Below are 72089 nucleotides of genomic sequence, written 5' to 3' on the forward strand. Positions count from 1 at the left end.
AGGCCGGACCTCACAGCTACTATGCCTATCTCTAGTGATGTCTAAACACAAATTGAATTCTCCTCCCTAAATGATGGCCCCAGGTGGAAATAGGGACATTCTGCGCCATACTTCAGAGAAAAAAGAGGGGTCATCAACATTAGGCCTGTAAATATTCACCAACAATACACTCTCACCACCCAGTCTGCCATGAATTATCACAATCCGGCCACAATCATCTGCTTCAGTTCTAATTACTGTGAAGGGCACCCATTTTTTCACTAAGATTAACAACCCCATAGCATAGGATGAATAGGAGGACGAGGCTCTCATACTCGCCCAGCGCATGCCTATTTTATTAGCAGAATCTTTAGTCAAATGAGTTTCTTGTAGAAGGCCGACATGCACACCCATATGGTCCAGGTAAGCAAACATCATCCTAATCTTTTTCGGCGTGTTAAGGCCACATACATTCCAAGTAAGAAATGTATTCATGTTACTCATCGTGTAAGGTCATAATAAGTATATACCTGTAGAAAGATTTTAAACTAATAAGAGCATGCAGTGGATAATTTCATATTTATCGACTGTATGTCCAGAAGAATTCCAAGAACATTCTGTCACCCCTACCCCAAACTCCCCCAACCCGACACCCACTTGAGCACCCCAACCATACCAAAGCCATCCCAAAGCCCTGCCCAACCCCTCCCACCACGCTGAAGCAACAAAACAGATTTGGGGTACACCCATTTGGGAGGAGCACCGAAACGCAACCCTCCCACAGAGTAGGAGTTGACAGAGCAAAAACAATGTTCAAGCAATACATACAATAACCATTAGCCATACACTACACCAGGACAGAACTTGCAGTGACTCAAAGTGGCATATACGATGACAGGTATTGCAATGCAAAGGGCCAAAAGTGTCATACAGAATGAACAGACCCTGTATAAAGAGCTCACAAAGCCGACAGATAGTACCATGGCGTCAGATCCAGCATAAGGGCAACAAAGGCTGCAGACTTAAGAAGAAGGCATCATCCATGCTAAGTTTTGGAGTTACTTGGGAGAATCACAAAAAGGTTAGGTAGGTAATGAACATGAAGTCCATGAGACAATATGGGCTTTACATTCAAACAAGAAGCTAAAAAATCCAAAGAGGTCATAATACACAAGCAGGTAACATAGTGCCTCACTACTCTTCTTTCTCAGGAGCAGCTGTAGAGTCCCGTTTCCTGCGTTTCAATTGTTTGGCGTGTTCCATTGCATCCTTCAGGGAGGAAAAAATCTTTTCGTCAGCCGCACCTATGCGGAGCCCGGACGGGTATAACATAGCATAGTGTACCCCCTCCTTTTGCAAAAGCTGTTTCACAGTTCCAAATTCTCACCTGGCAGCCTGAGCGGCAACTGTACAATCAGGGAAAAAGGCCAATGTGTTGCCCTGATGGACAATGGTACCCTTCTCCCTGGCCAGGCGCAGGATGGTGTCCCGGTCCCTATAATTCAAGACTCTGGCTATTACAGGGCGAGGGGGGGGCCTCGGTACCGGCCGAGCAGCTAAAGAACGGTGAGCACGCTCCACTATGAACATACTGGACAGTTGGTCGGTGCTGAATATATCCGAGATAAGACGCTCAAGAAAAGTCTCCATCTTGCCCACATTTTTCGATTCTGGAAGCCCAGTAAAACGGAGGTTATTGAGCCGGGACCGCGCTTCTAAGTCCTTGTTCTTTGCTTGGATAAGAGCCAAGACTTTCTCCATATTTAGAGTTTTTTCAGAAACCGTGCTTAAACCATCTTCAGTCGCTGAAACCCTTTGCTCCACCTCCCACATGCGTGCATTTTGTTTCTCAAGTTGAGATGACATGTGGTCAAGTCTATGGTTCACCGCAGCCATCGCACCCTTGATAGACTGCAAAGTACGTTGCATAGCCACCAGAGTGTATTCCAGCATGGGGGGGCCATCTGCGTGAGCATCAGCCTCGGAGTCAGAAGCGGCCTTCTGCGGCGTCTTAGGGGCCCTTCGCGACATGAAGGTAAGTTGCGATTGGGATTTATCAGTCCTCCCCATAGTTGTGTAGAAATCCACAGAGACAATATGCAAAAGAGAATGTGGGAAGGACAAGGGTGAATGCGGTGTACGAACTACGCCAACCACCCCCACAGAAATGCCAAGTTGTTAGTGGCAGTCGACCTAGCGGGCCTCAGAGAGTATAGATGTGAGGTTGTGATCAGTTCAATAGGCTTCCTGCAATTAGAATCCCCAGTTGCACAGTCACTCTACTTCAAAACCAATCAGGCAGGCAATGATGGCCTAGGATAACGCAGGCACGTGGCAGTATACCGCAGATCAGCCAGGTCGAACCCAATGTACATCGCTCAGGGGCCCAAATAGCAGAGAGTTTCCTCGCAGTCGCTCCTGCCATGTGTGGCAATGCCTGCACAATCAAGACCGGGGATTTGCGGGCCAGTACCAGTGTCGGATTAAGGAAGCACAGGGGCCGCAATGAATACGTGGCGACACTGAGTTGTTCTCATCCACCAGGAGTAGATGCAGGGGGATTCCAGTCAACTCTTGTGTAGCGGGTGTAGCGTGGATAGCCACCATGGGGCAGAGCGCTGAATCAAGGACCGCACAAGCCGTGGCACGCAGGGCGCGGCCAGACACAAGGCCAGACCCCGCCTCCGCAGCGCAGGCCTCCGACGAGCCCCGACCCCACTTACCATCACCTGTGCCAACAGGTGCACAGGAACTCCAGGAGTCACTCCGCTACCTCCCAGGAGGGTCTCCCCAGCCTCCAAGGTCCGCCACCAGGCCTTCTCCCGGGCACCACCGCCCGCCGCTTCTCAGCACCGGGCGCGCCTTCTTCAAGCGCACAAGCGGGAACAGTTCTCTGACAGCGCTAGCAGCGGGGACAATCTGTGCGCAAAGAACACAGCAGGCACCGCAGGTCTCAGCACCCAGATGGGTGAGGGGAGTGAAGCAGAGAGCGGTGCGCTAGGGCCTCACTCGTCATCGCGCAATAAACAGACCACGCAGTGTCAGCGTAAAAGGCCATTTTATTAGACCAGAACTGCGAATCTGTACATAACAGTAACATCAACAATAATAATAACAGCAAACCCACACTCATACTTCCCCCCTCATTCGTTTCATTCGCCCCGCTTCATCACCAAGCCCTAGAGGCTCCAACCACCTTTCTTCTTGCCCCTCAATCACTCGTCATCCAGCCCCCACTCCTTGCGTCATGCCATTCACGCTTCTATCCGTCCTACGAACTCCCCCCCCAAGGGATTGGTGTGCCCGCTCTTGACCCCCTTGTCCCTTCAAATCCTGCCTACAGCAGCTCTGGCCTAAACTGGCAACGCTATGGACCGACCCAAAAGCCACCTCCAGCTGCCGGGTGGGTGGGTGGCCTTTTAATCTCCCTCCCGATGGTGCCAGGCACAGAAAGAGGAAGTTCCCTTCCTCCCCCGAGCTTAAATACCCACCCCTTAACTCCTCCCCTTCCCCTACCTGGCCTATCCCCTGCGCGAAAGACCCCGGGGGAAGACTAGTCTGCGACTCTGCCTCCCCCGGGGCCCGGCATCGCGCAATAAACAGACCACGCAGTGTCAGCGTAAAAGGCCATTTTATTAGACCAGAACTGCGAATCTGTACATAACAGTAACATCAACAATAATAATAACAGCAAACCCACACTCACACTTCCCCCCTCATTCGTTTCATTCGCTCCGCTTCATCACCAAGCCCTAGAGGCTCCAACCACCTTTCTTCTTGCCCCTCAATCACTCGTCATCCAGCCCCCACTCCTTGCGTCATGCCATTCATGCTTCTATCCGTCCTACGAACTCCCCCCCCAAGGGATGGGTGTGCCCGCTCTTGACCCCCTTGTCCCTTCAAATCCTGCCAACCAGTGAACCCCCTGTAGGGAGGTTCACTGCCCCACCCCCCACGGGCCGCCCATCCAACACCAACGCACCATTCACTCCCTGCGACACCAGATAGCCTCGTTCCACAACTTGCTCACCACTAAGCATGGGCGGAATATCCGTTTCGCTCGCGGATTTTCGGTAAATTCGCAATCCGCGAGATTCGCGAATCTCCCGCAAAATCCGCAAATCCGCGAGCAGCGGATTTTATGGCTTGCTCGCACTGTTCGCGTGAGTTCGCGGCTTCCCAGTACAACTTTGCGCCCCGCGAATAAGCGCAAAATTGCAGAAATACGATCTTAGCAAAACTGAAACTACTTACCAGGTTCAAAAGTTCAGGATCATCATTAGTAGCCATTTCCTGTATTGCTTCCTGAGGGGCCCCTCCAGAGTTCAGTTGCCAGTTGCAACTATTATGTGACCCTGCTCTGAACCTCAGAATAGTTACACATATGCCACAGAGGTGGCGATTATTTTTAATAAAAAATACCAATGCCATTCTGATCCAATTACTCTGAGCGGATGTGATGCTCTTCTCTTCAAGCTCACTCTAAACCCTAACTATACTCTTACTGGACTCTTAATGTACTGTCCCCCTGGCACTACTAATTCTTGGTATACCCAATTTGTGGATTACAGTTTCTTCCAGTAACTTTTTCGTCATTGGCGATTTGAACTTACATTTGGACAACCCCAATGATAAGGCTGCTGGTAACTGTATCACCGATCTTGCTGCTATGAATTTAATCTTACATAACAAGGGCCCCACCCTCAGGGGTGGGCATCTTTTAGATCCTATTTTTTCAAACTCTTCGCTAATAACATGTCCTCCTGCTTTACCTGTCTCTTGGTCAGATCATTATCCAGTTAAATTTACTGTAGCTACCAACAAAACACAGACTACACCTAACTCTTTTCTTAATTTTAAAAAGAGAATCTGGAAGAATTTGGACATTACAGCTCTCAACACTAAACTGCTTGATCTTTTGCCTAAATACCTACCTAATTTAGACAACATGAATGCAGCTGCTAACTCGGTGAACTCTTGGCTCTCCGATGCTATAAATATCTGTCTTCCTCTTACAAATAAAAAAATGTTGTCCATAATTCTCCCGCTCCATGGTACAATGAAACCCTCCGTCTACACAAAGCTCAATGTAAGAGACTAGAACGTGCCTGGAGGAAGGATTACTCAACTGCTGCCGGGCTTACGTATAAAGCCGAATTGAAACTATACCACAAGGCCTGTGTTCACACCAGAGCCATCTATGTCACAAACTTGATTACAGAAGCCATGAATAAGTCAAATGTTCTATTTAAAGTGGTAAAAGATCTTGCTGGCTCACAGACAGTTGCTATTCCCCCTCCTCTTTCGAGCAAGAAATGTGACGAACTTGCCCAGTATTTCACATCCAAAATCGACACAATCTATAGAGATATAAAATCTCTGGAGGAATCAACTGCCTGCTCTTCGTTATCCCCTATCTCCTCTTGCCCTCCTTTGGCTTCTTTGAAGACTTGGCCTGACCTTGTACCTGCTACTCTTTTGGAAATCTTAAAAAATATTAAATCTGGCTCACACATGGATCCCTTACCTATTTCGGTTCTACGTCAGCTTGAATCCTCCCATCTTGAAGTAATCTGTTCCTTACTTAACGCTTCTCTTGCTTCAGCCACGGTCCCCCACTGCTGGAAGCATGCAATGGTTACCCCACTCCTTAAGAAACCTACTGCAGATCCTAATATTGCTGCCAATTTCCGGCCCATCTCATTGTTGCCGGCCTTCTCAAAAATTCTAGAAAGACACATTCATCTACATCTTTCACGCTTTGTCACTTCTAATAATCTTCTTCACTCTTCCCAATCTGGCTTTCGTCAAGGATTTTCCACAGAAACCACCCTATTAGGTGTAACTGAAAACATTCGCCAATTACTAGATCAAGGTGAAACGGCTGCACTGATATTGCTTGATCTCAGTGCAGCCTTCGATACTGTCTCCCACAGTATCCTTCTTAGCAGACTTGCCTCCTTTGGCATTTGTGACAAAGCCTTGCTCTGGTTTTCGTCCTTTCTTTCTGATAGGACCTTTCAAATCGTTTCCAATACTTCCACTTCTAACATTTATTATTCCCCTTATGGTGTTCCCCAGGGCTCCATCCTTAGCCCTCTCCTCTTCAATCTTTATGTTGTTCCGTTAGCTCATGTCGCACATCTTTCTGGCCTTAATCTCTTCACTTATGCTGATGACTCTCAGATTGTGTTTTCTTTATCTCAAGCCAACCCTTCTTCACCTTCCTCTCTGCAATCTGGTCTCAGTGATATTTCTCGCTGGATGAGCCGTAATTTTCTCAAGCTTAACAGCGACAAGACGGAGGTGCTCGTCTTTGGCAACAAGCCTGACCTTTGGAGTCCAAGATACTGGCCGTCAACCATGGGCGTTCTACCCATTCCATCGGAACGTGCTAGAAATCTTGGGGTTCTCATTGACAGGGATCTGTCGATGAAAGACCAGGTCAATAAAGTTTCAGCCACCTGCTTTACTATTCTTAGATGGCTGAGAAAAATCTTCTGGTTTCTGCCATCCGACACCCAAAGATCTGTTGTGACGGCCCTGGTGACCTCAAGACTGGACTACAGTAATGTGCTCTATCTGGGGGTTACCAAGGCGATCCTGCGTCGTCTCCAATTGGTTCAGAATGCTGCTGCCCGGCTCCTGTGTGGATGCCAGAAATATGACCCAATTACGGAACGCATCAAGCAACTTCACTGGCTTAATATTGACAACCGGGTAAAATTTAAGGCACTATGCTTTATGCATAAGATTAAAATTGAAGCCGCTCCCGTTTATCTTCAAGCACTTGTCAAGCCTTACTTACCCACACGCTCACTTCGTTCTTCTTCCCAACATCTGTTCTGCGTACCAAGGTTCAGGCTCTCCAGAGTGGGAGGCCGTTCCTTTGCTGTACTGGGACCCAAACTGTGGAACTCTCTTCCCTTGGACCTACGAATGGAGCAGGGCCATCTCCGTTTTCGAAAAGCCTTAAAGACCTGGCTGTTTGCCCAATAACCCTTTTCTTCAGGATCAATCATGCTGTTCACTGTCAATTAGCGCCGGGAAACCCTCACGGGTAGCTGTCGCGCTCTATAAGATTAATAAATAAATAAAATAAATAAGGTCCTGAATTACAGCTAAGGGAGACAAGCAGGAGCCAGGCTGGAAGTTCAAATCCATTAATCAGCCCCTAATTCATTATTGTCAGTTGGGGCAGGGCAGGTGTTGTAACTAATTTTGCAACAATGAAAGCACTTAGCAAGTGCAAAAGATCACTAATCAGGAAGCACTAAGGAAGCAGGTGCCAGCTAAAAAAATATTCTGTGACACATTAATCAGCCCCAAATTAATTCAGGTCACTTGAGGCAGGGAAGGTGTGCTTGCTTTGCCACAATAATGTACACTGACTGGACAACCAGAGGGTGCTGTGATGAAACAGAGGGTGGCATGGGTGGGCCAGAGGGTGGCATGAGTAGTCAGAGAGTGGCAGTGGTGACAGAGAGTGGCAGTGATGAAGAAGAGTGTCCCAAACAGGCTGGACACGTAGAAACAACAAGTTCGCGAAACTTGCGACCCGACAGGTAAGTTCGCGTTTGCGAAATTGTACAAAACCCTCGCGAACTGGCAGAAACCCGCGCGAACACACAAAAAAAATCCGCAAATTCGCGAGAATTCGCGGATTTTGCGAATTGCGAGTTCGCAAATCCGCAAAATTCGCGAACGCGAGATTCGCAAAATTCGCCCATGCTTACTCACCACATCCCTCATCTCCATCATGTAGTACGCATTGCCCAGCTGAGACAAGTGCACCCCGTCATCCCTAAAAAGGAACGGCTCTTCCAGTCGAATCCCGGCATGTGCAATAACCTTAATGTCTTTGTCCGTACAGTAGAGTCTCATAGCCCTATTGAGTTTCCTCCGAGCCTTCTCAATGGCTCCATGTTTCACAGCCCCTCTCCACAGTTTCCTGGGGACCAGCTCCGTCCAGGCAATGCAGGTCCCCGCAAGCCTCGATTTCAAAACCTCCAGGTCCCTTTGCATGAGTTGTAACAATGCCAATCCAGACAGTTGCACCAGGTCGTTCTCCCCCAGATGAATGATCAACAAATCCGGGCATCCCCTCTGTGGGACCATCTTCGCGAGCCAGGGCAGCAGTGCCCCCCATCGCATACCACTCCTGCCCCACCATTGTACCTTGTGCAATTGTCCTTTCAGTCCCAGGTTACGGCCGTAAACCTGCTGCTCCGCATATTTGGATGCCCAATGCACGAAGGAGTGCCCAACAATCCAAGTCACCGTCCTACCGCCCGGTCCACCCACGCAACCTACAAAGAAAAAGATGTTAGAACAAGCAAAAAACAGTGCGAACAACCAACACCCTGCCTGGGACCAACCTACTTCCTCACATACATCTCACAACATCGCGACTTCCAACGCCCAATCCTCTTAATCCTATCCCAGGACCAACCCAACCTGGCCGCCGCAGTCGCAGCCCCAATGCGGAAAGAGTGGGTCCCGAAACCAGCCTCATCCAAGCCCAAACGCCTCAAGGCCATACGCAACACAGCCAACAACTGGCCAGCCGTTACTCTCGCACCAGACGCATGGCAAAAGATCTCTCCACAGCGCACCCCGCCCGTCCCCAGGAAAGTCCGCCATTCCAACACCGGGCAAACCGCCCCGCCAGACTCATTCAACCATACCCACTTGCCTCTGCCCAATTGATCCGTTTTGGAGCAACGTAGCCAAATACCCAAGCGCCCCGCATCCACACGAACCTCCTCAAACAACCTACCCGCCCCACGTCTCGTACCCAACAGCTCGAACACCCGGAAAGCCCCAAAAAAACATCCACACCATGCATAAACGAAAAAGACCCACCTCAACCGGGTCATAACAGCATTCCGGCAACACCCCAACCAGCCAAACCAACAATTCAAACGTCACCGACTCGCAGCCGACCCCCCCCAACCCCCCGTTCCCGGCCCCAACCTCGCAGCATGCGCGTCAAAAGCACATCCTTGGTCGGGTCAAAACCCAGGAACAAAACACAGTAGAACGATATCCCTGCCAACTTCCCAGAGATCGTAGCCGCCGTCAGCCCCCGGTCCATGCACGCCAACACGTAACCCCTTAGCCCCTGCACCACAGTCGACTCCCCGCTCACAACACCATCCATCGTCCAGCCTATGAAAGCACTAAATTCAGACCATGCCAAACGATAAGTCCTCCTCGTGGTCAGACCCAGCGAACCTTCCACCAGACCAATCATCCTCACTCCTCCAAGGCCCAGATGCCGGCCGGCAGCTCGGTCTTGCACGTATCCGCTCCCGGTGCCAGGTGTCGAAACCGCTGCCACTGCGAACGAGACAAAGCATCCGCAATGTCATTATTCGCCCCAGGGACATGCTTAGCCCGAAACACCACATTCAGCTGCAGGCACGCCAACATGAACCTTCGCAACAGCCGCAGCACACGCAGGTCCCTTGCCCTCTGATGATTCACCAGCTCCACCACCGTCATATTGTCGACGTGGAAGAGCACAGACCTATTCCGAAATTCCTCCCCCCACACCACCAGTGCCACCAGCAAAGGGAAGAATTCCAAAAAGGCAATGCTCCTGCCCTGTTTGATCCAGGAGGCCGGCCAGCTCTCCGCACACCACCTGCCGTCCCAAAAAACACCAAACCCCGCTGACCCAGCCGCGTCAGAGTAAATTTGGCATTGCCAGACCGCCCTTTCCTCGTCAAAGTCCAAGGACACACCGTTGAAATCCTGCAAGAAGGTAATCCATGTCCTCAAGTCCGTCCTCACCCCCATGGAAATCCTGACTCTGTGATGTGGAAGCACTGCCTCCGACATGGCCATGCCGAGCCGCCTGCAGAACGTCCGCCCTGCCCGCACTACCCTACACGCAAAGTTAAGGAAACCCAGAAGCTTCTGCACCGCCCTCAAAGGGATCCGTCGTTCCCCCACAGCCCACTCCAGACATGCCAGAATCTCCTTCACTTTGGCCGCAGGAAGGCGCGCCAACCACTGCACCGAGTCCAGTTCGATCCCCAGGAATGTGAGGCAACAGCTGGGACCAGCCGTCTTCTCGGGCGCCAGAGGCACCCCAAACTGCAAGGCCATCCCCTGGAACCGCGACAGGGCCCTGCCGCAATCCCCGGTCTCCGACCTCCCTAGGAAGAGGAAATCGTCCAAGTAGTGAGTGACTTCACGACACCCACTGACCCGCACCATGACCCACTGCAGAAAAGTGCTGAAAAGCTCGAACAGAGCACATGAGATGGCACACCCCATGGGCAAAACTTTGTCCACGTAGATGGCCCCCCCAAACGGCATACCCAAAAGCGAAAAATCCGCAGGGTGAATAGGCAGGAGACGGAAAGCAGATTTGATGTCACACTTTGCCAATTCCGCACCCGGCCCACAAACCTTCACCAGGCGGATCGCATCGTCCACCGAAGCATACAGCACTCTCGACTCCTGCTCTGCAATAAAGTCGTTCACCGATTGACCCTCCGGCCACGACAAATGGTGAATCATCCTGAACTCCCCTTCCTCCTTCTTCGGTACCACCCCCAACGGGGAAATTATCAGGTCTTGCAATGGCCAGTCAGTAAACGGGCCAGCCACCCTTCCTTCCTCCACCTCTTTCTCCAACTTAGCAGACACCACCCCTGGAAACTCTTTTGCAGATCTCAAATTCTCAGCCCAACGGCGCTCCCTGGGACCCTGGTAGCCCACTCTAAAGCCCTCCGTGAACCCCCAGAAGAGCCGCGCCGCAGCCTCCTGATCAGGGTAGCACGAGAGCCACGGGGCCATCGCCTCCACCCTAACCAGTGTAGGCGCCCTTCGGTCCAGGCTGGCCCCGCCCCCTTGCGTTCCTCCACTGCTCCGAGGGGGTGGTGAGCGCGAGGCACTGCGTAAGGGCATGCTTCCCGACACACTTCGAGCACTTGTGTTTGAACTTACAGGGGTACCTGGAACAGTACCCCCGGTTGTAGCTCCAGCACGCTCCCGTGGAATAACCCCCCTGCTTGGACTGTTGCCCTGAGACAATGGTGCTGGGCACTGTTCCACCCCCCGCCCCGCCTTGGGCGGGACGCGGCGGAAAAGACCGATACCCCACCGGCAAGCCACTGGCCGTATGGGTGGACGCCGTCGAGTGAGAAGACGCCATCCACTGCATCCAAAGTTCTTGATCCACCTATCCCCAACTCTTCTCCGGATTCGCGCTAACCCTAGCCCGAAACTCCTCATCGTAGCTTAACCAAGCAAAACCCCCAAACTGCATCTGGGCCTTGCGAATGATGTCCATGTACTTAAACAGCGCAATCGCCCGGTCCAGATACTTCTGGCAATAAACACTGGCATAGATCAAGAACGCTGACGTCCAATTCTCCATAGTCACCGGCACCCTAGGGCGCCTCGTCAGCTCCCACTCCTCCTCCTTAGACCCCTCCTTGGCCTGTACCTCCCTATGAAGCAACTTAAAAACGTCCACAAACTCATGTTTCCAGATTCGTTCCTTGAGTTTCTCCGATAGATGTGATCCAAGAGGCATCGCCAGCCCCATATACGGCAGCTTTTTAGGCACCTTCGCTCCCTTCTCCTCCTTACCATCACCTTTGTCCGTCTGTACCCCCAAAGTGACCGACTAACCATCCACCTTCTTACCCTCCTCAGGTGGACCGCCCGATGGCTTCTCCGCCTCCCGCACAGAACTGTCCCCCACACCCAACGACCAGCAGGTCCGTTTCCGGCCTTCCCCCCCCCCCGTGGAGCATCATTCCAAGCTGCCCACCAAGCGCCCTCACCTGTGAGAGCCGGCGTCCGCTCCCTGGGCCGTGCTCCGTACTCCGTCCCCCGGACCGCCTCCGATCCGGCCTTCGTCTTTGCCACTGTCTTGACCTGTAACACACCAAGGTCGTTGTCTCCCGCTGCGCCGCCTACGCCTACCAAGTCATCCCGCACCTCCCCTTCTTCCAGCTCCTCACTCTCAGTACTATAATCCAACTCAAGCACCGGTTCCAGATCCACACCCACACTTTCAACCTCTTTCACCGCATGCTTCACACCCTTCTGCACACCCCCCCGCCCACGCACTCCAGAACCGCCACGTGCCGCAGGTGCCCGAGCCCTCGGTGGAGGGACAGCCGCCGCGGACTGCCCTACTGCTTCCGGCCTGCGTCTTGGAGCCGTCTTGCGCCCCGCCAGGCACCCCCGGGCTCTGCCGACAGCCGCCGGTTTGGATCCCCTCCCACCCCTCAGGTCGCTCGAACCTGAGAGGGCCCCAGCACCATCGGGCCTCAAAGCCGTCCTGGCAGTCCCTACACCTGCCATACCCCCCCGATGGAGGGATGGCCTACACTGCCTTCCTGGCCCTGACCCTCCTGGCTTCCTCCTCCCTCTCCGCTTCCCGTTCCTCCTCAGAGGTCGGGGTGGGAGGGCCCTCAACCTCATGGCCCCACACAGCTCCCACCCTAGCTCGAGTCTCCTCGGCCCACCTGACCTCCTGAATCTGCTCCAAGATCCGCTCCCCCTGGGCCCTGTCATCCCAAGAAGCGGCACCCCAGATCTGAGGGGGGGGCGGGCAGTAGCCAAAAAATTCAGCCCCCGGGGGGAAGAAACCCACCTGTTGAAAACCCGGAATCCAGCCAGGCCCACTAATGGGAACCAGAGCGGGGGTCCCGCTCCGGCCCTCCAACTCCCCCGCCACCACCGGCCGCACCACGGCCGGGGTGCCCGCTAGGCATGGGCGGAAAATCCGTTCCGCTCGCGGATTTTGCGGATTTTCGGGAAATCCGCAATCCGCGAGATTTGCGAATTTCCTGAAAAATCCGCAAATCCGCGAGCAGCGGATTTTGCTCGCACTGCTCGCACTGTTCGCGTGAGTTCGCGCCCCGCGAATAAGTGCGAAATTGCAGAAATACGATCTAAGCAAAACTGAAAGTAACTACTTACCAGGTTCAAAAGTTCAGGCACATCATTAGTAGCCATTTCCTGTAGTGCTTCCTGAGGGGCCCCTCCAGAGTTCAGTTGCCAGTTGCAACTATTATGTGACCCTGCTCTGAACCTCAGAATAGTTACACATATGCCACAAAGGTCCTGAATTACAGCTAAGGGAGACAAGCAGGAGCCAGGCTGGAAGTTAAAATCCATTAATCAGCCCCTAATTCATTATTGTCAGTTGGGGCAGGGCAGGTGTTGTAACTAATTTTGCAACAATGAAAGCACTTAGCAAGTGCAAAAGATCACTAATCAGGGCGCACTAAGGAAGCAGGTGCCAGCTAAAAAAATATTCTGTGACACATTAATCAGCCCCAAATTAATTCAGGTCACTTGAGGCAGGGAAGGTGTGCTTTGCTTTGCCGAAAATAATGTACACTGGACAACCAGAGGGTGTGGTGATGAAACAGAGGGTGGCATGGGTGGGCCAGAGGGTGGCATGAGTAGTCAGAGAGTGGCAGTGGTGACAGAGAGTGGCAGTGATGAAGAAGAGTGTCCCAAACAGGTTGGACACGTAGAAACAACAAGTTCGCAAAACTTGCGACCCGACAGGTAAGTTCGCAAATTGCGAAATTGTAAAAACCCTCGCGAACTGGCAGAAACACGGGCGAACACAAAAAAAAAAAAAAAATCCGCAAATTCGCGGGAATTCGCGGATTTTGCGGATTGCGAGTTTGCAAATCCGCAAATTCGCGGATTGCCAATCCGCAAAATCCGCTCATGCCTAGTGCCCGCCCTGGAACCCGTGGACAGGTCAATGGGGGCCTCCTCCTCCAGCCCCCCCAACTCCCGCAAGGTGTCCCCAGGCCCGACCCCCCAGGAGCGTCAATAGCCGGGTGCCCGGCAAACCCAGGGGCCCCACCCCTACCCAGAGGCCCCTCCCGCTCCAAGGCAGGCCCAGCAGACACGACCGCCTGCCCCTCCCCCTGCAAGGCGCCGGCCGGCACCAGCAGAGGCCCTTGGGGCGGAAGCGCGGGGGCGCGGCCCTCACGGCCGCCCTTGAGGCCCCAGGCAAAAACTCGAGCGAAGGGAAGGCCCGCGCGGGGAGGTCCCCGCGCTTCCCGCCCCTCGCCGGGTCCTTGGGCACTCCGCCCCCCCTCCGACCGTCAAACCCACCCGCAGAGTCCTGCTCGTCATCCTGGCAGGCCACCACCGCGGCCTTAACCCCGGCCGAGGCAGCACGCGTGCCCCTGGTGGCCCCCACCCAGGCCTGGTCCAAAACCCCCGGCTGGATAAGGTCTTCCCGGCCGGCCCTCGCAAGCAACAACAAGGCCTCACGGACCTGTTCCGCAGACACCCCAGACATCTTGCCACAAACTACCCACAAAGCAGAAACAACGCGAACCCAGCTGCCGTGAAACAGCTCCGACGAAGACCAACCAAAACCTAGCACTAAGCAACTCAGAAAACTAGACCTAACTACCTCCTTTTAATCTCCCTCCCGATGGTGCCAGGCACAGAAAGATGAAGTTCCCTTCCTCCCCCGCGCTTAAATACCCACCCCTTAACTCCTCCCCTTCCCCTACCTGGCCTATCCCCTGCGCGAAAGACCCCGGGGGAAGACTAGTCTGCGACTCTGCCTCCCCCGGGGCCCGGCAAAGAGGCCTACAGCAGTCTGGCGGACACCATCTTCCGCGGCCTAGCGCGCAAGTGAACTCGGCACATTCAGCCCACAGGAGGGATCCTTTAGGTCCGCAAGGACAACAGCAGATACAGCAATCAAGGAGTAGGTCACCTTGTCCGCCAGCAAGTGACAGGTACACTGGATGCAGCAGATATTAGGCGGCTAATGGCTTGGTCAGGCAGATCCTCACAGCAGTGCGGCCCTCTTGCCGTGCGCCCTCTAGCGCCCAGAACACCGCGTCTTTGACTGCTTTTCAATAGAGCAATTTGTTTTTACATGTAACCCATGTTCCTTAAAGGAAAACGGGATGCGTTTTATAACAAAAAGTGTACGATTTATTTTTTAAGAGAAGGCAGTGGTTCCTGTGACCACTGCCTTTTCTTAAAAATATATTTTCGGGAACATTCACGTTGGGAAAAGGGTCCCTTGGGACCCTTCCCGTTTGCAAATATTTTACCACCTCCTTTGAGGTGGTGGTAAAATATGAATGTTTTGCGACAGGTTTTGAATCGGGAAACATTAATGCATACCAGTTTGATTCGGTATTTGGAAGGGACACACTAAACACTTCCTTTCCAAATACCGAATCTGCAATGGGTCAAAAACCGAAATTTTGATTCGGTAACTTACTTTCCGAATGGCAGATTGTGATTTGTAAATAAAAATAAAAAAATTGACAGACGCAATGCTTCTTCTACCTGGCCCTAAGGGACTGGTAGTGAGTTAGAACAAGTGAGATTGAGTGCCATTACTTGAGTTTGAGAGGGTCAGAGTGATTGAGAATGAGTGAGTGACAGAATGAGGGAAAATAATAAAAATGAGTATGAAGACTGTAAAAGAGTTTGAGGGAGTGTTAATGGGAATGAACATGAGTGAGTATGAGTGACAGTGAGTGAGCATAAATGAGAATGAATGCTTCAGAGTGAGTGAAAATATGTGAGAAAAATGAGAGTAAGACTGAGTGCCAATGAGTGGTAGTAAGAGTGAATGTGAGTGAGAGTGTATGTAAAAGAATGAGAGTCACGCTGAGACTGAGTGAGATAGAATGAGTGAGTGCAAGTGAGTGGTGATAATTTATGAGTGAGTCCGAGTTAGTGAATGGGAATATGAGAGAATGCGGTGTTATGCTTGCGAGTTTGCAGCGGGCTCTGGTATACTTAAGGTAATTCTTGGTTTATGGATTCACCCATGGCAAAATGCTTGTGCTATCATACTAGAGTCAAATCTTATCATGTCAAAATACTAACACTAGGGGGCGTGGCTAGCAGCCAAGCATGGCGGCCGCATAGTGTGAGAGCTCCCGAGGGCACTGCAGCCTTTCAACAAATCCGTCACATCTATCCGCCACCAAGCGCGCCTGAAGCGGCGGCGTTCGAGTCCGGGACCCAAGCGGTGTCACCGGTCCAAGTTTCGAGGAAATCGATACACCGGAGCCTGAGCTACATCGTGTGGCGAGTTGGGGCCTACAGCCAGGGGTGAAGCACCGACCTTGTGTGGAATCCGGACCCCAGCGGAAGTGCAGCGGAGCCGGCCGGAGACAGTGATCGCACCCCGGTGCCTGACTGAAGATTCAGACCAAGCCTACAACTCCTGGCGGCGTCCTCCGGTGGCACACGGGCTGCCGCGAACACCAAGCAGGACCTGAACGGTGCAGAGGTCAGTGCAACCCCAGCCTGGGCCGCGCGGAACGGGGACAACACCCTGCAACAACCCCCCCCCCCGCGAGAACCTAACTGGCGCCGCAACATTGCGGGGGGCAATATCAGTCACCGCATGGGAGCGGGGAAGCAGTGGGCCCGCACAACAAGCCAGAACAGAAGCCAGTTCGACGGTGCCCCAGGGGGACGACGCACCGCCGGACATAAACGCGGGAGCACAGGGGGACCCCCCAGGCCCGCCACCAGCAGAGTCGACATAACAGCAGTGACCCAACACGCGGCGCCGGTCCAGTGCACGAGAGACGGTGCAGGGCAGAAGAGCGAGGGGGGAGATCGCAGTGACAGCTCCATCCCGGAGAGAGGCTACCGGGGGCAACGACACGAAACGCATCAGCGGCTCCTAGACTCCCACGCTAACGACCAGTGAGACCTAATACTATCTGGCTGATACCGCCTATCAGAGACTTCAATCGGCTCACAGGCCACGGTCACCTGGGACATATCTCTGGCACTCACAGGCCCCAGCACCATGGCGGGAAAAGGCCTCAGGAGCGGATCCACGCAAGCCAAACTGGATAAATTCGCCTATGGACACCAGGGACAACAGCACACTACAGGGCGACCCTCCACAGGCCATGCCCAGGAAGCAGAAAAGACGACGAAAATAACGCTGGAGGACATCATGAAAACACTCTCAGAAGTGAAAACCACAGTGGGCGCCATCTCCTCAGAAGTATCTCTGCTGCGAGCGGACTTTCACAAAATGGCGGAGAGGGTGTCGCAGGTGGAAGTGGTCACGAAATCACTCGTGGAAGACACCTCAGAGCTCCAATTGGCCATGGAAAGGATGCAAAAAGTGACCAAACTCCTGCACGACAAGCTGGACGACCAGGAAGGGCGTTCACGCCGTAACAACGTACGTATCCTTGGACTTCCAGAGACGGAGGGGAAGGGGGCCATGGACCTCTATGTAGAAGACCTCATCAAGAACAAGCTCCAGCCCAAGGGCCTGTCGCACTTCTTTTCGGTGGAGAGAGCGCACAGAGTCCCGGGGGGCCCACCCAAAACGGGGGCGGCTCCAAGACCGGTGCTAGCCCGGCTCTTCAACTTCAGGGACAGGGACGCAATATTGCAGGCGGCGAGGACTTCGCCACCAGTACGGATTCAAAATGCAACCTTAGCGTTCTTCCCAGACTACACGGCAGAGGTGGCCAGGCGACGTAAGTCCTTCACGGAGGTTAAGAAAGCACTGCGCGACAGAGAACTGCCGTACTCCATGATGTTCCCTGCTAAACTACGGATAGTGGCCGAGGGGAAGACCTGGTTTTTTGACACGCCGGAGGTGGCTCAAGAATGGCTGGAGGGCTGGCGACCAGCGGGGAGACGCGACACCGTACTGACCAGACACCGCCCAGTCAGTGCTCCCACCGACCACACCAGGGAGGCGAGACGGAAATAGAATCCGACCTTGAGAGAGATCCGCTAGACTCTGGACAATTGGCTCCGGTGTAACATTTAACTGTATTATTTTTCGAGACTGTGTGGGCCGCGGGACCGTGGCTCGGACGTAGCTGAGTAGGGTGGGCACAGGCAGTGCCCAGAGGGGACTCAGCAACCCTACGAGCAAGTAAGATGTATAGGGGAGGGCTGAAGCACTCTGCACAGTTGGGGATGCGGGCGGGAGTTTGTCCGTGGAGCAGGGTAGCAGGGAGGGGGGATGGGATTGAAGTTTATTTGTTGGAATGTTTACTCTTGTTTGTAGTCATCGTTCACCACCTACATAGTAGTATCACCCTGACATCAGCACGTCTCCTACACAGCACGACACTAGTCGACGCATGGGTTAAGCCACAGCACACGCTGTGTGCAAGACTCCTTCATCAGCCTAATGGCCAGGCCACTTAATCACACGCCCGCCGAGGACCCCTCCACGGCCGGGAAGATTCCCCCACTGCGCATACTGACATGGAATGTTCGGGGCCTGGGTGACAAAATCAAGAGAGGCTTGGTCCTCCAGGCCATAAAGCGGCAAAACCCAGATGTGGTCCTCCTACAGGAAACCCACCTCACGGGATCCACCTGCAAAGCCCTAGACAGACGTGGGTACACAATGGCGGTCCACGCCGACTTCACTACTGGCTCCAGGGGAACAGGCATACTGGTGAGAAGATCTTCCCCCCTTATGGTATCCCGCCGTGTGGCAGACGACCAGGGTCGCTTTGCCGCAATCCATGGCCAGTGGGAGGGCAGGGCCCTAAATGTGATTTCAGTATATATTCCCCCAGCCCTACACTCGGTGGCCCTACCAGCACTGGGCAAATTCCTTCTTGATCTCCCTGATGGCGACATGATTGTTGGGGGAGACTTTAACGCAGTCATGGATCCACTTAAGGACACTTTTCCCTCCAGAACCCGACCACGAGGTACTGCACCACTGTCAGACTTTGCGGAAGCCCTAGGCCTTGTAGACCTCGGGCGGCAACTACACACAGAGACCACCCACTACACTTACTACTCAGCGGTACATAACAGCTTATCTCGCATAGACTACTTCATGACACTGGGTTTGGGACTTGACATGGTAGAAAAAGTGGACACACTACCCAGGGGGGTCTCGGATCACTCTCCAATTGTCCTATCGCTGACCACCGGAGGGAAACGAAATGCTCGACTATATCCAATCTACCCCAATTTCCTGAAAGTCCCCAAGATTCGAAAGAAACTCAAACTGGCGACGTCGCTGTATTTTGCAGAAAACACGGGCACAGTAGAGTCGCCCTCCATCCTATGGGAGGCGTACAAAACTGTCCTCAGAGGGGCGGCCATTGCGGCGATTACGGGACACAAACGGGACTCACGAAAGGAACTCACAGACCTGGAACTTGCACTAGATACGGCCAATAACGCTCATATGACAGACCCCTCCCCATCCACGACACACACACTCATGCTCCGGCAGCAACACTACCTAGCCCACCTCAAAACGACAGAGAAGGGATACATCGCAAACACTAGACATAGAATCTACGATGTGGGCGACAAAGCGGGACGTATGCTAGCGTGGCTGGACAAGAGAGGGAATGGAGTGAGAGGTATCCATAGACTCAACACGGAGGATGGGCGGACACTGGTACACCCGGAAGACATTGTAGGCGAATTAGCACGACACTACCAGGAAATCTATACACCGGAACGGAGGGTCACACGACAAATGGCGACGGCAACACTTGCAGACATTACCATCCCCAGTATTACACAAGAGGATAGTGACGCCCTAGAACTAGACCCGACGGGGGAAGAAATCCAGCTGGCGATCCAGGCGTTACAGTCAGGTAAAGCACTGGGCCCTAATGGGATACCGGTAGAGTGGTACAAGACCGTGGCTGCAGACCTCAGTGCCCCATTGCTGGCCATGTATTTAGAGAGTAGGGACAGACTAGAGCTGCCGCTGGATCAACGCATGGCAACGATTGTAGCAATACCCAAGCCCGGAAAACCACCGGCAGAATGCACCTCGTACCGCCCGATATCATTACTGAACATCGAGGCCAAAATACTAGCTAAACTTCTAGCTACCCGCTTGCTGCCCCATCTCAGTACCCTAATCCACCCTGACCAGTCAGGCTTTATGCCCCACCGGAGCACGGCGTTGAATCTCAGAAGAGTCCACGGAGTGTTGGCCCGTGCACACCTCCTCACGGAACAGGCGGTAATCCTCTCTCTCGACGCCAAAATGGCGTTCGACTTAGTAGAATGGGAATACCTCTTCGTGGTGCTGGAACGCATGGGTTTTGGGCCAAAATACATAAGGTGGATACGGCTGCTCTACACGAAACCCGTTGCACAAGTGGTGGCCAATGGCCACACGTCGCCGAGATTCCCACTGGGCAGGGGGACCAGGCAGGGCTGCCCCCTGTCCCCCCTGCTCTTCGCGCTGGTACTTGAACCCTTGGCCATCCAAATCAGATCAACACCACTGTTCGCGGGCATCAAATGGGAGGAGGGATGGGAGGACAAAGTCTCGCTATACGCAGACGATATGCTCATATACATGACCGCACCCGAGACCGGCATCCCAGCCCTACTAGACCTCTGTGACACGCATGGACGCACATCGGGTTACACTCTCAACTGGTCGAAATCCACCGTATACACATTAAAGGGCCCGGAGCCGAGACTGCAGGGGAACTGTCCTATGCTTAAGACATCGGCCTCTTTCAAGTACCTAGGTATTGTCATTGCGAGCGGGGAAGCAGACTTTTTTGTGAACAACCTAAAACCACCCATAGATCGCCTGCGAGCAGATGTTAAGCACTGGGCGGCCCTCCCCCTGACCCTACTGGGCAGGGCGGAACTGTACAAGATGATGGCCCTCCCAAGACTCCTTTACGTACTGGAAAATACTCCACACCTGGTACCACAGCGTTATTTCCAACAGATTGTGGCACTGGTCACTGTCCTGCTCTGGAACACAGGCCCGGCGCGCATAGCATATGACAAGCTGGTAAAGAGCTGGTATGAGGGTGGCATAGCGCTCCCCAACATTCAGCTATATTACTGGGCGGCCCAACTCAAGATTATAAACTACTGGATCCACGCCCCGAAGGACGACCCGGCCTATCGGGCAGACTGGTCGCAACTTGGGACGGACTGTATGCTATCCGTGCTTTACAACAAGTCACAACTGAAGGCCCTGATCGGCCCGACCAAACACACGGCGGCGCTATGGCACGTGGCACAGGCCCGTCTGGGGTGGGCAGGCCGACTCGCTAAAATGACGCCCTTGTGGGACACGAAAGCGTTGGGGAACCTGAGAGGCTGTAAGGGGTTTGAGCGGTGGGACTCAATAGGCATCTCTACGATAGGAGACCTCTGGGACAATGATTCAATATTACCATTTCCACAGTTGCAACAGCATTACAACCTCGGACCCACAGAAACGTTTCGGTATGTCCAGATTAGGCATGCATTACTACAGGCAATCCCTGCCGGCACCACACTACCAGACTCCTCTCCTTTGGAAGATAGATTACTAACAGATTTCATGCTCCAAAGCGCCACCTCCCTTACGTACAAAAAGTTGATCAACAATCTCAAAGACCCGACGCTAAAACTTAAGGGGAAATGGGAGGGGGAACTAGGTGAGACAGACGAATTTGAATGGAATGAGGCCCTGGCCTCCCCGAAAGAGGTGGGAATCTCTAGTAAGCTCAGACTGGTACAGCTTAAAATCTTACACCGCATCTATTACACCAGGACACTGCTGCACAAAATACAAAGAGCAACACACCCCTTCTGTCTGCGAGGCTGCGGGGAGGAAGGGACACTGTTCCACACAATATGGGAATGCCCGCAAATACGCGAATTCTGGAGACAGGTGCTCCGTTCCATCTCCCAGGCCCTCAAACTTTCCATTTTACCCGAACCGCGTAAATGCCTTCTAAACATCTGGGACCCAAACGACCTGGGTAGATATGAACTGATTTGGGCGTCACTGGCATTGACAGTAGCTAAACGGGATATAGCACAGAAATGGGGGGGCGCCGGAAGTGCCCACCGCCAGTAGATGGGCTAAAAACATGGACATCCTAATGGTGACAGAGAGAGCGGTTTATGTGCTTCGAGCAGCGCCCCGGAAATGGAACAAAGTCTGGGCGGCATGGAACATGTACAGAGGGGGACTTTGTGAGCCCTTACCAGAGGGAGAGGAATCAGACTCCGAGGGGGAGGAGGAGTAACTGAACGGTTGCGGGGAGATGGCCTCGGAAATATGACAAGGGTACATGGGCGGCAATGACCTGGCCTTTTATTGCAATACGAATAGCGGCGCAGGCTGTTGCGAGCTGTGGGAGACGTGAAAGGGCTACGATGACACATGGTTGGGGGGGCATGTTGGGAAGTTTGTTCTTAATGGTTATATGGAAAGAGACGTAGTCATCACTGAAGTTGGGGGGGGGGGGTTATCAAGGGAATGCACTTTACGGAAAATATCTTACATTGGATGCATAGACGAAACCCGTGACGCAGCAGAAACTATGTCTTAATCACGAGAATGTAGCCCGTAATTTATTGCGCAGATAAATTGTACGAAATGTAAGGATTACCGATTGGATGTATGCAATTGATTAACCACTATTCCTTCCTAACAATAAAGTTTAAAAAAAAAAAAAATACTAACACTAACATACTAGAGTAATACTTGGCATATGGGGGCACCCATGCAAAAATTCTCTTGCTGGCATACTGAAGGACATTTGTGGGCTTGGGGCCCCATGCCAAAATGCTGGCACTAGCCAATGGTAATTCCATCCTTAAGTCTGGGTAATTGTGGCATAGTGGTCACGGGGCAACTGTGCCAAAATTCTGTCCCTAACATACAAGAGGTCATTTTTGACGTAAGGGTCAACCATAGTTTATGGACATCACTAATGGCAAAATTGTGGCACTGGCATGTTGTATGTTGTTTTTGGCCGAAGGGGGCACCCATGGCATATGCGGAAGGGCCATCTATGCCAATATGCTGGCCCTGGCATAATTAGGGTAATTGTTGACCTATGGGGGCACCCACAGTACATTCTAAAAAAACTGAGTCAACTTATAGAGTATGATGTTTCATTGACCTTGCACACCATGAAAGGACTTGAATATTTAATGAGTGCCCTTTCACAGCATACATCGTTTTAGCAAATGTATGTCATAGTTCTGCTTTAAAATTCCTTATTTGACCCTATTATTTTTTAACTGTTCTCCTGGGGGTTACCTCCGTGTGAGGGGCTAGACGGAACCTCACCTCAATCCGTGAATGCCGGTCCGGGTATGAGCGAGGGATGGAAGAGGTTAAACATCGTACTTCCCTCATCCCTGCAGGAAGAAGGAGTTGGCCGGGGAGAGGATAGCAGATGGGCCGCCCGAGATGACACAGAAGAGGCGGGACAACCAGCCATAAAAGGACGACGTGGGAGGAAGAGACGTTGTGGAGGCGAAACCCCGAAGACGCCAAACCCAGCGAGGAAGCAATGGATCGGAGCGTGAAGGGACAGCCAGATGACTGGGAGATCACAGAGTCAACAGCGGAGGACAGCGGGGAAGATGTGGAGAGCTGGTCTGAAGACTGGTGGACGCCCCCGGAGGTTTCTGAGAAGTCGCCACAACTCAGGAGATTTGAGGCAGATGCAGTGAGTGAAGAGGAGGGGAAGGGAGGGGCGGGGTTTTGTTGAAAGGGGAACAGCACACCTAAGCCCGTAGTAAAAACCCTCACTATCAGTAACCCACCCATGAGAGAATGGGACCAGGTGTTTTTTTTTGTGTTTATTAAAGTTGTGTGGAAAAGAGACATTATTCATGTATTGCCGCCCCTTAATGGTGGTATAACCGAATTCATGGCTCCTGGGCGAAAAAGGCCTTTCAGTCCCCACACCTCTTGCATGAATGTTTTTCTCTTTTGTTCTCTTTTCACCAGCCTGTAATTTTATGGTCTGACCATTGGGTCGAATAGGGGAGGAAATATCCCCTGACCCACATTGATTCAGGTTAACACAGAAAACCCTTGGCATCCTGGCACAGACTCACAGTAATGGTTCAGGAGCAGAATTTATAGTCTTTTTCCTTTCCTTACTAATCCTTCACTTTGGGTGTGGTGACGGTTAACCACATAACATATAGGTCAGTCCACTTACCGCTCTTTTCTTCTTTTGGAGATACTCCGGGGAGACGCCATCTGAAGTCTTGGTATGTGAAGAACCCCAGGAGAGGAAGAGAAGCCTGAAGCAGCAGCAAGTAGCTCCAATAGGAACATTCTCATCATCCTGGACCTAACTACCACCACTACTTTTTTGACAACCAACACTACTTTTTTTTTTAATAAGCCAATACAGATTAAAAAATTCAAACACCAATCAGACCTCCGAATTTCTATTTCCGCCCATCCCTCCGACAAGTGGTGTCAGAAGTGGGATTAGTGGAAATGGAGACCTCTCTTCAGAAAATGGCAGACAACCAAGAGAAATTAGGACGCCTATTGTAGAAGTTCCTGGCCGTGGTTGAGGAAGAAAGAGAAGATTCCATCAAACCTTAACTGATCAAAACCACAATCAAGAGACCGTGATAGGAAAATTGGCGGACACCCTTAGTCAACAAAGGGGACATACCACCTTCCCGTCGGTGGTGTTAAAAAAATAAACGAGTGGAGAAAATCCCGATTTCTTCTTTTCTAACTTCGAACGAATGGCTTGAGCAGCAGGATGGCACTTGGATAAATGGGGTCATTACCTGGGTCCCCTCCTTTCGGGAGATCTGCAAGCAGCGTACCAAGCCGCTAATCCCCTTGGTGTCACTCCATATGACGAGATAAAGAAGAATATCTAAAAAAGGTTAGGAATAGGTGAGGAAATGTACTGTATCTGACTCCGACACATTAAGGAGGGTCCTCAAGAGACACTCAGAACTCTGTCCTACAGAGTAAAAGACAAGGCAGATCGATGGCTTAAACCGTTGGGATCCAACAAGGAAGAAATAATGGAGAAGATTTATTTGCAACAATATTTGGCTTCTTTACATCCACCGATACAAAAGTGGGTTTGACAACATACCCAGCTAAACATGGAAAGAGCGGTTGAAATAGCCAGTGCCTTTAGTAGGGCTCAGGAGTTGCAAAGAGGCAAAGAAGGAACACATTGCAAATCGTCTGGGGGTACCTCCACAAAACTAACCGACCTTCTACCCCGGGAAAGCTAGACACCGTTACTCTAATGCCTGGTCCATTACCTACTCCTTATAGCCCGCCCACCCCCTCAGGACCCCAGTATTTTAACTGTGGAGTGTTTGCCCTCAAAAGGAGGAACAGATGGAAGTAGGACTTACCCGGACTCTCTATTGTACTAAACAGGGGCAATCACTCCCCTACCATAAAACAGTAAGGGTAAGCGGAGAGGATAAAACTGCCCTGGTCGACAAAGGATGTTTACATAGTGTTATAAGGCCCGAAAGTGTGCCTGGGGGCAATTCTCAACCCATGGGTATAGTGAACATTCAATGTGTCCACAGAAACAGTAGGCAGGACCCCACCACTAAGGTACAGGTACAGCACAAACCCTCAATTGAACCCGTCCCTCTACGCGTAGGACTTATGCCTAAGCTGCCAGAGCCTTTTATCTTAGGGAGGGATTATCCATATATTGGACAGTTACTGAATGATGAAGCAGAAGAATGGAGAAAAAACGCCCGTTCTCCCAAGAGCAGGACCTTAGTTTTTCCCCTGGAAAGCCTAAGAAAAGTAAGAATCAGAAAAGAAAAGAAAAGAAAAAAGAAACTGGACACAAGTAACCTTGACTCAACCACAGGAAGAAGTCATGTGGCAATATGACCAAGGTTTCCACATAGCGCAAAGGGCAGACCCAACACTAAGGGAAGCTTGGAATAAAAGCCACAGAAGTAGAAGATCCCAAGCAAGGAGGTTCCCAATTCTTTATAAGGAGGGATTTGATATATCGAAAAGGGAGGAAGAACCAAAATTCTCAGTTGCTAGTACCCCAAAAATATCGGGGGAAAGTGTTATTTCTAGCACATAGTCATCTGTTGGGGGGTCACTTTGGTAGTGAAAAAACAGAGAAAGACATTCTAGAAAAATTTTACTTGTAGGGTTTCCCCGGGAAATCATAACTGATCAGGGTACACCTTTTATTTCCAAACTGATGAATGAGATATGTCAACAATTAAACATTAAACTACTGAGAACGTCAGCTTACCATCCCCAGACTGACGGGTTAGTGGAGAGATATAACGCCACACTTAAAACCACCTTAAAGAAACTTCTTGACCTCGAGACTAGAAAATGTGTGGATATGCTACCCTTAGCCCTCTTCGCCATCCGCTACAAACAACAGAGGAGTACAGGGTATTCACCCTTTGAATTGTTAGATGGGAGACAACCACGTACCCTGCTTGACCTGGTAAAAGAAGAATGGGAAAAAGAACAAAGAGGTAAACCTCTGCCCGAGTATGTCCTTAGTCTAAAAATCCACTTACAACAAATACGCAGCATTGTCAAATCTCACTTAGAACAGACCCAGATCTCACAGAAGACACAATACGATAAAAGTACTAAAACCCGTACCTTTGAAATAGATGATTTTGTCTTATTAATGCTATCTACCTCAGACCATAAAATGCTAGATCAGTGGCAAGGCCCTTTCAGAATAATAGAGAAAGTGACACCAGTAACCTACCGTTTGGAATTGAATCCAAAAAAACCCTTACACACCCAGATTTATCACGTAAATATAATTTAAAAAATGGGAAGGACCCATACCAACTTTGGTGGGTTTGACTGAACAGACCAAACCTTTGTACCTCCAAAGCATGGACCCCGAACTTCCGGATAGTCAGAGAGCTGTATGCCCATTTTATACCCCTACAGGAAGTGTTTTCCCTACTGCCGGGTAAAACAGACATAATGGAACATGGGATCCATACCATTCCAGGAAAGAAAGTGAAATTACGACCCTATTGTATGCCAGAAGCAAGGAGAGACGCAGTGAGAAAGGAAGTACAACAGATGCTCCAGATGGGGATAATAGAACCCTCCACCAGTGAGTGGAACTCCCCTATTGTTTTTATCAGGTTCTGCATAGACTTCAGAGAAGTGAATAAAATCTCCCAGTTTGATTCATACCCTTTAACAAGAGTCAACAAGATGATAGAGAGAATAGGAAAGGCTCGCTACATAAGCACTCTCGACCTCTGGAAAGGATATTGGCAAGTCCCCTTGAACAAAAGAGGTAGAGGGAAGACAGCTTTCTCCACTCCAGATGGGCTATTCCATTTTACGGTCCTTCCCTTTGGGCTACATGGGGCACCCGCCACTTTTCAAAAATAATGAACACCGTTCTAAGACCCTGTATTGCATTTTCCGCAACATACATAGACAAAGACAGTCCTGAGGCGGAAGCCGGGAGCTGGTGGTACGAAATTATTTGCTACTTGCTCTGATTTTAAGCATTATTTGTGTGGTGTCACTTACTCTGATAACTTGTAACTGTTCCTGCTTTTAACAGTCTATTACCATTTCGAGCACGCAGCCGATTTAAACGCTGCCGCACTCTCTCACCCCTCTTGAGCGGCCGCCATCAGCCTAGGCGTGCGCGCTGACCACGCCCACTTGGAGGCCACGCCCCTTTTCTCCTAGAAATGTGCATGCACAGGAAGCGCAGCGGACGAGCGCAGCGGGAGCGCCTAAGGCAAGCCCGTCTGCGCCCATCCGCGCCAAGACCGTGACAAGCGCAGGAATCCCTGTCCAAACTTCCTCATACGTCAGGTACCTTCCGACCGACCTTCTCCTACTTCGTGGTACTAACCATTGCTCTTGCAAACTTGACTTACCAACCCTCTCTGGTTCGTTCAGCGGTCGGCATTGCCGCTGGTCCTCCACCTACAGCCCAGCCCAGGTACTCTCCCCACCATCCCCCCCAAGGATTCCCGACCGCCCTTTAAAGGTGGTTTGATTAATGCCCGCTCTATGTGCAAACATAGTCAAGACATACACGACCTTATCCTTGACTACGATCTTGACTGTCTCATGATAACAGAAACCTGGCTAACGGAAGACAGCAATCCGGACATAGCCATTGCCCTCCCCCAGGGTTTCTCCTTCTTCAGAAATGACAGACTCAAAGGAAGAGGAGGTGGAGTAGCCATCATACTGAAAAACATATTTACATGTCATACGTTCAACCTAGACCCATTAAGAGACACAGAAGGTCTTGGTTTTTCAATCAAAATCAGTGAATCCTCCTCCTTCTCAGGGGGCCTGATTTACCGCCCACCTGGCATTGCTTCAGAATTTCTTGACTCACTGGACGACGCTCTTGGACACTTCTTACTTAGATATCCCCATTTCACCCTTCTTGGAGATTTCAACCTACACCTGGAGTCCAAATCTGACTCTCAAACTAACAACTTTCTCCAAACCCTCGAAATATTTAACCTCCAGCAAAATGTCCTACAGCCTACTCACTCACTAGGACATACTCTCGACGGGGTCTGCACTAACTTCCCTCCTCTCACCACCTTGCCCCCCGTTCCACAAATATGGACTGATCACAGCTTGATCCTGTTCCATATTAAAAACGCACGCCCACTCACTTTCAGTAAAACGAAACCTCACTCTGTCAATTCCGTCAACTGGAAAAAGGCTCAAGATAATCTTATCCTCAACCCTATCCTCCAATCCCAGTCCCCCACGCTATCGGGTAACGTCGAACTTGACGCTGACCTCTTTCAAAACTGGATTTCACAAGAAATCCAAACTCGGAACCCCCCCAAACGTCTATGCACTACCCATAAAAAAGCTAAAACCAACTCCCCTTGGTTCACCCAAGATCTAGCTACTTCCCATCTACTCTGTAGAAAAGCAGAGCGGAAATGGCGTAGAACATATGATAAAAACGACCGTCTCTCTTACATCCAACTTAGGAAAAATTACCTCACAAATATCAAATCTGCCAAAAAAAACTTCTACGTCAACGCCATCAACGAATCCGGCCAAAAACAAAAAACATTGTTCTTAATAGTAAAATCTTTCACACAGCCCAAAGCACTCCTACCCGAAATCCCTCCATCCCAAGATCTGTGCGACAAGATATCAGACTACTTTGAGGACAAAATTGTCTCTATCCAAAGAAATTTCCCTCCCCCACAAACCACTCCTGGCTCTACCACTCCATCCCATCCGGAGACACCAGCTTGTAGCCTTAAGATCTTCTCCCTTGTCTCCCTGGCTCTAACCAAAGAAGTCATCCTAGCGTGCAAGTCTGGCTCTCCGTCTGACCCCTGCCCTCCTAAAATCCTTCACCAACTCATCGACGTGGTTACCCCAACAATTAACGAGATAGTTAATTTGCCGCTCCGCACCGGATCTGTCCCCCACCTGTGGAAAAGGGGTATAGTCAAACCTCTTATGAAGAAGGCCAACAAATCCCCCTCGGACCTGACCAATCTTCGTCCGATTTCACTCCTCCCAGCTCTGGGAAAAATAACCGAACAGCTTGTCTACAGAGAACTTAAATGTTACCTGGAAACTCATAACATACTCCATCCACAACAATCTGGTTTCCGCCCCAAACACTCGACGGAAACCGCTCTGATCGAATTGTCAGATACTATCAAGATACTACAAGATCAGAGGAAGAATGCTATTCTCATTCTTCTCGATCTCACTGCGGCATTCGATACCATCTCCCACTCCATCCTGATCAGCAGATTGATGGACATAGGGATTTCAGAAACCGCCCTATCCTGGATAACATCATTGCTCACCGACAGGTCCCAAACAGTTGCGCTTGGCCCTTTCCAGTCCAAAGAAAAGAAGGTCTCCTCTGGGGTACCTCAGGGGTCCATCCTCAGTCCCCTCCTTTTCAATATCTACCTCATCCCCCTTTTATCCCTGATTGATTCATTCGGCATACCGGTAACATCGTATGCCGATGATACACAACTCATTGTGCCTCTAGAGGATAACTCAACCAAGGCAGAGCTTAACCTTAAAAACTGCTTGACAGCGGTCTTTAAATGGATGGACACTAACCACCTTAGGTGTAACTCCAGCAAAACCGAGATCCTTCCTATAGGAAAGAATACCTCCTTCTGCCCATCCCTCTGGTGGCCGGATGACTCAGTGGCTCCTCCCCAAACTGTAACAACAGCCAGGAATCTTGGCGTCCTATTTGATTCTGACCTATCATTCAACCAGCATGCCAGGGCTGTTGCTGGCCGATGCTTTGGACTAATAAAATCGATGAAAAAGTTTTTCGACTTCCTCCCACTTGATGCCAGGAAAACAGTTACAGTAGCTCTCATAATTTCACGCTTGGACTACTGTAACGGTCTCCTTGCGGGAGCTAAAAAGGCAACCTTGAACAAGCTTCAAAGTGTTCTTCACACAGCTGCCCGATTGGTTCTAAAACTTCCCCGAAAATCATCCATTTCTGCAGCCCTTAAATCCCTTCACTGGCTCCCCCTCCAGAAAAGAATACTCTTCAAGATACTGATTGTTGCCTTTCAAGCTTTTAACAAATCAGGTCCAAAATACCTCACCAGACGCTTTCCCCACTATAAACCCAGTCGACCCCTTCGCTCCTCCCAGGATAACCTCATCTTCACCACCAGGTACAACTTGAAGACCAAAGGTGGAAAAACCTTAAGTTGCCTTGCCACTAAAGCCTGGAACAACATGCCCAAATATCTGAGGCAACAAACTCACGAAAAGCCTTTCAGAAAACTCCTAAAAACCTGGATTTTTAATCTTTCGGACGACTACACTAAAGCAGCCATCTAATGTTCATACCGTCACCATGACTGTCCTATCAGGAATTTCAGCGCCAAGATGCTCCCTCCGGAGCGAACGCTGCGCTTTAGAAATACCCCCACAAATATACACAAATATACAAACATAGTTATTCATAGTCAGAGCTGGGAGCAACATCTTCAACACCTAACAGCTAAGATTCAAGCCCTGAAGTGGACAATGGTCAACCATGAATCCATCCAAAAGTAAATTGGCAGCAAAATCTGTTAAATATCTTGGGTATCTACTAGGAGAAGGACTGATAAAAACCCCAAGAGGAAAAAGTGGCAGCTATCACAAACATTCCATTTCCCCGAACAAAAAAAGATTTGAGGGCCTTCTTAGGCTTTTTGGGTTATTACCGACGCTTCAACCCTGAATTCTCCCAGATAGCTAATCCTTTAACGGACCTCCTGAAGAAGGATGCTAAGACTGAAAAAGAGTTGAGATGTCCTTCCTCTGAGGCATTACACGCCTTCCACCAGTTGAAATAGGCCATAACTTCAACACCTGTCCTTCTCAGTCCGGATTACACCAAGCCCTTCGTATTGCAAACTGACGCCTCCGAACATGGTCTAGGGGCTATACTGTCTCAGACCGATTCACAAGGGCAGGTAAGACCAGTTCTATATATCAGTAGAAAACTGTTTCCCCGAGAGAAAAGATATGCAGAAATAGAAAAAGAAGCCCTAGCCATAAAATGGGCCATAGAAACACTTCTGTATTATCTAGAAGGTCTGGAGTTTGTTTTATTCACAGACCATGCCCCACTGGAATGGGTGGCTAAAAATAAGGGACATAACAATAGAGTCCTAAGATGGTTCTTGGCCTTACAACCCTACTGTTTTACCACCTTGCACAGAAAAAGGAAGGAGCAAACCAATGCAGACTTTCTTTCTAGATATCCCCTTGGCTCATTTCTTGCAGGCAAGAAAGTTAGGGAAGGGGGATACGAGGGGGTGGACGGAACCTCACCTCAATCCGTGAACGCCGGTCCAGGTATGAACGTGGGACTGAAGAGGTTAAACATCGTACCTCCCTCATCCGTGCAGGAAGAAGGAGTTGGCTGGGGAGAGGACTGCAGGCGGATGGGCTGCCCGTGACGACACAAAAGAGGTGGAACAAGCAGCCATAAGGAGGACAATGTGGGAGGAAGAGGCGTCGCGGAGGCGGAACCTGGAAGACGCCGAACCCAGCGAGGAAGCAACTGATTGGAGCGAGAAGGGACTGCCAGAAGACCAGGAGATCGTGGAGTCAACAGCGGAGAACAGCGGGAGGACATGGAGAGCTGGTCTGAAGACTGGTGAACGCCCTTGGAGGTTGCGGAGAAGCGTTGCAGCAGACGCGGTGAGTGTAGAGGAGGGGAAGGGAGGGGCGGGGCCTTGCTGAAAGGGGAACATCACACCTAAGCCCATGGTAAAAACCTTCACTATCAGTAACCCACCGATAACGGTGGCATAACGGAATTCACAGCTCCTGGGCGAAAAATGCCTTTCAGTCCCCGCATCTCTTGCATGAATGTATTTCTTTTTTTTTGGTTCTCTTTTTGCGGGCCTGTAACTTTATGGTCTGACCATTGGGTCGAATAGGGGAGGAGATATCCCCTGACCAACATTGATTCAAGTTAAAATAGAAACCCCTTGGCATCCTGGCACAGACTCACAGTAATGGTTCAGGAGCAGAATTTATAGTCTTTTTCCTTTCCTTATTAATCGTTCACTTTGGGTGTGGTGACGGTTAACCACATAAGATATAGGCCGGCCCACTTACCGATCTTTTCTTCTTTTGGAGAGACTCCGGGGAAACGCCATCTGAAGGCTTGGTATGTGAAGAACCCCAGGATAGGAAGAGAAGCCTGAAGCAGCAGCAAGTAGCTCCAACAGGAACATCATCACCATCCCGGACCTAACTACCACCACTACTTCTTTGACCACCACCATTACTTTTATTTTTAATAAGCCAATAAAGATTTAGAAATTCAACCACTAATCAGGCCTCTGAAGTTCTATTCCCGCCCATCCCTCCAACACTCCACCACTGCTCTGACTCCCTGAAATCCCCTTAGAAGAGGTCGGAATGACTCCCTACACTCCCTTACTACAATTCAGGGCAAGTGTTACACCGCCACCACTTTCAAAGCCACCCTTGCAAGAACAGAATGTAACAGTGTCTTGATAAGTACTATCTACTTTGTGCAGTTCCCAGTGGGGCTAGGACATTACACTTAGGTTTTGTAAAATACATAATTTCAGCAGTGTAATGCACTCTCTTTTAAATAAAAAAAAACTAAAAAATCAAACAGCAAACACATTTTTGAACATGTTGTTGCTTAGTTTCATTATTATTAACTCATGAAAATATGTGTGAATCAAACCTTTACCTTTGCGCCTTACACAAGTGATGGTACTTTGCAAATGATCATTAATCAAGTTGTATTCATAATAAGGAATAATTTAAGCTAATAACATAGTTCATATTCAATTTTCCAGCTATATTAATCAATGCATATGAACTTAAATACAATTGTTTTTTTTAATATCTTTTTTCCATCTCCCTATGATTTATGAATGCATTTCTTGTTGTAGTAAACAGTAGGGGAACTACTAAACTATATATCTTTGTGGTAAAAATAATGTAGACTCCTGGTACTATTTGGTGTTCTGTGGCACTGTATTTTCTTCAGATAAACACATACTTTCCCATGTAATACAAAGAGAAGGATGTTCCCCTGGCATATCATATCAGCTAAATTACCACAGCAAGTATAGCAGCTGCAGGTGGAACACACAATCCAGTATTCCTATCTTGAGACAAACATCCAAAAGTCCCACTTGAACGGTCACAGAAAATTGATAATAAAGCATGACACAATTTTGTGTGTGAGGCTTCCTCTTTCATAAGGATGACCTTCTTCCCTTTAGCACTCATACAGGGATTCTATGACCATCCAAGTGAGACTTCTGGATGTTTGTCTCAAGGTAGGAAAACTGGATTGAGCATTCCACCTGTAGTTGACGTACTTGTTGTGGTATTTGGGTTTTCCGAGGAGGGTGTATGGCTGCTTTACCTCCTCCTCTCTCGTATGTGTTTTGGATATCATATCAGCCCCCCTAAAGTCCATGTGGAGCTCCTTCATGGGAAGATCCGGGTAAGTAGAGCGCTCTATAAATGTCTATGATTGATTCATTGGTCATACGTCAAGATGATGTCACTTCCAGTGATGTTATTACAGTCAAAGGGTGTGTGATGTTACATACGCTATCCCAGGCATTTTGGTGAATCGATGTCCATGAAGGTCTTTAAAAAAACTATTGCGCCTGTCAGCAAAGCAAGTGCAACTGGGTGTCTGTGACTAAGAATACATAGAGTAAGGACTTGTTATGAGTGCCAAATGCAGGGCATTCCATCATGCACCAATAATTATACCAGGAATTGAAAAGAAAGAAGAACAATGTGAACCAGATTTAGTTGAACAGAGTGAATTTGCAGCCATATATGTTTTCTCCATTATCTCCTTGACTCTCCCATCCATTGAAGTAGAGACCCTTGTCATGAATAAACTCTGTCAGCAGCGGTAGTACATGAGCTCAGTAATTGCCTGGAGAGTGCACAGCAAACTTTTTTGGAAAGCTATAAAAGTTAGACACAAATCATATCTGTCATACTAGCAATAAAGGATCTTTTCAAGAAGCAGCAGGAGCTCATGCGGCAATCAGTAGTGGTCTGCTTGGTGGAATAAGAAATGCCAGCGGCACATGTACCATTAGCACACATAAGTGCTCACAATGGTGTTTCAGCTGCAATATTCACCCTCTTGCAGAAGGACATCCAGTCTGTTGACAATTCAATAAGACACACTTGGGCAGTTGGTGGAAAGGCTGGAGATTACCAAGTTGCAAATAAGACATGAGCGATATCCACCATTACCTACATGGGAGGGATACATGGGTGTGAGTAGTGTAATTGGGTGTGTGCTCTTAGATGTGCTTCACCTCCAACAGATATGTTGTAATGGAGGTAGACGTAGCTGTTAAAAAACGTTACTTCGATGAGAATCATCATTAATTCTCTAAAAGTACTGTTGTCATATATGGAGTTTAGACCACAACATCCATAGAGCACTGTAATCTTGATGATGAAGGATTATGTTGCCTGCTTTTCACCAGGCTGCCATGTACATTGAGGGTGCAGGGTCACCAGAGTATGCCTAATGTTGCTCCTCTGCAGGTTTGTGGTCTTGTTAGTCCATTCAGGGAATCTAGCTCAGAGGCTGATCATATGCTGCTTTTTAAATTTACAGAACACTTGTTCCTGGCTTCATGAAGCAATCAGGGGACCATGAGCATTGTCAATTGACGCTAGCACATTAGGAAATCATGATATGCCATAGAACCTTGCTTTGATTGCATTGGCTGTATTTGTGTCCATGAGGTATTGTCTATGCTGCCCACTCACGGACAGCAAAGTGTCTATCAATTGGTTATTTTGCTGAAGGTGGACTGAGAAATGCCATGCACTCATCCTACTTACTGTTTTTTGGTGCCTGATGTAAACAATTGTGGTGCTGCTAGCATTTTCAGGAATGGATCAGAAGTGTGGATCCCGTAAAGATGAAAGTATCTTTTTTATTTCACCCATATTGAGGCTGTATGTCCTCACGATGACTCATATTTAACCACTTTACTGCTGTGGATGTGCAGGAGACGTCCATAGCACTAGTGCTCTGGTTCCTTTTTCTTAATTTCACTTTGGGTTGCTGGGGAACAATTTCCCCAGCAGCTCATGGCAGTGTTTTGTTTATTTTATAGAGACGATTGGTGTGCATGTTGTGCTGGCATCATTACAATTGAATGTGAAATGAGGCGATCAGCTCATTTCACTTTTAATGCATCAGTACTTGGAGGCTTATCTCAGCCCCTAGAGCACCAATTAATTGGGGAGAGGTATCATTGGAAAGGGGAGAACCTCCTTTTCTCTAGTGAATTCCCGCTTGGGGAGTACCACTGTTTGGCGATCCCCAAGCAGGGATCCACCAACTACACACTGGGACACTTTTTTGATAGGGTGCAGCCCCTGTGCAATGGCCTAGTGCTTCCCACCTCTCACCAGGCCCAAAATCATCCTGTCCCCCTATCCCCCCATTCAGATTAGGGGTGTTACCTCCAATCTGCCCTGGGAACAGAAAGTCCACTAGACACCAGGGATTGTTTTTTTTTGTATTTGAATAGGTGGGGGCGGGCTACCCAGACATCAGGCCCAGCCACCACCTCTTCATTTCTCCTGCAACAGTATTTCTGCCCTTTGGCATATAGTATGCGTTTTTCTCCAATCTACACCCAGCAGGGGGCAGAAAGTCCACTAGACCCCAGAGACTACTTATTGAGGGTGGAAGCAGCCCCCTTGCAATGGCCTAGTGGTCCTCCTACCCCGGCCGAAAAGTATTTCTGACCCCTGGGGAGGACAGAAATCCCCTTTATACAAGATTTATTTTTGTATGTGAAAGGGGAGGGGAGGGGAGGGACGGCCCACCCAGGCATCAGGCCTAGCCCCCACCCCTCCATATCACCTACAACAGTCTTTCTGCGCCCCTTCAGGGGCAGATAGGAGTTGATTTCCTCCAATCTGCCCCTGGCAACAGGACAGAATGCCCACTAGACCTCAGGGAATAGTTTTCAAGGGTGGAGTGGCCTACTAGGCAATCGATTAGTGCTTCCCCCTCTCCCAAACTTGTCTTTCTGTCCCTCCTTGAGAACAGATTAGCGGTTATTGTCTCTTTCTGCCCCAAGGGGGGCAGAAAGGCCACTAGACAGCAGGGACTGTTGTTTTTTAGAAAAACGGGTAGGGGTGTCCAAACCATGCATTGGGCCTAGTCCCCAGACCCACAGTCATCTGCACTAGTCTCTCTAAGGAAGATGGGAGATGTTTTTCTCCAATCTTTTCCCAGCAAGGGAGTAGGGGGCGGGGGGCGAAATCCCACTAGACCACAGGGAATTGTTTTGGAGGAAGGGGGCCATCCCCTCCTGGCAGTAGGCTAGTGCGCCTCACATGCCCCAGCCACAAAAGTCTTTTTGCCACCCCTGGGGACAGTTAAGAGGTCCTTATCTCCAATCTGCCCCCACCCCCCAACTAGGAGAAAAAGACCACTAGACACCTGGGAGATAATTTATTTCATTGTTGTTAGGGGTGGGGTGCATTGCCCAGATATCAGATCCATTGCCCACTCCCGAAATGTCCTCAGAAGTCTTTCTGCACCCTCCAGGTCTTTACATTCAATCTGCTCCCCTGGAGGAGGGATCAGAAAACCCACTGGACACCAGGGACTTTTTATCTATTGTTGTCAGTGGTGGGCGTTGCCTAACCAGACATCAAGTCGAACCCTACCCCAAATGGACCCTTACCCTCCCAACCCCTTTTTTGTGTGGCACAGAAAAAAACTTTCTGTTGTCTAGCGAGTTTTTTTGCCTCTCAAGGGGCAGATTGGACTGCTATACATAATGGATTTTTTTCTGTGCCATGTAAAACAAGCATTTACAATGCAATAGGTCTTGCAGTGACATTTTTAAAGCTATTAGCATTGTAAATGACATTGTTTTTTATATTGTTTTTATTTTCTAAAAAGTATACAGAATATATTATTAATCATGCACCATTAGACTGGAGATGATTTAGTGAGGAAAAAAAAGTTAAAGCAGCAGGAAATCTCATCTATATCACACTGATAAAACAAACTGGAATACATGCATTTGTGATTGCTTCACTTATTCGAGGGGTCAGTGTTTTATTGACAAATTACGTGACACTGTGTATAAATTGCTAAATTATTAGGTGTGTTTGCTTAGAATCTTTTAATTAAAACAGCTAAGCTTCTAGAGCGTGCTGCTGAGAGGCGCAGCATGATTTTGGTTCTGATTGCAGCCGATTTGGAATACGTCTTGTGGGCAGCAGGGGGGGAGGGGGCACAGTGTGTGTGATACTCCGGTCTCCCCTCCCAGCCCTCCCCCCTCCACCGTCCAGTAGTCCAGGACACTCTCAACGACTCTTGTGGCATTGAAGGGAGGGGGGCGAGATTAAGCAGCGGCGGGGAGTGTGGGGGATGGGAGATAAAGCTGCGGTGGGCCAGGGAAATGCTACTTTCAAGATTTAATGCAGATTACTCGCTGCAACATATTAGAGGAGACGATTGTAACATTGCAAGCCTGGGCTGCCAAGTTGACTCAGCAAGGTACCCTAATATAGTGAAGCTGCAGGAGACGGTGCCGCCTTCACAGATCCCAAGAGCCTTTTCTTTATGAGCCTAAAATGTGCCACTTAAAGAGAACAAAGGGAAAGGCTGCAGCGCTCTGCCACCGCCTGCCCAAGGAGGGGCGGGGACGGGCCAAGACCCACCTTATACTGCTGCCTCTGGAGACTGAAGAGCTGGACCATGATGACCTCCTGGGTGCAGACGAGGCGATCCGCAAGGGCACTGCCGGGGCAGTAGGTGAGGGGCACCCACAGGTGCCGGCAGCATCAGCAGGCACGGTGTACAGCACATCTCAGTGTCCCAAGCACTCAGTCACTCCATTGTTCGAACAACAGACCTGGCGATGGCATCACAACCATGCAAGAATACATTCCTCTACCACAGATTTGACTATTTAATTCAAACACTTGACGGCACACACTGGGCCCTACCACCACCAAGAAGCAATCCTCATATGGCATACAGACTCGAGTGTTCCATTTTTTTAAAGTAGATAAACCGTTGCTAAGTCCGAATTTAGAAAGCTGGGCTAACACACTTGGGACAATGTTTTTCCAAACGAAGCACCAGGACCGTGAAAGTTGTGTTCTGAATGCACGGAGACATTGACGGAAAACTTTTAAAATGATTAACACAAATTATTATTTGAATTAAGCTGCGGATATTATTAGTGCAAAAATAAGATACCTTGTAAGGGTCCGGTGCGGTGTCGGCGGGCCTTAGTCACAGGGTCAGCATTGCTGTATGTCGTCCCTCTCCTGCAGACTAGCTGAGGCATGCGTGGAAGTCACAGTGAGGCTTTTCGGGCTGGGGTTGAGGCACACAGTCTGGCTTTCGATCCTTTTGAAAGTGCACACCTAGCGCATATCAGTGTTTGTGTGTCCCGATCCTGTTTCTTAGTTTACGAGTGCTGGAGGATCGGGACACACAAACACTGATCGTAGCCCACAGCGCTGCTTGTAAGCAGGATTGCGGGTTCTGAAGCACACGTAACCCAAGGGGCTGGACTGGGGCACAAGACGGAAGAGACGCGGAAGGGCAGGAGCGAGACGCCGTGAGCGTGCACATTGGCGTGCCCTGCGGCTCGTGCCCAGTGGCGGCGCCTGTGGTCTTCGCTTGCTGAGCTTGAGGAGTAATGCGCGGCTGGCGAGACTGTGGGAGGGGGCCACCAAAGCAACAAAAAAGCAGCCCAGCCCACCATGCTTCACGCCCGAGAACCGCTACCGGGTGGCGACCAAGACGGGTGAGTGGCGGCACTGCCGTGCCTGTGAGCGCCGCGCTGCTACCACAAAGTGCAGTGAAGCAAAGCGCCTCACCAGCCTGTAATTACTTTTTAGCCGCATTGCGAGCTTAACTTTAATGTACAATTGCGTGCAGCTTGCAGGGAGGAGCGCCAGCTGTACATGTTTATCAATGAAAGTGAAAGTTTATGATCGGCTCACAGTGGATGCTCGCGCGAGTTCACGCGCGCATCCCGAGCCGATCCGGCCTGCAGCCTGCTCGTGCCCATCTCCTGTCTCCCTTTAGGGCCCTTGAAAGCATAGTCGACGACTATAGGTCTCGCTGGCGACAGCGCTTCGCGCTGCGTCGCCAGGTGCGAGACCTAAAAAAGGGTTGGAGGTGTTTACCCACAACCTGCCTCAGGGAAGTCAGACTGCTGTGTCCATTTTGGACGAGGGACAAGGAGGTGTCACATCCTCTTTTTTGTTTCTTAGTGCCTATTTATTTCTGAGTGTTGAGTGGCCTTTCTGACTCTCTGACAAGAATTTGGGTAAACACCTTTAATCCGATCCAGGGGGAAGAACAACTCCTGCACCTGTTCTCGGGTAGGAGCACGGCACGATGCCTGGGTGAGCTAAGCCCAACTCCTTTTTAATTATTTTTGGGAATATTTTTCCCATTGGTTTCTAGTGGTCTTGCTATCCCCTGGGGGCAGATTTTAGGTAAACACCCTCAATCCACCCCAGGCGCAAAAAGACTTATGCACCATTTCTAGGATGGGAGCAGTGCACGGTGTCTGGGATTGTCGCCCCAACCTCTTTTGTTTTTATTTTTGGGAATATTTTTTTCCCCAGGGATCTAGTGGCATTTCTGTCCCCAGGGGCATATTTTTTAAAAAGACCCTCAGTCATCACCAGGGTTCAGAAAGACTGAGGCACCTGTTCTAGGGTGAAAGCACAGCACCATGCCTGGATGAGCCACTCCCACCCCTTTTTTTCTTATTTTTGTGACTGTTTTTTCCAGGGTGTCTAGTGATATTTCTGTCTCAACAGTCAGATTTAAGTAAACATCTTCAATCCACCCCCAATAGGCAGAAAGACTGATCAACCTATTCTGGAGGAGGAGCTTCACACACACTTTTTGGTGTGTTGCCTGGGTGAGAACACTCTGCACCCTTTTTTTGGGCCACAAAAGGTATGTGGGGTGGCTCACCAAGGCATCAAGTCATACTCCCACACCAGAATAGGCACATCAGTCTTTTTGTTCCCCCTCCTCCAGGTGGACTGAGGGGGTTTACCCAAAATCTGCCCCGGGGGGAGGGACAGAAAGGCCACTAGACACCAGAAATTCCAACATGATGCAAAAACAAAATGCTAGGGTGACCAACTCTGGCATTGAGACAATACTCCTACCCTAGAATGGCTGTTTGAGCTTTTCTGCCCTCCTGGGGACTAAAGAATCCCCATCCCTATGGAAAGACCGCAAATTCTGATTGATTGTTAGGGATTTTCTTGTTACATACGGGTATCAGAGTGGAGCTAAATCCCAATATTGTCCTAGGTCTAGGCTTAATGAGTGCACTTTGTGGGCGTAGGTCAGCTGCCACATGGGGGAACATACTAAACCCAGTCATTTTTTCAGACTAGGCACCTTGGGAAGTTACAAGATGGTGTGCCTCATGTGGATCCAACAGCATTTCATTACCCACAATGCAGTACAAGCCTCAAACTTTGACTAAAATGTCAGATTTTCCTTGCACTTCTGTGACATAAACTTCCGGAAACCACAGGGATCCGCAAAATTCCTACCACTCAGTATTCACCATTTGTCCGGATAAAAGTGCTATCCCACTTGTATAGCTGGACTAGTGCCTCCAAAAGGCACACATCAAACCAGGGTCAATGAGAGTCACCCCACGGGACTCCCATTGACCTGTGTTAGATGCGTGCCTTTTGTGGACACTAGGCCGAGCCACACATGTGGGGTAGCATTTTTATCAGGACAAGTGCAGAAATGCGCTACAGAAATATTTTGTGGGTTCCTGGGGATTCTGGAAGTTTACGTCACGTAAGGCATGGAAAATGCACAATTGTAGACAAAGTTTGAGGTTACACAGCTACTCAGTTGCCAAATCAGGTCATATTTGTGACAGGAAATGTTGATGTCTCCACACTGTTTTGGGCACTTTCCTGTCACAGGCACTAAGCCTACCCACACAAATAAGGTACCATTTTTATGGGGAGACTTGGGTGAAAGCTAGACTAGGAAATGTGTGGCTTTGCACAGATTCCAGAACTTTTCATCACAGAAATGTGAGAAAAATTAGTTTTTGGTCAAACTTTGAGGTTTGCTAGGGCTTCTGGGTAAGAAAACCTTGGGTGTGCCACACAGGTCGCCCCTCGGTTTAATAAATGTGCTGGTTTGCTAGATTTCACTAGGTTCCGACTGAGCTAGGGCCCAAAATCCATAGCTACCCATATTCTAAAATAGGGCCCCTTTACAGTAGAAAAATTTGATGTGTCCATGTTGCATTTTGAGGCCATTCCTTTATCTGGCACTAGATCTACCCACACAAGTGAGATACCATGTTTATTGTGAGACCTGGGGGAATGCTAGGTGGTAGGAAATGTGTGGCTCTCCACAGATTCCAGAGCTTTTCGTCACAAAAATGTGAGAGAATTTAGTTTTTTTATCAATGTTTTAGGTTTGCAAGGGCTTTTGAGTACGAAAACATGGTGCAAGCCACACAAGTCACCCTACCTTGGCTTATCCCGGATATCTAGTTTTCAATAATATGCAGGTTTGTTAGGCTTCCTTAGATGCCAGCTGAGCTACAGCCCCAAATCAACCGCTATCCATACTGCATAAAAGAGTCAATAGAAAAAAGTGAAGTGTCCATGTTGTGTTTGGGGGCTTTCCTGTCACTGGCACTATTCCTACCCATTTAGGTGAGGAACCATTGGTATGGGGAGACTTGGGGAATGCTAGGTGAAAATGTGTGTGTTTAGTCAGAGTTTGAGATTTGGAAAGGCTTCTGCGTAGGAAAACACGGTGAGAGCTACACAAGTCACCCCACCCTAGATTCCCACAGATGTCTAGTTGTCAGAAATGTACTGGTTTGGTAGGTTACTTGAGGTGCCAGCGGAGCTAGAGCCTGAAACCCACAGCAACCCGCATTGCAAAAAAGAGCCAGTTTTCATTGAAAACATTTGATGTATCCATGCTGCCTTTTGGGCCATTTCTTATTGTAGGCACTGGGCCTACCCACATAGGTTTGGTACCACGTGATAGGGAGGCTTGGGGAAACACAGAATAGTAGAATTAGTGGTAATACAAATTGTATATGTCTGCAGTCTTGCCTTCCAAAGGAAAGCCACTATGCAATGCATTTTGCAAAATGCCATCCGAATCAAATGCTAGTATGGATACCCACAAATTCACAGGTATATAAATAACCACTGCTCCTAAACTCCATATCTTGTGCCAATTTTAGAAATACAAGGGTTTTCTTGATACTTACTTTTCACTCTAGGTTTTCTTGATACATATTTTTCACTTTTTATATATATATTACCATACGAATTGCTCTATACCCTGACCAAAAAGAACATTGTAAGGTGCAGCTCAGTTATTGGCTTTGGGTACCTGGGTTCTGGAAAACCTACAAACCCTTTAATTTCCTGCAACTAGAAGGGTATATCAAATGTAATGGTATATTGCTTTTGTAAATCAGCCATTGTGACAAGAAGTTACAATTTAAAATGTTGTCACAAATGGACGTTTTTTCTATTCATTTTCAGTATTTTTTATTCAACGGTTTAGTTTTTTTGGGAAAAATCTTGAGGGATCTACATAAATGACCCCTTGTTGAATTCAGAATTTTGTCTACTTTTCAGAAATCTATAGCTTTTGGGGATCACCTATGGGTTTTTCAGAGTGTTATTTTTAACCACAAACTAGAAGTAGGTCGAATGCTCAAAAATTAAGGAAAATGGGCTACCTCTTTGAAAATGTCAAAACTGTGGAAAAATAGGCTTTTTGATTCAGCTCTCTATGTTCCTGAAAGCTAGGACGATGATGACTTTAATAAAGCAAAACGTTTGTTGATGTCAAAAACAGACACTTTTTTGTGGAACAATTTTTCCTAGTCCGCCGATCGAGAGAGCTGCGTCTTGACAGGCTCCGGTCGATCGCCATGAAAACCCCTGTATATCCGTTAAAAAAAAATCTGGATTTCACCTTCAGAGGGCAGAAGTTGCAGCGCTCCTTCCTTGAAGTAAAAAAAGCCATGTGTAATCGAGAACTGAAATATGCTATGATATTTCCAGCCAAATTTCAAGTGGCAGCTGAGGGTAAGACCTGGTTTTTTGAAACCCCAGCAGAGGCATTGAACTGGCTTAGTGGCTGGCGAACAGTCAAAGATAAAAGATCCCGCTACTGGCGAACCCATAATGGAAAAGAGCATGAATCTCAGGGTCAGCATCGAAACCCACTAGACGACGACACTTCTGGAGAAAAGTATGGGACTGTGGCGCCTTAGGAACTTTTCACAGGAACTGTTTCATTCACAACATGGCAGAAGACTCTGATTGGTCTTGTTCTGGATATGGAATGCACCAGGGGACTGAGACAGGTGGAGTGATATCCCCAACCACCCCCCGCCCTGGATAACCCAAGTAAGATTACCCTCTGACCAGAATCTTCAGAAAGCAACCACGGGACCGGTCGGCAGCAGAACTGTAACAGAGTATACTTGTTATGTGAAGAGGAACAGTAAGACGGCATCTCAGTGGACCCACGTTTCCCTACAATAGGTTACAAGGTTTGGGTTGAAAACCACTCTGCAAAGTTGGGGAGGTGTGCAGTTTTGAGTCCGCTGTGCAGGGAGGGTGTTGTTATTTCAGCTTATTATGTTTCTGAAATGTGTGTTGATGGCAGTAATGGAGGCCTCTTGAGAAAGAAGAGTTCATTTGAGACATGTAGGTTGACCTGGACCTTATTAGAATCAGTTTTGGCGTTCCAGTCCTCCTCCACCATTTCTGCGCTGGGTGAACAGTGGAGAGCCCATGCCACTTGGACCCTCACCCTTGCTCAGAAATACCCATTAAATGCCCGATGGCTACCCCACAACGCCATTTAATTTTAAACTTCTCTCCTGGATCATCAATGGCCAAGAGGACAAGATAAAATGGGGAATAATCCTGCAATATTTAAAATGACATGCCCCTGATGCAGTCCCCCTGCAGAAAACAAACCTCCAGGGGACCACTTACTGTGCATTAAACTGATGGGGCTATAAAATGGTGGCTCACGCGGGCAACACGCGGGGTTTCCAAGGGAGAGGGCATCCTTCTCCGTAACTCCTTCTCATTCACCATACAGCACTTTACCCAGGATACACATGGCTGTTTTGTGGTACTTATGGGATATTGGGAGGGGCGATTGCTAAATATCATTTCACTCTATATACCCCTGAGACTCCACACTGCAGTGCTCTCGGATTTGGGGTCCCTTATCCTCCATCTCCTGGAGGTTGAACTATTACTGTGAGGCGACTGCAATGCTTCCCTCTGCGAAGACACAGATCCTTGGCCCCCAAGTTGGGGAGAGACCACCAGTACAGCTCTGTAGGAATTTCTGTCCGCAATTGCCCTGGTAGATGTGTGGCAAGTCCTTAATCCCACAGTCTGTCAGTACACTTTTCACTAGGGTGCACATGGGAGCTTATCCTAGTTAGGTTATATATTTGCCCTAGCCCAGCAACGCCCAGCTGTCAGTGAGATACAACACTTAGTGCAAGGCGTTTCCGATCACTCCCCGGTTTGTGCAACATATGGACAACGATCTACATGCAGACACTTAACCCCTGGTACCCTATGGTGTCACACATAAGGACATACATCCAGGTAGCCACTGATCATTATTTAAAAAAACAGTAGAGTTGTCTAGGGGATTGTGCGAGGCATTCAAGGCTGTAATAAGGGTAAATTGTAAATTGGTCTCCTTAGGTGTGCGGATGGCTTTTGATACGATAGAGTGACCCTTTATGCATGTGGTCTTGGAGAAAGAGAGATTTGGTCCAAATTTGTTCATCAGAGTTCGATTCCTAAACGCGGACCCTCTAGCACAAGTGGCGGTGAATGGAGGTACATCGGAGTCATTCCAGTTACAGAGAGGCACGAGTCAGGGCTGCCCCCTTTCCCCACTGATTTTTGCCCTAGTGTTGGAACCCTTGGCTGTCTGGATACTGGGGACCCATTAATTAGGGGATTGAAATGAGCTGGAGCCTGGGAGGATAGAATCTTCCTCTATGTGGATGACATCCTGCTCTGTGTGGTAAGCCCGTATACTACATTACATAGAATATTTCATATATTTGACCTTTGCTGGAAATACTCGGGCTATACCATACACTGGCACAAATCTCCCATTTATATACTTCATGAACAGTACGTGTGCCTCCCCAGGAACTGTATGGCACACAGCAACAGAGGCACTGGGTTGGTGAGGCACGCTCACCCACGCGACGCTGCTATGGGATGCAACACAGCTAGTCCTATTGGATAGGTACCAGGGTTTCCAAAAGGGGGTTTTAATAGGCATCTCACAGGTTGGCGACTTGTGGGCAAATGGGGAGGTGAAATTCTTTGACGATTTGCAAACAGCATACCAACTGGTGCCCTCAGAGACATATCACTACCTCTAGATTACTAGAGAAAAGGAGGGTTCCCGAAGTGAATGTAGGCAAGAGGCCCGGGAAAACCATGAAGCCAAAAAAACACCCAAGAAGGGGGAAATGTTGCAATGATCTAAAGAGAATCCCTTTAGCAATAGATCTATCTAAGACTGTAAGCTCATACATTTTGCCCTTATTCCTGTATACGTTCAGAATTTTAGTTTGCAAGCCGACTGAGTACAGTTGTGGTATGAATGAGAATTGCTTTTAGGTGTGACTGATTTTGAGTGACTGGTGGGAGAAAAAACAGAAGAAAAGAGATGTAAGTATCACTATAGTTATGTTTATAATCGTTATAAGTTATTTACATTTTTGATACGACATTTAAATGAACATTAAACAAATTGAAAAAGTACATGTAGCTATATGAGGTGTTTTACTTGAAATTTCGATCCATGCTTATGATTTAAAGCATCCTTTCCATAAGCAAGATATTTCCGCATTATCTTATCTGAGGCAGTCAGCATTTTCCCACTTCGTGGGTGTTTTTTTTACTACCTCAACATTAGACATGCATTGAGGGGAGCAGTACATGAGAGAAGAGGAGTTGCCTGAGACCTCTCAATTAGAAGATAGTCTGCTCAATGAATACATGCCCAAAAAGGCAATCTCCTTGACCTGTCGTAAAATCCAAAATAATTTCCATGATCTCCTGGTGCAGCTTCATGAGAGTTGGGTGGCCAACCTGGGTCAGCTGGAAGACGATGAATGGCAGGAAGCGATGGCATACCCAAGGGAAGTAGCTATCCACTCCTGCTTTAGGTTAGTATAACTCAAAATGTTACACCAGAACTACTATTCCTGTAAAACTTTGGTCAAGATGGGCAGGGCTGACTCACCAGTGTGCCTTAAGGGGTGTGGTCGGGAGAGAACATTCTTCCACATGCTGTGGGACTGCCCGTTACTCCAGACATACTGGGTTGCAATGGAATCCTGTATAATGGAGATAAGAGGAGGAGACATGACGGTCTAAGTAAAATGGTGCTTATTGAATGTGTGGGAGGCAACAGACCTAACAACTACAGACTGGCTATGGGTTGCCCTGGGCTTTGTCGTGGCCAAACATAATATAGCTATGATGTGGAGGGCGGTGTGTCCCCCAACTTTGGGGGAATGGAGGGCAGATATGGAGTGGTGCATGCAGACAGAAAGGGTGGTCTATGTGTAGAAAAAGGTAGGGCTAGGACCTTTCTCAAGTTTTGCCCGGCGCTAACCGCCCTTGTACCATTCAAATTTACCAAGCAATGAGGCAGGCGCCGGAGACCAGAAGGCAGGAAACAGAAGTTTATTCCGACGGAGCAGAACACATCAGATCAGACAACAAGGTATCGTCTCGAGGTGCTCTAATAGCCTCTCGGAGGCCTGGCCTCTTATACACTGGTTTATGGCATGTGACCTTCCTTTATTACAATCACAACTGTGTAAGGCAAGGAAAAAAAGTCATCCCCGCAATCCTCGTGTTAATCCCACCCCCATATACCTTCACAATGGAGGTCCTCAACCTGCTGATAAGAGAGAGAGTCATCACGCAGCTGAGTGTTTCGTCGAGTCTTAGGATGTGTGCGCCTGATCACGTCACAGGGGGTGGGGGGAGGCCTGGATCAATAGAGGGTCCTTTGAAGGAGAGCGACCTCATACAATAAGGGCAGTAAATTATATCTTCACGGCTTAGGTAATGGCCTCGGACCTGTGTGGACAGCCGGACACGGGGTGAGGGGCCATCAATGGAGTGGTGTTCATGCTGCGTGGACAATCCAGCGCAGGGGGGGAGGTTGTTCAACAGAGGGGCATTCATGGGAGGGGAGGAGGTGTTGGTCAGGCGCTGGCATGACTTCCAAGGACAGGGTCATGCAGATGGGTCATGCTCATAAGGAGGAGGGAGGGGGAGCCAGGGTGCGCGGAGGATGCTTGCTGGGTCAGAGGGGCGCGCTGGCGATCGGTCGTGGACAGGGAGACCATGATATCTAAAATGGCTGCCGTGCACGTAATACATAGGTGACCTAGAATGGCTGCCGTGCGCGTAGTGCATAGGTGACAAGCTGGCACAGATGATGTTCAGATCGCAAACTAAAATTCCACAGTCCTCCCTTTTAACATGTCTCGCCAACTTGTCAGTTCGGATTTATCCCCATAAGGCCACGTATTTCTACTTCATAGAGGGGGCTCATGTGCTCATTTCGGAAGTCCAAAGTCTTTGGGCACATACAGCTAGAAAGAAGGCCGAACAATGGTGGCAGACATTGGATACCTAAGCAACACCCACATAATATTACAACAGGTATCAGCACGAAGGAAAACAACTTCCAACCCCAATTTTTCAAAGTGTCCCAAAACCAGCTCCCAAGCGACCATCCTTCCTGCTCTTGGTGAACCTCTGAGGACAGTCTGTGGAGGTGTTCAATGGCTTTGTAGACTGAAGGCGAGTTGTCAGGTACGTAGGTGCAGCAGCTAGATCCGATGATGCGGCATGCTCCTCCTCGGTCGGCTAGGACTACGTCTAGGACGAGTCGATTTTGAAGGGTCACAAGGCGGACCGCCTGAAGTTCCGCAGTGTTGTTAGCGAGGATGCCAGCCGTGATGTTGATCGTTGTTTCTACGGCCTGGGTCAGGTGTCGGATAGCACGGCTGTTTGCCATTGGACCCCACAGAGGAACAAGTCCCTTTGCTGCATCCAGGAACTGTGCTCCGGTGGAGTCGGTTTGTCCAAGGTCGTCTGCACGCCTCTGCCGGTGGTGGTTGGCAGGGGCTACATATGTGGGTGGAAGAACGAAGGCAATATAACAGGTGCCCTTCCATCCTCTTGGGAGCCAGGTGTAAGCCTTGGTGCCACACACAAAGTACATATTCGGAGAAGCAACAAAAGAAGGGGGTTCAGCTGAGTCCAATGTTCTGGTGACTCGGCAGGCGCTGTAACCCACCAGCTGTGTTCCCTGGCCTTCTAGGCACACAAGGCCAGTGACATTGATCACGGACAGAGCCACAGTCAGGGTGGCGGTAGTTTGTTTCTGCAGATGAGAGAAGGTGGTTCTGGCTGGATTGTGGAGCACCTGTACTTCGACTCGTTCTTTGGCTGGAATGTCTTTGATGAAGGTGGTGCCTGCGAGCGCAGGACACAGGGCAGCTGGAGCCTTTCCTGTTTTGTTCAGCCAGAACCCAGAGTAGAAGTGTGACACTGTCCGGCTGGAGGTGGCATTGTCCCGGTGGCTCTCTTGCATGAGGATCAACCAGGCGAGGCAAGAGCCGTGAACTGAGAAGGGTGAAGGGATGAAGGGGATGGAGTGTCCAGTGGCATGCGGGAGCAACCCGCAGATCCAACAGTTCGTAGCATTTGCAGCAAGGTTATGTTGGTGCAACAGTTGCACGAAGGAATTGTTCCAGAATTCCCTGCGCCTTTCTCGGAGCTGAGGCGACAGAGAGATTAGGTGATGCTCTTTCAGGGGTGTTGGCTGTGCGGTGGGTAGCAATGCCTCATGAGCCGGTGTGCTTTCCTCCAGAATCCAGAAGGAGGTCATGAGGAGGAGGCAGAAGAGGAAGACAATGAAGAGTGCAATTGTCTTTGATTTGTGCAGGTTGTCAGTCTTTGGATTTCTATACTGGGTATTTCCCGTTGTTTCCATCATCTTCTTATCTGGCGCTTCCATCATCTTCTTATTTGGCGCTTCCATCATCTTCAAGGGGCTCGGTAGTGGGCAGAACCACAGACTTCGTTTAGCTTCTCTCCCGGCAACCCTTGATTGTGTGTAGGTCACCGTTCTGAGATTTTAACTTAGTCCGTGGCCTACTTAGCCGAGACTCCCTCCTTTCGACGCAGGAAATACCCTTCTCTGGTGGGCACAGTGGGATCAGAGAATTTTGCAAGTTCGAGTGCCTCAGTATCTGGGTAACAGTCCAATATCGGTCGGTCTTTGCTCAGGAGCTCTTCTTGGGTGCTGACATTTTCCGTCGTGGCCAGGTTTGCAGAGACCTTCCGGCAATGATGCGCGTGCAGCCAGTGCTTCTTCCCCTCCACTCGGAGTGCCGTTCGGGTGGTGATCAGCACTTGCCAGGGGCCCGTCCACCGAGGTTCCAGACTCTTGGTTCGCTGGAAATTTCGTATCAATACGAAATCTCCCGGTTGGATGTCGTGACCGGGGCCCCTGGAAGCATCGGGGATGGCCTGCTGCACCTGTTGATGAATGACAGACAACGTTTTAGTTAACTTGCACAAATAATCAGATAGTAGGACGTCTGGGACGTCATGAATGGAGGTCGGTTTGGGAGCAGTCCAGAGATTCATTGGCCGCCCGAACACGACCTCGTAGGGGGTCAAATGGTGCTTGGTGGGAGTGGAGCGCATTGATAACAAAGCCAGTGGGAGGGCATCCGGCCAGTTAAGTCCAGTGGTGGCCACTATTTTTGCCAGTTTCAGCTTGAGTGTGGCATTGTGGCGTTCCACTAGACCAGCGGATTGGGGGTGGAAGACCGCATGGAATCGTTGCTTCACCCCCAACCCCTTCAGGATTAGTTGGATAACCTCAGCTATGAAGTGGGGGCCATTGTCGCTCCATAAAATTCGGCAAAGGCCATAGCGAGGGAAGAATTCCTTCAGTAGTACTTTGGCAGTAGTCATGGCAGTGTTGTCACGGGTTGGATAGGCTTCTACCCATTTGCTGAAGGCACATACGATGACTAGTACATACTTCAGGTTTTGGCATCTCTCTAGTTGGATATAATCCATCTGAAGGACCTCAAAGGGGTGATTGGGGGTCCCAAACCCTCCCCGGGGCACTACAGTTCCTTTCCCGGGGTTGTGTTGCAGACAGATAAGGCATTGCCGAACTAGGCGTCTGGCTGAGTCAGGGATTTTGTCGTTATGCCAGACTTTGGAAATGAGTTCAATCATGGGTGCAGATCCTATGTGTGCGGGGGAGTGAGCCATGGTCAGTATGGGAATCAGATATGAGTCGGGCAGCATCCATTTGCTTGCATCCTTCGTTCGCCAACAGCCTTCCTCCTCCTTCAAACCCACCCCTGCCCACTTAGTCAGCTCGTGAGGGGTGCTGGCCGATTGAATGTCCCTGATCATTATCCTTGTGTCACTCCATGTTTCTGCTTGTGACCTGGTCACGTACATGTGTGTCGCTGTCCTATTCTCGGCTGTGGTTCGTGCAGTGATGTCGGCCAGTGCATTCCCTTGTCCAACTAAGTCTGTCACCTTTTTGTGTGCCTTACATTTAATCACCGCTAATCGTTTGGGGAGGAGAACTGCTTCAATCAGAGCGGAGACTAGATCTCCGTGGAGGATCGGGGTGCCGTGGGACGTCAGGAATCCCCTCTCTCTCCACAGGAGCCCAAAATGGTGGACCACTCCGAAGGCATACTGGCTGTCCGTATATACATTCGTGGTGGTCCCTGCGGCTATGGTGCATGCTCGGGTGAGGGCTATCAGCTCTGCTGCTTGGGCAGATCGTTGTGTGATGCAAGCTGTCTCAACTACTGTTCGGGCTGTCGTTACTGCATAGGCAGCTGAGGTGGTGCCATCTGGGAGTTTGATGCAAGAGCCGTCTACCCATAGCTCTCCATCGGGGTCAGGGAAAGCAGTGTCTCGGAGGTCAACCCTACTCCTAGTTTGTTCGTCCGTGAGGGTCACACAGTCGTGGATGGGGGGGATGCCGGGGTCATTTTCAGGCAGGGGTAACAATGTGGCAGGATTCAAAGTCGTGCATCTCTTTAGCGTGATGTGGGGTGCAAGTAGCGTCAGTTCATACCCTGTCAGCCGTGCGCTAGTCAGGTGCTGGGTTTTGGTCTGGTTCAAGAGGGTGTCAACTGCATGGGGTACTAGCACTGTGAGAGTGTTGGAAAGTACAATTCCCTTGCTCTGACGGATAGAGACAGCAGCGGCGGCTACTGCTCGAAGGCAGGCAGGTAAAGCTCTGGCTACAGGATCAAGAGTGGCGGAGAAGTAGGCACAAGGGCGCTGCTTAGGACCAATTGATTGCGTTAGGACAGACAATGCGCATCCCTCCCTTTCATGGGTGAAGAGGGAGAAGGGTTTGGAGTAATCCGGAGTTCCTAGGACAGGCGCTGAACAGAGTGCATCCCGTAATTCCTTAAAGGAGGCTTGACACTCAGCGGTCCAAGGAAGCGGGGAGGGGGCATCTTTGGTCAGTAGGGCAAGTAATGGTTTCACAATGAGACTGTAATTAGGCAACCACTGTCTGCAAAAAGATGTTAGGCCAACCAAAGAGCGGACCTGCTTTTGTGTTTTCGGGATGGGGGTATCTAGGATGGTTTGGATTCGGTCGGGTGTAAGTTTCCTCCCTTCTTTGGACAGAAGATGGCCTAGGTAAGTCACCTGTGGCTGACAGAACTGTAACTTCTTTTTGGAGACTTTATGGCCATTTTCTGCAAGAAAGTGTAGGAGTTGAACGGTGGCTGTCGTTGCAAGGGGGGTGGTGTCGGCCGCCAAAAGGATATCATCGACATATTGGATCAACACCACTCCCTCTGGAAGCTGGAAGGCATCCAGCTGTCTTTTGAGGGCCTGGCTGTAAATGCTGGGACTTTCAGTGTACCCTTGGGGAGCTCTACAGAATCGGTACGAGCGGGATTTTAGAGTGAAGCCGAAGAGGTAACGGCTGTCTGGATGGATGGGGATAGAGAAAAACGCGTTCTTAAGGTCGATAACAGTAAAGGTGGTGGCAGTGGACGGGATGAGGGTCAGAATGGTGGTGATATCAGATACCACAGGATATTGGGGTACAACCACTTTGTTAATCTCTCGCAAGTCGATGATGAAGCGGTACGCTTTCTCATCTCCTTCACCTTGCTTCTTAACAATAGGTAGGATTGGGCTGTTGCAGACGTTGCTAACCACCTCTTCAACCACTCCTGCGTCTACCAGAGACTGAATGATCGCTACCAGTGCCTTCTCACCCTCTGGCGATATCCGATACTGCGGGAGTTTCGGGAGCATAGCGTCCTGTCGTACAGTTATGTGAATAGGATCAATCATCATTCGCCCCACATCAGAGTCATTTTTGGCCCACAGGTACGACGGTAGGGTGTCAAGCAGGGATAGGTCAGCGTCAGTTATAGAGCACATGTGTCGTGGGGGACGGGATCTGGGCATGTCTGGGTTGTCGTACAGGATGACTCGTATTCCATCTGGGGAACACCTAATGGTAGCTCGAAAATGCTTCAGTAAGTCAATGCCCATAATGGCGTCAGGGGAGTTGGAGGAGAGGAGAAATGTCGCGTCAGTAGTGTTGTTTTCTAGGTCAAAGGTAATAGGTACGGACAGGGGGTTAGTGGAGGGCGTCCCGTCGAAACCTATCGACGTTATGTGTGAGCCAGACAAGGGTGCCCTTGGAATCAGTCGTTTCGATAACACACTACGTGTCGCCCCAGTGTCTACCAAGAATGGAGACTCTGTACCCAAGACCTTAGCGGTGACATAAGGACCTTGCTGGTCAACACAGAGCTCGACTGGATCCCTCCCTTGCCCCTGGCAGTCCTATGCAAAGTCGGGGGCATGTTCACCTTCGGATAGCTGATATTGGTTCTGTCGGGGACGGTCAAATGTGTTCAGTCTTCCTGATCTGTCATTATTGGTGTCGTTGGGGCTCCCTCGTCCCTGTATTCTATTCCTCGGACCACCCGCCACATCCCTGGACTCCCTATTTCTGTTCATTTCTATCAGAACTGGACACTGAAATTTCCAATGACCGAGCCCTTTGCAGAAGGCGCATTGGTCATTGCTAACGTCTCTACGTCCAGTGTGGGGTGCCGGGGTGTGATCTTTAGGAGGTAGATCTCTGGGGGTGGTTGATTGGTAGTTCCCCCTTTGGTGTTCCCGTCCTAGCGCTATACCCTGTATCTGGGCTATCATTACCCTTTCCTTCAAATCTTTCTTCTTTTTCTCGGACGCCCTATCATTCTCATTCTTTTGGTGCTCGTAATACTGAGCCATCTGAAGGATAGCTGCGGGTTTGGAGGCCCCCCAACTACTCTCACTCGTCTGTAGTTTTTGGGAGACCTCCTGTGTTAGTCCCTTTACGTAATTTTGCACAAACAGGTGCTGTCCGGTTGCGGTGGTCATATCTTGGCCACTGTAGTCGGAGAACACGGTCTCGAATCGGGAGAAGTATTCTGACACATCCTCCTGGGGTTTCTGTCGACAGGCCGTGACTATCGACCAGTCTACTTTTCTTTCCGGGACCAGGGTTTTTAACTTCTGGACTAGCTTGTCTGGGAGTTCCAGTATGTCCTTCACTGGTTTACTCCCCGGCTCTCGCTGTCTATCTAGTTTACCGAGTTGGTCCCAGGTATGTCCAAACAGATCCGTGTGGTCGACCTTCCGGATTTGCTTCCACACATCAGCTGGCAGGCATAACCCAAAGAACAAGTCAATATCTGCTAAAGTCATTATTGTCGAACCCAAGGCTGTGCCTAATTCGGTATAAAATGCCGTCGGGTTCTTCCTTAAGTCGGGCAAGGTTTGCTTAAAGGTTAGGATGTCTTGTCGGTCCCATGGCTGGTAAACCCAATTGTACACAACCCTCCCCTTTGCATTTTCATTATTAATATCATCGCTCGTTCCCTGGCCCCGTGGCGGGATCCAGTAAGGAGCCGCTTCTCTGATAGGCATCATAGTATTGGCTACTTCTACCGAGGTCGTTTCAGGGACTGTAACCTTGGCTTCTGGTTTCTGTTCCGCGAGGTGGCGGAAGACCTCAAGCATTTGCATGAAGAGCTCCGTCGCCTCACGTTCAGTCCCATCTCCAACATCAATCTTCCTATACAGTGTTGTGAGTTTAGCGGGACCCTTACTCTGATACCTATCTTCATACGCGTTCAGGGTGTGGTAGCTGAACCGCAAAATGAAATGCCGTCTATGGCTGTCGGCATGTGAATTATATACGCTCATTGTGTATTCTTCGCTCTCCCTTCGTTCTACCAATGTCTTTGTTATTTCGTTGATCCCATCCCGCTCATCTTTGCTTAACCTACTTAACCTGGCGGATGATTGTTTGCTAGCCTCGGGGTCGTCTGACGAAGTTGTTAATGTGGCTGGTGCGGAGGCCGTGAGGGCCGGTGCACTAGCACTAGGGCCACTTTCACTCACACTCGGGGCTTGCAAGTTTTGTTGGCTGGGAGCATATGGAGGGGGCATGTAGATGATCGGTGGACCTAGCAATAGCTCATCGTTTGCCCGTTGTTTGGAGGGTAGTTCAGGGTAGAGCGCAGAGGGGGTCCTAACAGGACATTGGCCTGTTGACCCTGATTCTTGGTTTTGTGTAGCTTCTTTTCTTTCTTTTATTTCTTCTTCTAGTTGCTTTGCGGCCAGATGGGCTGCCTTTCGTAATTCTTTCCCTATTTTTGCTTCTTCTCTTTTCTTTCGTTGTTCCGTTTCTTTGCGCCACATGCCGATACTGTCGAGCATAGTGGGCGTGGTCTTATTCTTCTGGAGCGCTATTTCTAATGTTTTTATTTTATTTTCACTAAAGGAACCTATCAGTGGCCACTGACTTTCAGGGTTCTTTTTCGTATATTTATGCCATAGTCTAGTGTAGGCTATAGCGACTAGTCCATACTTAGTGAACATGTCCTTATTAGGGGTGCCCTCCAGTGGAGCTGGATGGTTCATCTCTAATAAGCGGTCCGGGCTAAACAGGCTACCAACCAGTGGGGAGAAGATAGGCATGACGGTTTACACCGGGGACAAAAGTCTGCACTACCTATCTTATCACGGCGGGCAAAGACTAGACAGAATATTTCTATTCTCCGTTGTTTGCCGGCGGTGAATACCTCAAACGAGCCAATACCGAATAATCGGTCAATCAAAACAATTCAGTGGGGAGAATAAGTGGGCACGAAAAGTTATCGTTACCTACTCTTTCTCTACCTGCAAAGAGAGACCTTGTTCTTCCCCGTTTGCAGAAAAAGAATCTCCAGACAATAATCCACGAACGATAGTTCGGGAAACAGTGGGGGAGGAAGATAGGCACGACGGATTACAATAGGGACAAAAGTCCGCGTTACCTATCCTTCACTGTTTGCAAAGAGAGAGCCTGTTTGTTTTTCCCCGTTTGCAGACAGCGAATCTCCAGAGGTTTCAACAAAGCGTAATACTAGTATTATCCAAACAAACAATTTTCCTCAATTCGTCGTGTTTACACGACCTTACCCGGACCGCATGGACGGTTTCCTGTCCTCTGGATCCAGCGCCCGATTGTCCTCTCTCCTTCGTGATGTTCGCGGCACTCCTGATGGTTCCCAGTCAGGACCGTAGATCACTCGAGAGAGGTCTGTTCAGAACTAGTGAAGGTCGGATGATCGGCTGTCAGACGAGGGTCTATCGGACATGAGCTCTTCCCGATCGTTGCAGTCGTTCACTCTGTCATCGGGACCTCTCCCACTGGATCCACGTGTCGCTGATGGGCCCCACGCTTTGGGACGCCAATTGTAGAAAAAGGTAGGGCTAGGACCTTTCTCAAGTTTTGCCCGGCGCTAACCGCCCTTGTACCATTCAAATTTACCAAGCAATGAGGCAGGCGCCGGAGACCAGAAGGCAGGAAACAGAAGTTTATTCCGACGGAGCAGAACACATCAGATCAGACAACAAGGTATCGTCTCGAGGTGCTCTAATAGCCTCTCGGAGGCCTGGCCTCTTATACACTGGTTTATGGCATGTGACCTTCCTTTATTACAATCACAACTGTGTAAGGCAAGGAAAAAAAGTCATCCCCGCAATCCTCGTGTTAATCCCACCCCCATATACCTTCACAATGGAGGTCCTCAACCTGCTGATAAGAGAGAGAGTCATCACGCAGCTGAGTGTTTCGTCGAGTCTTAGGATGTGTGCGCCTGATCACGTCACAGGGGGTGGGGGGAGGCCTGGATCAATAGAGGGTCCTTTGAAGGAGAGCGACCTCATACAATAAGGGCAGTAAATGATATCTTCACGGCTTAGGTAATGGCCTCGGACCTGTGTGGACAGCCGGACACGGGGTGAGGGGCCATCAATGGAGTGGTGTTCATGCTGCGTGGATAATCCAGCGCAGGGGGGGAGGTTGTTCAACAGAGGGGCATTCATGGGAGGGGAGGAGGTGTTGGTCAGGCGCTGGCATGACTTCCAAGGACAGGGTCATGCAGATGGGTCATGCTCATAAGGAGGAGGGAGGGGGAGCCAGGGTGCGCGGAGGATGCTTGCTGGGTCAGAGGGGCGCGCTGGCGATCGGTCGTGGACAGGGAGACCATGATATCTAAAATGGCTGCCGTGCACGTAATACATAGGTGACCTAGAATGGCTGCCGTGCGCGTAGTGCATAGGTGACAAGCTGGCGCAGATGATGTTCAGATCGCAAACTAAAATTCCACATATGGGGGCAGAGGATGTCCACATAAATAGCTGAAAGGCTGGGGGAGGTGGAATGAGTGCAGGGGAATGTTGTGCGCACCTGTTACTAAAATTGATCTTGAATGAATTGGTTTGAGAGCGGCTGCCTGGAGGGCCCTGCCAAGATGGTAGTGATACAGAAGTTAGAAGCTGGAACTGTATAAGTACTACATGGAACTCCGCCACTGGAATGATGTATTTCATTATCTTGTATAATAAGAGATGCTGTCATCGCTGTAATCACTTATATGTGTAATCACTGCAGCAACAAAAAAGAGTTGTAAAAAAACCAAAATGTAGCTACAGTTTGTCTGTTTTCTCAGTCCCCTCCAAAGGAATCCTCAAATCCTGGGTTACCTTTAGAATCCCCAGGATGTTGGAAAAAAAGGATGCAAATTTGGTGTGGGTTCCTTATGTGGTGAAAAATAGTTCTGGGGGCCTAAGTGCGAATTTTTCAAACAGCTAAAAAGGGCTTAGCATTCTAGGGGTGAAAGCCTAACAGTTAAGAGATCAAGACTTACTCTGTCATCCTGTCTCTCATCATGCATCCCTTGGACCAACTAGGCGGTCTGGCTTTCATCCTCGTTCATGACTAGTTGTTGCAGAACATGGATCTGGCTAAGCAATGCTGCATCCATGTGGTGCACTGCAGGTGGATGTACGAGCTGTTGCATTCAAACTGTGAGTGCTTCACTGGTGCTTGGCTGTTTATGTAGGTCTTGCCCTGTGCACAGTTATGTATGAATTTTTTCAACTCACTAAAGTGTGCATATATTGTGTTTTTCTTTCATGTTGTGGTGTTCTTAGGTTTTTTGATATATATTTTTATTTAAACAAATTTTATTGTCAATTTGCACCAAAGTCGCAGGGCTCTGTACCCCAGAAGCCACTGCAGCAGCAATGTTACAGGCACAGAAGAGCAAATTACATTTTTATAAACAGCCCAAGCAACCAGAGAAATGACTCAAGTTGGCCATAAGGAAATAGGCCCCACCCACCCCAACTCTCCCTCCGCAAGTTGCGCAAAGTCCACTGGGTCCACTTCATACATAGGCACATGACAGCTGGAAAGAAATGGTATAAATGCAAATGGAAAAACAGCCAGTATAACAGCCCGCCCTAACCCCCACACACCCCGTGTCCCCCCCACCCGCACGCACCAACCCCAAGCAATCAACCCCCATCTTCAGTCCCAAGGGAGATCGTCTGCAGTAGTCGGAGTGTCTAGCCACACCCCCTGTAGTCCGCCCACCGCTTCCATATTTTGTAGTGCTTACGTGGGCAACTCCGGGCCACAAAGATAGGCTGTTCCCGCCCCATAAAAAAGTCAAGGCCGTTTTTCCAGGCGTCCAACGGGGGGCTTCCACCTCCTGGCAATATCCTGTTTTGCCAAGGTGAGGCCCAGCAGCAGCAGATGGCGTTTGTATGTATTACCCCCAATCCCCTCCATCACATGCAAAAGGGCGAACTGTGGTGTGCGTGGGAGTGTTCACCCCAAGACCTCTGACAGGCATGAAAATACCCCCCTCCAGAATCGATCCAAAGCGGAACAACACCACACCGTATGCAAGAATGTGCCTTTCTCTCGGCCACATCGGAGGCACTTCGGGGAGGAAATCAAACCCGCCCGCCGCAGCCGGACGTGGGTAAAGTAGACTCGGTGTAGGTATTTAAATTTGATGAGGCGAAGGCGTATAGCTATGGCCACCCCCGCGGAGCAGCCAGGGCCTCCCTCCAATCCTCCTCCTCAAGAGCACCCACCTCCTCTTCCCACACCCCCCGCAATTTCTCTATACCAGTCCCTGGAGCACTATGAGTGACCAGGGACTGGTATATCCTTGAGATCTTCTTGGTCTCCAGATCCCCCATGAAGACGTTTGCTTCCAATGGGCTGAACTCTGGGAGAAAGTCAAGACCCTCAAGACTGGGGGACAGCGCATGGCGGAGCTGAAGGTAGCGAAAGAACTGGGACTGAGGCATGGTAAATTCCCTCTGCAGGTCCGGGAAGGACTTAAGGGTCCCGTCCCACACGACGTCCCCCAGGGTTGAGATACCGATCGCATCCCATCCCCTAAAGCCCTGCAAGGCCGCAAGCTCCGGCAGACGCCCATTGTGCCATAACAGGGTTTCCCCCGTCAGGGTATTCCACCACCCCATGCGCCTCAGGGACTGTCTCCAATTTTAAAATACTAGCTTTGTCGCTGGTGGCAACTCCCTTCGCAGGGATGCCGAATAGAGGGTTGTGTGGAGAGTGTGAGGCTCCATCAAATGCCGCTCCAGTGCATACGCCGGGTCCCCCCTATCCCCATACCACCATTCATTAAGGACTAAGAGATGTGAGGCCTGATAGTATGAGAGGACATCGGAAGCCGCCAACCCTCCACAATAGGTAGAGAGAAAGCACGTGCGCAGTGCTACACGCACCGCTCCAGCGCAGTCAAGAAGAATAGGACATTGTCTGCGTATAGCGCAATCCTGTCGGAGATCCCCGGAGCCCATTCGAACCCCCTAAGTTGCGCATCAATACGCACCCAGGCCGCCAGTGGTTCCATAGCCAAGGCGAACAAAATAAATATGGCGACAGGGGGCACCCCTGTCTGGTGCCACGTCTCACCGAAAAACAGGAGGAAACAGCCCCGGCCACCCGCACCGAAGCTGTCAGATCGGTATATAGAAGCCTGATATAGGACGAAAACCGGGGGCCGAAGTTGCAACAGGGCAAACAGATAGACCCAGCTCAGGGAGTCGAATGCTCTGTGCATGTCTGCCAGCAGGAATGCAGCCAGCACCCCAGTATGTAGGACCGCCGCCAGTGCCACATGCGCCCGCCGAATATTGTGACGCGTCGCCTACTGTAGCATGAATCCAGCCTGGTCTGGGTGCACCAAGGCGGATATATGCGGCAAGAGGCGGTTGGCCAGTGCTTTGGCCAAGACTTTGGCCTCCACACTTAACAGAGAAATGGGGCGATATGAGGCGTGCTGCTCCGGGGGGTCGGCCCGGCTTATGAAACACCACCACCTCCGCGTGCCGCCAGTCCGGGGGAAGCCAGCCCGCTTCCCTGGACTACTCCACCGCCGCACGGTAGTGCGAGGCTAGTTGAAGGTGATATCAATGAAAGAATTCGCTAGGGAACCCGTTAGGGCCAAGTGCCTTCCCCGAGTTAAGCTCTCCCAGAGCCTTACCCAATTCTTCGTCCGATAGAGGGAGCTCTAGCTGCTGCCGCGTCTCGTCGGGCACTGCTTTGGGTGGGAGATCTGCAATGAATTTATCTACCACCTCCTCCGCGAGACACTCCTGAGGGGCATATAGGGCTGAGCAATAGTCAGCAAAGCTGTCCGCTATGGCCTTAGGGTCCACCATCGGTGCGCAGTCCCCATCCAGCACCCCCGGAAGGGCCGGGGGGTGAAAGGTCCCTTGACAGAGCCTGTGCAACATCTTACTTGATTTGTCCCCCCATTGGCAGACTCTGATGCTCGTTGCCAGCCATACCTCCTGTCTCGCCTCATCCATGAGAAGGGCAGCATACGATTGTTGTGCCTGAAGCAAGCTTCGCACCCGCCCCATCACCCGCCTCCCTACCCTGACTCTCCACCGCTTCCACCTCCGCCTCCGCCTGGACCAGCTCGTCTCAGCGCCGTTTGCGGGCAGTCGTGCACCAAGCTATGTCCACTCCCGAAGAGTGGGCTTCATTGCCTCCCACAGCGTCACCGCGCTGGATACAGACCCCACATTGGAAACCAAATAATTTGCAACCGCCTCCCTCATGTGTTTTTCATACTCATCATTCTGTAGGTGCCACACTGAGAGGCGCCATTGGAAGGGCAGCTGCCTCCTGCCCATCTCCAGCTCCACGAACACTGGCGAGGGATCCGATAGCCCCCTGGGGTGGATTCCAGCCGACACTACACTCGGAGCAACCCCCCTGGGAACAAACATGTAATGTATCCTAGAGAAGGACTCGTGAACCGCTGAGAAGTATGTAAACTCCCTCCTATCTCCATGGATAAGCCTCCATGTATCCACCCAATCCAGGCTTGAAACCAGCAAATGTAATTTAGTGGGTTGAGTACCTCCCCTGCCCCCGCCCGCCCTGTTCCTACCCTTGCCCATATCCATCACATTGTTCCAATCTCCACCCACCACAGAAACCACATCAGGCATATCGGTCCACAGTGCTAGAAGCCGCTCCACTAGAGACCACTGCAAGGGGGGGTGTACACACATCCCAACACTATAGGGTGATCTCAGATCATGCCCCTGATAAAAATATATCGTCCCTGCAAATCCAGCCACTGTTGCACATGCACATAAGGGACCCTGCGGTGTATGAGATTCGCGACCCCCCTGGACCCTTGTGTAAATCCAGCGTGAAAGACCTGCTGGTAGCCATAACGCTGCAAGCATAGAACCTTGGAGCCCATCAAGTGGGTTTCCTGCAAAAGGAGAACGTCATCCCTGACCCTCTTGGCCTAGCGCAGAACAGCCCCTTGTTTAATTTTGTCAAGGACCCCTCGTACATTCCAACTAACAATACGATGGGTGCCCGGGGGCACCTGAGCAATCATTGTCCCTCTAGCCATCTGGCTGCATGCAGACCTATGACCCGGATAAGGAGACCCAGCGGTGTGTGCAAGGACCATGTGAAACCTAGTGTAAAAGTGCAACCCATACCCAAAACAAACCCCCCCTACCCACAACAAACCCCCCACCCCATACCTAAAAAAGTACCTGTCGCGGCTGGGTTGGTACCAAGCCCCCAACAGGAGGACCTGGACCGCACCCATCAATGGATTCCCAACTCACAACCCATGCCGTCTAGGCCCACCCCCTACAAGCACTAGACCGGTAGGGATTCAGCCCTCGCAGTGGCTCCCTCTATATAGCTATAAACAATACTTCACTCAGTCCTGTTACGGGGACTCCTCAGCACCTTCCCGCTCACTGGGACTAAGGATCCAGTTTTTGATTCTGTGAAGCTGCATCCCCCTTAGCGGACGATCCGCATGACAAAGAACGCCTCTGGGACCGGGACCGCCTGTGCCCTCTCCGGCGCTGTCCCTGCGAACCCCTCGGTGGCCCCTCGCTCAAGGTTGAGTCGAATTGCAGTCCAGGAGGTGTATACACCGCACCCTCACGGTTTCATCTGTCCACTTAAACACTTCCTCCGGGGAGTCAAAGAATAAGGTGCGGGACTGGAACACCACGCGGAGGCGTGCCGGGAAAAGCAGGGCATATGGGAGCTTGAGTTCTCTCAGCTTGGCCCTAGCCGCCAAAAACGACTGGCGTTGCTGCTGTACGAGGCGCGTATAGTCCGGGAACACCAGAATCCGGTGGCTTTCATAGAGCAAGGGATCTTTGGCTCGGGCCTGTTTCAGAATCGTATCCCGGTCAAAATAATTCAAGAGTCTCGTAAGCACCAGACGCGGATGGGCACCCACCGGCGGTTTATGAACAAGCACCCTGTGAGCCTGCTCGACTACGAAGCAGCGGGACATGGCGTCGGGGGAAAGCCAGCTCTCTAGTCATTGTGTGAGGAAACACTCCATATTGCCAGACTCACAGCCCATTGGAAATCCAATGAAGCTCAGGTTGTTCCGCCGGGCCCGCCACTCCGCATCTTCCTCCTGGAGCGCTAGGCCCTTCTGAGCGTTCTCCAGGCTCGCCACCTTCTGCTTGAGGACTGTTACATCATCCTCCACCCCTGAGACTCTGGCCTCCGCCTCCGTAATGCGGGACACCGCGTTCCGAAGGTCCTGCCGCAACAGCATCACATCCAACCCAACCGCTCCAATTTTTGTGTCCAGCATGTCTCTGGATTGGGTAATTGCCGCCATCAACGCTGCATTGTCCAGCCGGGCCTCCTGTGGGTTCCCAGCGGCTTCACCCGCTGCTCCCGGGCCGATAAACTTGTCGATAGGCCCATGTGTAGTGGGTCCGCCGCCACCCCTGCCTCTCGTCATGCTGACCAACAACTGGTGCCCCTCAGAGGCCCGCCAGGTCTGGCCGACCACCAACACAGGGCCCCCTTCAGCGCAGGGACACCGCAGGCCGTTCCAACTCCCGCTCTCATCCCAGAACGTGGAAGGCACCCCCGACCTGGGGCACGCAATCCACCAGCAAGCGGGTCCCCCACCAGATTGCAGCTATTCATGTCAGGCGAGGTGGGGGGAGGAACCGCACCAGCCCAGGCCCCCGGGTAGCCGCCCACACCTCAGGCACTCCCAGCAGCCTTGGCATGCCGTGGTCCCCTAGGGTCCGACTCACAACCTCCCCTCCGCAGCTCCGCTATTCCAGGCCTTCTGCCTGCCGCAGATTCACTGCCAAATGTCCGTCGAGGTTTCCGGGGAGGCCGGGCTGAACCCCGCAAGGGCCGCAATATAGTATGGCAAACTCGCCTTGACAGCCCCGCTCACCGCCACAATCGCCTGGGGCGGAGGTCTGGAAGACAGCGCTGGCTCCGCTGCAGCTCTCCAGCGTGGCCCGGTCTGGGCGCCCATCCTCCAACAGGAGCCCAGTCCAAGTAGGGGCAGGGGGGGAAAGGCCCGCACTCTCTGTCGCCGCAGGCGCAAACTCCGTCACAGCCACCAAAGTCGGGTGGGAGAAGCGCTCCCACACCCGAGGCTCCAGACACAGGCCTCCTCCTCCGACACTCCACCGCAGCACGCCGTGGCCCAGCCCGTGGGTCGGAGCACTCCCCCCTCCGATTCCTCACTATGATCTCCGCTGGGACTCCGGGCCGATCTGTCCCCCGCACGCCACCGCAGCCGCTGGACACAGAAATCAGCGCTCCGGTCCCACCCGATGGCCGTCGGGCGTCTCCCGCTGCACACCGGGCACGCCAAACTCCCCAGATTGCCACCAGGCCGCACCTCGTGGGATCACCGTCTCCGGCCACCAGCTTTCCCAGCTGTCAGAAATGTGCACCGGACCGTCGCCTCGGGATACAGGTATCAGAATATCCCCTCTAGGACCACTCAACCGTCCGAGGGTGCCAGGATAATTAAAGGATTATGCTCGGGCTGGACGGAGCTGACTAGCACACGTCCGCCATGATGGCCTGCCAAGCCACGCCCCAGGTTTTTTGATTTGTCTTCCATCTTCTGCTTCAACTTTTATCACCGGTTTTACTCTGGTCATGTTTAGGTATTTTTTTTCCACTGTCTTTCAATGACAAATAATACACGTGGACCAGTGATATGTGATATTTTGAGTTTTAAATACATTCACTGCATAGGATTTTTCATTCATACTTAGCTTGGTGTGTAAATTCATTAACAATTTAGTGTGGCATGTGGTAATTACAGCTGTGCAAGAGCAACTTTTGTAGTTGAACAATCTAGCACTGTTTTGCCTGCTCCATTGCCTACTCTAAACTAACAGGAAACTGTCTTTTCTTAATATAGGATGTATTTGAGGAAGGCAGGGGACCTTCAAGAGTATAATTATATGGTTTTCATCTACAGTACATAGTTCATGCTGTGTGGATCTTAGACTGGCTGATCAAGGATACAAAGACTGAATTCAAGAAGCAACAGGGATTAAAATGCATCATATTGCTACTATTGCAAATGTAAATTGAGTTATTGAGTTGAGTGTTCATAACCGTGCAGATATTGGCTTTTGTTTTGCTCACCAAACAGGGTTTCGCGGATAGCACGTGTCCACATATTTAAGAAGGTTTGTGTCAGAAGGCACTAACTTTATAATCTGGATCCATTGGGAGCAATGCACTCTTCAGTCTCTCACCTTTTCACCACTGACCACATACCGCAAATATATGAGGGCCAACAGCAAAACCAGGTCATGCGGGAGAGCAAACCAAGAAACCAAATACCACCACTCTGACTCATCACTGCTGGGCACTGAATTCTGCAGGTCAAAGGGGGTATCTAAAGGCAATACACTATATCTTAGTGACCTGCCATTAACGCGCTGCATCTATTAGCTTAGCGTCTATTTAACCAACTCTCGGTGTTATTGTTGTGAAGCTGTTATTCCTGATACTATAACATAACAAGAGTACCTATAAATATGCTCATGAAAACTTCTTTCGTATAAGTAAAATAACGACCTCAGGTTTTGTAATGCCATGCTCTAATGAAGATAAGCTTAGTTTTCAACTTGATTCGTGTGCCACTGGAAAGTAAGTAACAAGCATTAATATTGTGTGATTCCTTGTGTTACCAGTACATATATATCTTGTCAAGGACACCTTGTACTTTACGCATATTGATATATAGAAATCATGTGTAACTATTATCTTAAAGTGAGAATTCTTCCTGTTCCTTCACAGGATCAAACCCCACATGTAAGGACAACAATTTTTGCGGTATTTTATAATTCTGAAAGTTAAATATCCAAAACAGTTCAAAGTTCATTTATGAACATTACCTAATTTTCTGAATAATTCTCTGTATTCCTGAGTGTCCTTCAACAAACTTTCAAGGAAGTAGAAGTTCTGTGCAAAACAAAATCCTAAAATAAAAACAGCAAAGGCCTAGAGGCACTAACACTGTATGTAGCATGATTGCTTAGCAAGATTTGCCTCGAAACACGTGGAAAGTTATACCCAAAGATCCAAGATGGCTGCCGGACTCTCCAAACAACTTGAAACTTTAAAGACTGCTGAGAAATGTAGCTTGTCGTTGATGCATATTCATGTAACGCGTTCGCCACACACAAAGCCTCACACCAGGCAGCATTAATTCTCTGAACTCCTCTGGCCTTCCCTTTTCAGCTTTGAACCTGGAGTTTGGAGTATTGTTCCGCAGCTGCCGAGGCATAAGTGGTAAGCCACACCTGCTGACACGCCTCTGGATAGTATGCTTTGTCTAGAAACAAGAGTTATATTTTGTGAGTTATGGCTGCCTCACTATTTTTAAATTTTCCTCAGTTTGTGATTGTATTTTTTCTGTCCACATGCCTTTGAAGTGTTTATTGCCTCATGCATTTTTTATAGAATTGTTTTTTTCATGGCACTGTGCTTCCCTTGGCATTGGGTGAGGTTAACAGGTGTAAAAAATTAAAGATATATTAAAAAAAGTACTATAAGTTACCATAAAATAATTTTTTAATGCATCTTTTTCACCTGATACTGCTTCTTTTATAAATTGTGCTATGTCTTACTGTTACTAATAGTCTGTCATAAAATCCTGCATAACTTTACATCATCATCTGAACTAAAGATATACGAAATTTGAAGTTATTCTCTTCATGAACAGAGTTTAAAAGTCCTTCTGGCAATATCATTCCTCAAACCTAGTTGGAGCACTGGGGCACAGGGGCAATCCCGGAGTATAAGGAGACACAAAATGTAGGACGTTCTCATAAGGTAAACGTACTTACTAATAATGCAAGTGGCGGTCAGTTTTATAAGTGCACTGTTTATCCTGAAAGTCCAAAGAACAGATGATGGATGGAATGCTGAACAAATCAAACATTCACCCTAGTCACAAATCTGGGTTTAATCCATTGTGTTTTTGCTCACTTCGCCACCCCAGTTTGGACCCTGCCATATGCAAATCAGTCTTGATGGTGCTTTAAATGAGAACAAGCGAGCCCGAACTGTCAGGCAAAGTCCTGCCTGCACTGGAAACAAGTATTCCAAGCCAATGGCACCGTGGGCATGGGACCCACGTCTAGGTATACCCCTCCCACTTAGGGCGACAAGAGAAAGCACAACAAATTTGTTCCGCATTCCATCCATCATTTGTTTGCACAGCATTTTTTGCCCAAAGTGGGATGGGTATCAACAGACGTAGGTCCATTGCTCGCTGTGCCACTGGATTCAAGCTAGCTTGGCAGATGAGGGGCGATACCCCGAAACTGGTCCAAGGACGCTTGTTTCCGGTCCAGGGAGGACATGGTTTGGCAATTTGTGAATTGACATTATGCATATTTGCTGATAATGACACAGTGAAACTGATAAGGGCAGTGAACATCTTAATAGGCTCATGTGATAAAGCAATAATTAGGTCAGTGAGTGTATACTGAGACTACTTCAATGGATTTACCATACATTTTTATTTTAAATGCATTAATGTTTAATGACAAACAATAAACCATTAATTTATTAAATACTGTTTGAGAAATGTTGCAAAATACACAGCCCACGCCATGCATGACATAATTACTTCTGCATTTTGATACATCTCAGATTTATCTATATCTAAAACAGTACGTACACAATAAAACCTCTCTAGTTTCCAGCAATGATTGTATTCTGCTTATGATACAATCTATGACGATGCCCAATCATATATGCCCAAGACCTTAGAAGCAATAATAGTCGGGATTTTAACTATTATATTCAACTTCAGTTTTCTTGGATAACACAATGAGTTTTAAATTATTTGTCAATTTTCAACTCTTTAAATCCTTGGTAGCTTACTTTATTAGGCAATATTTTATGCTATTCTCATTCAATCTCAATCTGTACTATGATACTTTTTAAAGAGTAATCCTCAAAAGTTGTTTGATACAGGAGAGACTTATTGCAACTGTCATATGTTAAAAAGTACTTGTAATAATGCGGGCAGGATATCGGTCACATATGTGACAGCGTAACCTGTCGGACAGTCTCTAAATCAGGTCGCAGGTTCCATGCATGACTCATGGGTGCAAACCATATACAGCAAACAATACTGAGATGCAAAGGGAAGGTGGGTGTTGTTGTATGTAAATTCTGCATTCCAGAGACATTCTTGTAATTTTCAGAGCATCTGCTGGTGCTGCTAGCTAACACTTGTGGCAAATCTCCAATACAATCCATGTTGATACTATGTCAAGGGTAAAGAAGGAACGACAAGGGTTTTAATCAGCCTTGCACTGCAGTGCTGCCCGCCTTTCACCTTTAACATTCATCACGTGTATACGTATTGGTGCTGTTCATCAGAAGACCTTGCTACCAAACGTTTAATTTGAATAAGTACTGTATACATTCCTGTCATACTAAATCTGTAAATATGTACAGTGTCCTTATACTAAAGCAATCCATTCTAGATGGAATACCGACTGTCTTCCTTAAACCACATGCCTATGTCAGTTGCAGACCATTTCATTCCAATGTCCTCTTGGCAGAGGGGGTTGTGAGGGACACTCTTGTACTTTTCTGTTATTCCAGGGCCCACTGCAATTTATTTTAATTTATTGATTAAGTAGAAAACTGCATGAAATATTGTGATGGCCCGAGAGAGCTTGTGGTGAAGGTACATATACATAGAGAATCTAAACATCTTAGAGGCAGATGGACAGTCAGTGAACAAAGGATAGGATCAGCTTGTATGGACCTTAGTCAATATAGGTTGAGGCATAGAGGTGTAGCCTCAGATCTGATTCACCAATATTCTAAGGAGCCTAGAAGAGATATGGCACGGCTATCCATAAGACATGTTCGGGAGAAAAGTCTGAAAAAGCAAATTCTAGTCTTAGCTAGAGAGGTAGAGAATAACAAAGGTATAAGCCTGTAAATTAACCTTCCACACAATTTCTTGTACCGTCATGGCCATATATAACTAAGGTAAGGCATTGCCAAAGTAGGGACTAGAGGCATTTTTGTGAGAAGGATGAAGGAGTGGCAAAAACCTTTTTGAACAAAAGTGCCAGAATGGTCAGCTAAAAACAGTGTTTATTTGGGGTGAAATAAAGAGGGATGAGGAATAAATTGCTGCCAATGGTAGAAAGCACAGAATGCCAATGGTTGCTAAATGCACAATATACCTGTGGGGAACAGAGCATGAGATGATGAGAGGAAGTAATATACCCAGAGAAGTGGCAAAGGTTAGGGGATAGATTATGGGGTTGGTGGATGAGGTTCTGACATGGCGTCCAGGGCTGAACATGCAGGTATGAGACATGGAATGCTAACAGGTTGTTAGAAGTTGTATGGCGCTGAATTATGGGCAAACATTGATGACAGAGAAGTTGAAATCACATTGTAATACTGGGCTAAGGGGTACAGAGTATTATGATGGGAGACAGATGGACATTATAGCAAACAACCTCATATTCACCAATGTATAGTGGAATCTCAAGGTCTATCTGGAGAGCCTCATTTGTAGTGAAGTCATCAGGTGTTTCTACATTTGAATTAATCATATCTTCATTTACTGCTATACACTGGTCTCAAACAAATAAAAGTGTGTTCACAATGACCAGCTTTATGAGATATTCAGAAACCAATGGCAATTGAAACAGCTAATTAAAATGAAGTAGAGTGGGGCCCAAGTCAATAGCCCAAATAATTTTTTTTGTAATTATTTTTTTATTGAATTTTCAACCTTCTGCTACATATAATTTAGTGCAGACCTGTTACAAATTGCAATAAATTTTGTCATGCAGAGTTTACCGGAACAATAATTAGTGTGGACACAAAGCGCAATGTTTACAGAGTAGGAACCACATTTAATTAAGGACACATCGGGGGAGGAGCCAAGATGGCCGCGGAGACGGACGTGTGATCTCCCGGCTCCCTGCGCCTCTGCTTCCCGCACACTGATCCTGAACCCTATCCTGTACTTTTGCACCGGCGGATTGAATAAGGAGGATTTCTGATTCCGGAGGGGCTCCTCCGGTGTCTCTACCTGCTCGGCGGACCGAGAACCGTCGAGAGTTGTGTGGGAGGCGACCCCGGCCCGGACCCGTGCCCTGCATCGCAAAGCGCCGCCAGTGACTGCTGTGGCCGCAGGAGACGATTACCCTGCGGAGGCTCTGCTATCCTGGACTGGCTGACGAGAGGGTCGGCCTTTGTGTTGGCGCGCTCTAGTGACTGGCTCTGCCTGCCGACGGTGTTCCTGACTTGCTCCACACGGAACCAGCGGTGAGACACCCTTTCATTGCTTAGCGCACGCCGTGGGCGCCTCAGTGGCCGCAGCCTCCTCGTTTCCTCGCCTCTCCGGTGTCGGCCGGCAAGGAGCCCCCCCCATTGCTTGCATCCTGCGTACGTGGTCCTATCCTGACCCGGGGGAGCGGCTCATATTCTCCTGCCCGGATACTGCCTGAAAACGCTACATGCTCGAAGGTGGGGACCTGAGCGACGACTCCTCTGTGGTGATGGCGGGTGGCGCCCTGGCTTCTGTCCGACAGCTCCGTAGTGAAGCTGCCTTGTCTGAGGAGGCAGATACGGCGGAGGAAATGGACGACCACACGCGGATTACTCTCGCCTCTGTTCTCATGGCTTTAGATGAACTGCGGTGCGAATGGCGTGTGACCGCGCTACAGTTGCAGGAGAAAGTCGAAGGCTGCCTGGCTGGCTCGGAATATACTCTGCCCATCCTCTCCCCCTGTTCCGCGACACAGCCCCCCCTGATCCCGGTCAGTGCTACATTGTTGCCGGAAACGTGTGGACTTCTTCGACAACCTCGTGAGGTTCAGGAGATTGGGCTACAATGTTCCCGCTTGTGTGTTGATACGTTGTCTCCCTCTCCAGCCCGGAGAGCAACCCCTCCCACGGAGCCCCAGAGACTGCTGCCACTATGTTTGCCTATCCTGCTTGACTATACTTCTTTTGAGGGGGCCTCACTGTTTGCCGCTTTGGATGGTGTTGTGGGTTACATCTGGCTGCTCAATTTCAGTACTGCCCTGGTTTGGGTATGGCGTATTTTCTTTAGTCTTGGGACCCTTCTCCATTGCCGAGAGTGGCCATTTTGTTCCTTTGTTCTTGTGGGGGAGGGTTCTCCCCTTCTTCTTGCTGGATCAGGCTTCTCGGGGTGGGCGGGCACGGGGGGACGTCCTAAATCGGGCCAGGGCTAGGCATCATTCAAGTTGCTAGTTGCAGGGGCGGGCGGAGATTGTGTTGGGACTGCTCCGGTTTCCTTTGCCTGTTTCCTCAGCATTGCTCCTCCTTTCCTACATGACGCTGATTGTTTATTCCGCAGGGAGCTAGGGTGGCAGATGGCTGGGAGTCCGGGAGATCGGCTACTGGGTGGGCTCCTCCCCGCCTCCTTCTTTTTGAGAGTGGTAGATTAGCTTGTCCTTTTCTCCCTCCCTATATTCAATAGTGACATTTTTCCTTTTTTGTCTCTTTTTTCCTCCTTTCGGCATTTCTTGCTGTCTCTTCTCCTCTCTTCCGACTTTCCTTCCTCCTAAATTTCGGGTTTATGGGGCGACAGGCACGCTGCTTGAGGGGGGGTAGGCCATAGCCTCTGCATGTGTGTAGGGTGGGGGGTTATATTTCATTTTTGTTTGTTTCTATGGGACCTGTTTCTTTTCCTTTATGATTTTACCTTTTTGCCCATGTTAGGGAGTGCTGGGTGTAGGATGACAGTGCTACTATGATTGTGTTGTAGGCGCTACTCTGTAGCATGGATAAACGTGTAGCCATCCTGCCCGGCGGGGACTTGATTATTGTTATACGAACTGCCTGACCTAGTTGCCGATGTCGTGTCCCGCCTGCATGGACCTTGTTCTTATATTCTTTATTTTTCAGTACGGAACACTACGGCCTGAACGATAGTTGCATAACAAAAAACTTTAAAATGTAACCTTCATTTATCCTGTGCCACGGTGCTGCCACTTCCTCCAGCTTTTCTTGCTCTTAATGCTTACGGTTCTGCTGCAGTACTGTGTCGCCATTACGTATGCTGTAGTGCTACACTGAGTGTTCGTGGCCGGCCGGATGGTTGTAGGCCCGTATTTGTTATCTTTCTTCATGCACAATAAAGGTTTTCAAAAATTTAAAAAAAAAAAAAAATTAAGGACACATCATATTGCTATTGCAGATATGGCGGTGCTATTTGCATCATTAGTCATGTCAGTATTAATACACAGTTGCAACCGCCGCCTGGGTAGCGTATCGGGGGAAGTGTAGCGGGTGATGCTTCAATCTGGTAGAGCCAGTCACTTCCTACAATGATTGGCCCATAGGGTCTGCTGGTCCCTCCTGCATCAGAGAGTCTGATTCGCCATCAAA

The sequence above is a fragment of the Lissotriton vulgaris genome, chromosome 7 (assembly GCF_964263255.1).
Source record: "Lissotriton vulgaris chromosome 7, aLisVul1.2, whole genome shotgun sequence".
Classification (NCBI taxonomy): Eukaryota; Metazoa; Chordata; class Amphibia; order Caudata; family Salamandridae; genus Lissotriton; species Lissotriton vulgaris.